Source organism: Pomacea canaliculata, linkage group LG13 (genome assembly GCF_003073045.1).
Source record: "Pomacea canaliculata isolate SZHN2017 linkage group LG13, ASM307304v1, whole genome shotgun sequence".
Classification (NCBI taxonomy): Eukaryota; Metazoa; Mollusca; class Gastropoda; order Architaenioglossa; family Ampullariidae; genus Pomacea; species Pomacea canaliculata.
Window position 1 is genome coordinate 17,079,404 of NC_037602.1, and position 63,779 is coordinate 17,143,182.

Below are 63,779 nucleotides of genomic sequence, written 5' to 3' on the forward strand. Positions count from 1 at the left end.
GTGCTGAAAACCTTTGACCTCGATCTGGTCTTCGTTCACGAAAATCTCTCCGTCGGCGTTGCCTTCGGTGTTAAACGTGACTTTGCTCTTGTCGCTGCTTCTGTCCATTCCATGAACATTTGAACTGTCTGTCAATGTGTTGGTGAGGTTTTGCAGTTTGATGTTGCTGCCTGCCTTCAGATCGATGTTTTCTGCAAAGTCTTGGGTGCACATGGCCGGGTTTTTCCCAAAGGAAATGTAAAGGTGTGATGGTCGTGTGATGCTCGCTTGATCTTCGTCACAAAGATGTTGAACAGGCCAGGAGATAGAGGGGAGCCCTGAGTAGACTGATGGGTGAGAGAAAACTCACATTTGATTGTCCAGTACTACTGCCTTACTTGAGCTCTTGTATAGAGAGCTTCGATGACTTAGGCGAGGAAACCATCGATGTTGAATGTCTGCATCACATGCCGCAGTCTTGGAAAGATTACTCTTTCAATGTCGATGAACCTGTGGAAAAGATCCAACTGTAAATTGTTTGTTTTTTCTATCACAATTTGTTCACCTGGTCTGAAACTAAAACAAACAAAATTTACAGAAATAATAATAGATGAAAAGTTCGAAGTAATGAAACCAGAAAGGACAAAAACTTTAATAATCATCATTATTTCGAAGAATTGAAGTCAGACATGATAAAAATTTAAAATAAAAACTCCTGCTTATTAGTTGACAACAGAAGAGCCCATATATTATATCAAAAGTTTTGAGTCGACACAATAATTAAAATGCGATTTTCAGACGATTTATCTCCCCATCTCTTTATTTCACTCTCTTATTTTTGGAAGCAAACCTCAGGAAAGCAAAAAGGTGAAACCTCCATCCGTCTCCATCAAACGTTCGTAATTGAAATATATTTCATGATAAAAAGTCACAGAATGAAATCAATCTTAGATGAAATACAACTGATGAAATCAGATTAACAATGTCGCTCGAAATAAAGAGTGAAAAAACAGTTTTCGATTTCAACACCTTTTTCCGAAAAAATACCACAAAAATGGAATTAGAAAAGGAAGAATATTCTAGTAGACAATAAATGTTCTAGAAGAGATAGAAGAGATAGAGATGTCATCTCTCCTAACAGGCTACAAGGGTAAGCTCTGTGTTTTTCTGTTTTGTTGAGGTCTGTTCCAGTTTTATTATTATTCACTTGAGAAGCTCCATCTTTCTTTAAGTTCCTCTGTGTGCTGGATTGCCTGTGGCTTTTTCCACTTTTTGTTTTGAATGGGTAGCTGATTGACTTTTTCGTTGACTTCATGTCCTGCCACTTTTTGTGATCCTTGATTTGTAACATTCACTTCAACAACGATTGTGTGTCCAGCGCCATTGTGTGGACCTGCACGTGTGGATGGCGTCCTCGCCATTGTCCTCAACTGCTCACTTGCCTGTGGCCTTTTGGTTTTTCATCTTCTGATATGAACTTCTCTTTAGTCAGTCTTCTCTCATACCCTGACAGTTTCTTCGTTTGTCCTCATTGCCCTGGAGTTTACATCATCACTGCAAAGCTTTAACATTTTAAAGCAGTTTCTCTCTGGTGACATGTGATCATGTGAATACCAGCAATCTTCTGATGATTGTAGCCACGTCTCTGTAACTGATCGACTTACTCTGCGCTGGACGAATGATTGTAGGGTTTGTAGAACTAAACTGTAGCTCATCGACATCTTGATCTATGAACAGGATGTCATCTTCAAAACAACCAACGTTCGCAGTCTGAGCCAGCATGCTCCCTGGGGACAAAGGCCGAGAAAGATGCGACAAGAAGGCAGCGTTGACCTTTGACCGACGAGTTCACGTTATTACTAGAATGACCTGTGTGTAAAATGTTGGAAACTACAGGTTGTGATGTTCAGAAATGGAGACAAGTAACTCACGGGACTCTGCGTATTCCACTTCCACATCCACCGTCGTCGTCTTATCATCATTATTGTCCTCTTTGTCGTCATCGTCATCATCCTTCTCATCACCACCGCGCGACCTAAATCATTGTTTTCTTCTTATTCTTTCAATAATTTTGTATTTTTTCTTCTTGCCTGACCTCTTGTCTTCTTCTTCTTTGTCCTCTTTCTAGTCTAATTTCTTCACCCTTCTTTCTTCCCACCCTCTTCTTCCTCCTTTTTTTTCTTCTCTTCCCCAATTGTGTCTCCTATCTTTTCACTGACATCTCTTACATTTATATTTCGAGTCATGTCGAGGTCACTCTGAGAAGTTACAGGTACAAAGTTCTCACCTGAGTAACAGTAGATGCCTAAAAGATTGGATTGAATGAGGAAGGGGGTGAGGTTGGAGGAAGGGGAATATATTAGAAAGGAAGAAAAGAAATAATTAGATTGTTTCCACGAGTCAAACAACAGTCGAGCCAACACAAACTCTTCGCCACAAAAGAAGTCTTTGTTTACCGAGGAGCGGGCGAGACAGCCACTCGGAGCACAACGAAGGCAACGTCAATAGAATTTGCTTTCTTGGAGATTTAACACGAATTCAAATGCTTGAATAGCTTTGCAAATTACGGATTGATTGAGTGGCCTGAGAGACCAAAACTTCTCGGGCCTGTAGCGGCGCGAAGCGACTGTCAGAGGGCGGGAGAGAATAAATACAGAGCCGAGTTAGCACACCTGAGGCCCCGACTCAGGTAAACACGCTTGAGTTCGGTCTCGAACGTCGTGATTTTTGTGGACAGATAAAAGTGAATAATGAAGCAAGCGATCAATGGCTGGATATCACTTCTTTATATTTTTTATTAAGGAGGTGGGAGGTCGACCAAGACTGTTAACAGTTGAGCAGCATGGTGTATGGTTATCAGCTCTCTAGTGACGAGGGAAGATGCTCAGCTTTGGAGAAAGAACGGGGCAAGCTCCATGATGACAGTGAATGACATTCTTGTCTCCTCAGTATTTTTTTTTTTTTAAGGAGCGGTGCCTCCTTGCACCATCCTCTCCCTTCTGTTCCTATGTCACTGCTCTCCTCTCTCATCATCATCAGGTAACAATGCCATTTGACTATTCTCGCCATTTCTCACCCTACTTCACAGTCCTCGCTGTCTTGGCACTTTTCATCTTCCGACTTTATTATCACCTTTTTCCTCCTCTTGGATGAGTCCTCGGCTACTTCAACGACCAGAAAGCTTGCTGTCTGATTGTTCGAGCCTTGTGTATAAAATATTTAAAACTGACACCAGGACCGCTGGTGCTGTTCTTGTAGGTTTTGTTACTACTACTTAAAAACTTAATAATTAGTCCTCTCGATCACGAGTGATGGCGTCGGCGTTCCGAGTGGAATTTTTGTCAAAGTCTGTGTGTGAGACTTTCCTCAGGACTGACATACGGACGAACAAGACAAGGCTTGCCATTGTAAAACAGCTTCTCCAAGACTGTCTCGTCAGTCGTTTGGGAATGGTACTTTTTCCAGCATTGTCTCTTACTTTCTGTAATGTAAGAGCTCTTCCTTTCAAACCATCATTATAATGCATGTAAGGTATTTTAGAAACATTTCGGGTAACCTGCCGGTCCCAAGCCGGGATGGAGGAGGGTTGGGCGTGGGGCTAGCAACCCCTTCCTCTAAAAAACAAAAACCATTCAGAAATCGCAAGCATATTTGCGGCCCTATGCTCCACTGGGGGCGAATAGGAACAAGAACAACAAGAAGAAGGTATTTGAGAGCTTATACTTTGCATCAGAGTCGGCTAGTCCTATCCTGGACCTTACTCTAAAATCATACGAAAATGTTGTTTTTTGTTGATTCGTTTTTATTAACTATTACTTGTCTGCCCAAACCAGTAATGTAATACACGTATATAAGTTATGCTGCTCCTTGCTACACACCTTAAAGCAAAATGTAATCAGTATCGTACTTTCTGAAAGCTCTGTTAGATGAAGAACTAGCACGAGGCCACGTCAAAGCGAACAAACTCTTCACCAGCCAATCGCTGATTCGTTTGCAAGATGGCGAATGCTATCGTCATATGAGCATCAATAATGCAGCAACGACACGTAGGCTGCAGTGAAGCAGTCCTCCATCGACCGTAGGCTGTGATCTAGCGGCTCCTTTAACATGCGCTGTCGTGCAGTGAAGCGTTTGAATCGATCTCAACGCCTGCCATGGAGCACTGCCTCCCGTGCAAAAGACTACCTGGCGATAGTGACGTCAGTGAAGATCACAGGACACCGCTCATGCTCACCTCTCGCAAGAAACACACTCACGTACACGCATACACACACTTACAGTCCATTTCGCATTTAACCTCGTGACTAAAATTTAGTAATACACGTTTCGTCTTCTTGGTAAACGAAAACATAAACAAAACAAAACAACAACAACAAAAAAAAAGAACAACCAACCAACAAACCAACCATCTAACCAACAAACCAACCATCCAACCAACTAACCAAAATACCAACCGACCAACCAAAATACCAACCGACCAACCAAAATATTAACCAACCAACCAACCAACCAACCAAAATACCAACCAACCAACAAACCAACCATCCAACCAGCCAACCAACCAACCAAACAAACCAACCAACCAACAAACCAACCAACCAACAAACCAACCAACCAACCAACCAACCAACCAACCAACCAACCAACCAACCAACCAACCAACCAACCAACCAACCAACCAAACAACAAACAAACAAACAAACATCTCCCCTTAAAACCGTAAACTGTACAATTCTGCTACATATTTACGACCCTTTACGCCTGAGTGAATCAAGTACTTAGGCGAGTGTATAACCACTAAGACCATGTTGTCACTCAGGCGCACACGCTCACACGCGCTCGTGCTTATTCTAACAATTGATCGAGTGCTAAGTTCTCCATAATAAGGTCATTTGCTGGGACCGCTTGTAGGGGAAATATTTGAACGTTGTGTTGCTTCAACCGACTTGAATCTGTGAAAACAAGGCAAATAAACAGTGAAATGGCAGCAAAAACGAGACGTGAAAAGACAGATAGATAGACAGATAGACAGACAGGTAGATAGACAGATAGATAGACAGATAGATAGACAAGTAGATAGATAGCATATACTTTGCCTGGGAATCAAAGCTTTTTAAAAGTTTATTAAGCTTAGTTATCCAAGTTACTTTATTAAAAATTTCCAGCGCACCTTTTCTTTCTTTCATACATACCCCATATTATGGTGTAATAACATCTTAGTATAAAAGTGATCAAACTGTTGATGTTCTTTATCAAATTTCAAAGATTTATGCTCGTTGAAAAAAAGACATATACACAGCTCAATAATGAAAACAATGTGTAGGTGCATCTGTGTTTCTGTCATTCTGGTCACAGAAGTTTAGCAGATATCATTAACACTGGTAATGTTGCATAATAGTCACTCTGCACTATGTGCGAACAAATTGTGCTGCTTTCTGATGAAAGTATTGTTTGTTTGTTTGTTTGTTTTTTCTGTTTTGCGATAATTAAATATTGAGCAGAATGTGTTAACACAGAATTTACATAGTAAGCTATGAAGTTTTCAAAAGACGGGTAGGTTGAGAAAGCAAGTGGTTTGTGCTTATCTCTCTCTGCAAGGCGCACCCCTGTGTGGAGGACAAAAACACAAGGGGCTCCGCTCGTGAAGGACCAGATGTCAGGGTGAGGTCGCTCCTGGACGACTTTCTTAAATTTTATTTGGTTGTTCCCTTTTATCTTCTACTCTTTCTCTTTCCCTTTTCCTCCTTTGTGTGTGTGGTTCTTCTCTGTCGGCTGTCATCTAAATAAGTGGAGTTTCCGATAATCAAATGTTCCGATTATAACAGGACATATGGAGAAGTGCCTCGCACGTGCGGCTGCGGAGATCCGCCCACTCTGTCCTACGTCACTCATCCCATCGGCACGTGCCCCCAAACGACGCGCGCATGCGCCGTGGAGGGCCGGTCGCGCGCCTCCCATCTGTTGGGTTCGGGTAGCTTTGTCATGGGTGTTTAGACACGGCCAAAAGCCGGCATTTGTCATCCGAGTTGGGGGACCCCTCCGCTCGGCCAGAGACCGTTGACACTCTACCAGATTGTCGCAGTCACCCGGTTCGGGTGGGGATGGCAGAAGAGGGGGGCTCCTTGATTGCAACTGCCACTGGCTGGCCTGACGGATGCTCAATCAAAGCAAAACTTGTCCAGGGCGTTTTAATTTGTCGGGCTGCAACCAAAACACGTAGTGAGCACTCTTCACCCATCTGCCTTCTGTACCTGTTGTCTAATGGAGAGGCTGATGAGGAATTGACCAACCCGCCTCCTGCCCACAACCACCACCCTCCTTAAAAAAAAAAAAAAAGTCGTGGAGCTGTAAAATAAAATTTCTGAGTCTATGGAACTTCTGTTTCCCCCCCCCCCAGGATCCAGGGAAAGTAGATATTCCAGTTTCTAATTGTTATAGCTTATAGGCCTTTCTGCCATTATTTCGGTTGCACCATTCTTATAAATAAATTAGTCTGTATTTTTTTTAATTGGCTAAAAAGTCTGACAGAAAAGTGAGCACTTCTCTTGAAAGCAGTTTTGAAATACAGTATCAACTCAGTATCTCATCATTCCCGCCTTTTACTACCCGTTGAGGGAAAAGGGATACGCGTTTTCATGTCGCCAACACACCTCTCGCCAACCTTGCATCTCGCCAACCTTACATCTCGCCAAAATTGGAGGCGAGATAACGACAATGTACATCTCCGACTGTCACGTGCATGTCTGTGGGTACCGGTGCATGGTTTCGTCAACACATTAAAACGTTAACACCAAGTTACCAGATGTAACCGATATGAACATCCACTAGCACTCCTATTGTATCTGCTCTAAAACAGTTTACAATCATCAGTGTTTTGCAGAACGCAAAATAATAATAATAAAAAAAATAAAACTCCCTTGCTGAATTTTACTTTCTATAATTTATTCTTTTATAACCTACGGATTTCTTTCTCTTCTGGTTGAAACTGGCGAGTTGGTGTGATATAAGCTCTTCGATCTCTCATACAGCTTCTCTCATACATCCACTTCTCTCTCGCTTTCTCTCTCTCTCAGCAGAAGAAGATGCCCTTCACATTTTGCCCTACATTTCTCAGCAGAGACAGGAATTAACTCTATACAGCCGTAAATACATTATCTAGGAATGTAATTGATTCAACCTACGCATGACTTTGCTTTTTTTTTTTTCTCTCTCTCCTCTTAGTATTTACACTTTTCCACCCGCGAACTGCAGGGTGCGTGATTTTTTTTTTCACTTGAACGCCTAACTTGTAATATATTCTAAGTTAAAACTAAAAACACCAGAGACACGTGTGAGTGTGTGTGTGTGGAGGGGGTGGGGGTGGGGTCAGAGAAATCAGCCGGAAGAAGGTTAGCTCCCTTTTCTTTGTGGGTCTTGCCTACGTAGTCAAAGAACAGCCCTCGGCGTGTCGTAATTGGCCTTCGACTCTCTGAGTCGATTCTTGGCGTAGGACTCACGACTCACGCATCAAATTACACGCACTTGTCTACAACCCTACTTACACACATATTAGGTTTTAAAAGCAGCAGAAGATGCACCTTGCACTATGCCCTACATATGTCAGCAAAATCTCCATGGAGTCCTAAATACCTTCTGTGGGAGTTAAACTGATTAAACGAACGGTTCGTTGTGGGTTTTTGGTCCTGGCAGTATTTACACCTTCACACCCAGCCACGTACTTTTATATTTGAAGCAGAGAGAGAGAGAGGAGAAAAGACAGAATCATTAACCAGGTATGGCCGTTTTTTGTCCTTTTTTTTTTGAATTTAAAGGGAGACAACCTTGCTTCCTATTTTTTTGTAGAATTATTTACCCTGATAATCACACTTCAATAAGTTAAAATACAGCGATAGAGGGGACGATGGTTACTTCTTCTGTCACGATCACCTCCCCCATACACTTTATTATTATTATTATTCCATTTAGTATGACAGATGATCTCCCTTTGCCGTTGCTAGTGTACCGAGACCTTTCTGTGTCACAAGTCTTGTTCGAGTTATTAGAGAGTTTGAGACTCAGCGCTGGCGCGACGCGTACGGGGACGGCAACGTGTAGCGTCACGGGAACTTGCGTGCTACGTCATCACTTCTGCCACAGCCAGCCGTACAGCTACACGGCGCGACGGGTAGATTGGAGTCTAGCGGTTGTGACCAGAACGTGTAAATGGGTCGCTTTATTTCAGCTTTTTTTGCAAGGATAGTCAATATAATTTCAACTGTTCATAATATTTAAATCTTCTGCAATCATACTTTATGCTGGAAATTAAACTAAGCTGCTTGTTTATGAAGTTAAAGCAGTGAACAACGACCATGCCTGCAATCGCTGGTTTATGTCTATTCAATCGTATGTACAAGACTTGCTCAGACACTTTTCGTGTAAAGTTATTTAATGACGAGATAAAACTGTTAAAGATAATAATTATAATTTTCTTTATCATTAGTTATCTATCCCAAAAATAACCGTTAATTAATTTTTTTTTTACTTTATTAACATTTATTTTACATTAACACATTACATTTACATGACAAAATCATCAAAATCATATTCCTTGAATTATAACGAGCATACATAACAATATCACAAACATTAAATAGTGCCAGGCATTTTTTTGTCCCCAACATTTTGTGCAGAACTCTGATTTAAAGTAATTTCAATATACTATCTAGTATCTAACAACTAGCTTTCTATTTCACATATATAAACATTTATTTTTCTCCTTATTATTATTTTATTTATTTTTTGAATATATAAACATTTATTCATTTACCTATTAATGATATGGCATATTCTATGTTTAAGCCATTCACTCCATTGCACCATACCATATATAACAATATAAAAGACATATAAGGTAGTATATGTCAACATGTATGAAAGTCTAGTCACTGCTTAAATTTTGGTCAACAAGTTTCATATAAGGTAGCCAAAGTTGTACAACTTTTTCTTCTTTCATTTCCAGGCGAGCATTAAAAATTTCAATTTTATATCTATATTGCAGTATCTGAATGAATGGTTGCAACTGAGGTGTGGTTTTTTTTTAATCTGCAAGAGTATATGTATAATTTAGCAAGTAGTAAGATTAAATCCAGTACATTGTCTGTCTTAAAGTTATTACTGCATCCAAATAAAACCAGGTGTTCACATAATATCATCCTTGTCATAATCCCACATTTATTTGACACATAATTTTGAAAGTTTTGCCAGAAATCTTGAACACATTTCCAAAAAATATGTTGAATGTTTTCTTTTTCACTTCTACAGTGATTACAAAAATCATCAATTTCTAGACCCATATTAAATAAAGCTATTTTTGTCCCCAGTATTCTATGCAAGACTCTGATTTGGAGCCATTTTAATTTAATATCTTTAATCTTGGCTACTTTCCTGAAGATAATGTGCCAATCTACATTTCTATTTAGTCTTGTATCCCATTTTGAGCAACAGTTAGGCACATGTGTATTAGTTACCATGTTATCATAATACAGTCTTGCACCTTTCTGTACAGATTGAATTACACTAAGAGTTTTATTTGTATCATAGGCAAGCGGTGATGGTTCAGTTGCATTCTCTCTGTCTTGATGCATATATTTCTTTATGGCTTCTATGCAACCATTTAGAGAGACAAAATTAATGTTTACATCATATATCCTTTTAACATCTTGACATGATAAAAAATTACCTCTTTCATCCAGCAAGTGTTTCATTAAATATATCCCTTTGTCTACCCAACTTCTATAAAGAAATGGTTTATTCCAATCTTAATTTTATTGTTACAAAAATAGGCTCTGATATAATCTCTTCAATATGTTTACACACAACACTTTCTCCAAATATCTCGTACGCTTTTAAAACATCCGTCCAGAAACTATTTACAGTTACAAAATAGCCAACTACTGGGCCAAGTTTGTCTAGGTAATTTAACATTTTATGTGAGGACATAATAATCATTTTCCAGCTATGACTTAACCGTTAAATATTTATTAGTACTATTATAGAGCAATAGGAACAACTATCTATAACTCTTGAATAAATATTTCATACCATAGGCAAAAGTTATTTCTTTATGTTATTAATTTTTTATTTATTATACAGTTGTAATATTTATGTTTTTTAATTATGTATATATATTATTTTGTTATGTTGTTCTGTATATACTATTACAGTTATGCCATAATTTAAGCAGTAACCATAAGCAATTTCATCTTTTGTAGCATTTTCATTTAACAAGTTTTGATTGTCTAATAGTTTATTATTCTTAGGAATTATAGTGGGTCAGGAATGAAATGCTGAGAAATTTTGAAATTAAATTGTACTGGTTATCCCTGGTCACTACTAGCATTTGCATATTTTTATTTTACTTTCAGAGGCAAAAAAATTGTCTATGCAGTTACTTCCCCTTGCATTCGCGCTCCCGTCGGCAATCGCTTTCTCAGAACGGGTACGCTTAGCGGCGGGCCCTACCCGTTGCAGTACGCGTCTTCCCTACGCGTCATGAATCTCAAACTCTCTATTTTACCTGAGTCATCATGTAAGGCGGTGTGCAGGAATCTTCAGCGGGGGCGACACAAAGGCCAGTCAATGAGTTGCTTATTTCCATCGTGACACTGATTATCCAGCTCCGATTTTTTTCTTCCTAGTTGCTGTCTCTGAAAGGTCTGATGGGATGCCGAGTTTTGGTTCTAATGATTGGGTAAAGGTCAGTGCAGGATGTTGTCAAAGATGATCTTTGAAGCTGTTTCCCCAAATATGGGGAACTTTCCCCTTCCGTTCTTTAGATGGATACATGCCTGCAAACATGAACATGAACATGAAAGAGGTTAACGACACAGACGGTGTCAAGGCCAAAGGGACAACTAATTGAACATTACCTGATCACACGAAAACTTTTGATCATTACGATTATAGCGGCAGTCCTTTCAGTAACAGCAACTAAGTCTACCTATCCTCCACATGTTTTGATGACGTCACGTGTAACAGCTCAATACTGCCAGGGTGTATGTATCCCTCGCGAACATTCAGCACTGTCACTCTACTCCCTTATCTGTCATCTGCGTCACTGCGCGTGGACAGATGATGAGGAGTGGGTCAACACGTAACAATGTCCTCCGACGTGTCGGCCGGACAAAGGGAGGCATGAAGGGACGACTAAAGAATGTATGGATGGATGATCGCTGCGGGAGGGAAGCGTTCCGTGCTGGCTCAGGTGACACGGGCGGTTTCTCTGTCGTTGTCTTCGCTACGCGTGGACCACCCGCTGCAAAACTCGATATTCCCCACCCGGCCGGCGGTCGCTTCGTCACCTTACAGCGTAACCGCTCCTCCGACGGTAAACTGTCGAACCCATTTCGTTAATCTGGACTGCCCCGTGGTAACGGGCAGTGGTTGCGAGACACACCCTTTTCAATTGCACTTTCACTCAATATATGTCTGTCTCTCTCTTGTCTCATCCCTTCCTCTTCTCCGCGGGTTCGTTGATGGGTGGGTTGTAGGTTTGAATTATTTCAGTCTACCAGTTTGTTTGCTCGAAATATGATACGGTTTTACGAGGAAACACTTTTTAGATAAATGATAATTACATAATTGCAGGGACTTTATTGCATGTTTGTTATTGTCTTGTTCTGTGACAAATATGAAGTCAGTCCAGTGACTTATACTGGTCCTCGACGTGGAGGGAAGTGGGTGGCTGCATTGAGATGGCAGATGATAATCACTAAAGAAACCTTTGGAGAACGGTAGTAAATTTATAGTGGAGTAGGTACATAGAGACTTACGTCTCCAACTGACGAAGTTTTGTACATTACCAGCAGAACCAGCGAGAACCTTGTTTCACCGCGCGCGCGCACACACACACATACACACTAGCGCTCACTTACATTTACAAATGTTCTCGCCCTTGACCACAAGGCTAAGGCAGTGCTGTCAAGAGTTCTAGAGACTGACCACAGACTGGACAGCAGCCGACAGGAAGTAGGCTTACAGCTGAAGTGTGAAGATGACCACGTCACTCCCCCTCCTCTTCCGCAGGAGACAGATGTAAGAACCCTGTCCGGTCCACATCAAAGACCATCGGAAATTGCTTTCAACCGAGAACCTATGTGATTAGTCGAGTCTTCGAGAGAAAGTTCGTCTGTAATTCCGCTATCCGTGTCATTTCCTAGATGACTAAGTGATATCGCTTTTCAACCCCACTTCCCTAGACTAACCCTCCCACTCCTCCTACTTTCTTCTTTCCTTCGTTCACATCCCGATTAACGCCATTCGCGCGCGTGTGTGCGCGTGCGTGCGAGTGTGTATGAGTGTGTATCATCACAGGATGACCAGTCCAATCCTGGGGGGGTGGAATAACATTCTTCCGAGTCTGCACCGACATTTACCTGCCGCGTCCTTGCTGGTCGAGGTCATTTTCCTCTCGTGACCTCTAGTTTCTGCGCATGCGCAGATCTCAGTGTTGATTTTATAAAACCAAAAAAAATCTTTTGATATCCTTTTTCGCTGCCACGCCTCTCATAACAAGAATCTCTTTTTCTTCCTCCGCACCCCCACCCCTACATCCGTTTCTCCACAACATCTTAACCGCACCACGTGGCAGAGAGGACATCGGTTAGTACCACGCCCTGTTAATGTGTAGTAGCAGGACCCTTTCCCCCATCAAACCGTCATATTGACAGGGAAGATCTTACAATCGGTGTTAGTGGCAAAGCGACGCAGATGCCAGCCTTGCACACGGGTGTGGGGGATGGGGAATAGACGAAGGAAAAAATAAGAAAGTGACTCCGAGCCGCTGTCCTTTGCGGGTCCTCGGCTCGTCCTTTCAACCCCTCGTCAGTTGTTGCTAATGGTCAATGGCGTCATTTCAATATCTGCTGGTTTTTCTGCTCCCTATCTGGGGGCCTGATCGCCCCTTGAGAGTTGGTGGCGCTGCAGCCAAGGTGTAATTATCGCTTGAATGGCTTCCGGGGCGGCAGCAGGCCCGCAGCATCGAGCGGCTCCAGGAACAATTGGTAGAAATCGGCAGCGAACGCTGCGCCACCTGATGGCCGCGCCAAAACCATCATTCGCCACCGGATTTTCCGGACTCAGTCAATAGTTTAGCCAGTGGGCACGGCGTTCTGGTTTAATTGAAAGCGTCAAAATTAACTCAAACATTTCCTTTGAGGAAGAGGTGGGCAGGGACTGAGAAGGCTTGATCTCTTCCCCCATCCTCCGCCTCTACCGAAATGGAAAAAAGAAGGACAAGAAACGAGAAGGTTCTCTGAACACCAGGACGACTGCTTGCAAGCGACAAATACGGGCTTCGACTTTTTTTTTTTTAAGTAGACGCTGCCTGTGGCAAACGAAGAAGGGGAGAGTGAGAGAAAGGGGGCTTGGGAGGAGCTGAAGAAGACGAGATCCATTTCTTTCAGGTCCATTCGGCGAGCCCCCCGCCGAAAAATCAACACCTCCTTCCTGTGCTGTTGTAGTCAATGTTTAGCGGAAAGATTCGGCGCAAAGTTGCAGCAAAATTACAGTGGCGGCCCTATGCATTATTCAGACCAGCGAGTCCAGGCCCCCGATCTCTGGCAGGCTGGTTTCTGTATGTAAATGCCATCTCCTTGAGCTATTTCGCTCCTGCGCCATTAGCCATCTTCCGTCTCTCCTCTCTTCCATTACCCTCGTCCAAGCGTTCATTGGCATCGCGCTCTTTTCAATGCTTCGGTGAGTGTCAGCCTCGGAATAAAACGCAGTGATCTCGAACTTTAAAAAAAAAAAAGTCTATGAGGTTTTTTTCTTGTTTAAATTTAGCTGGAATTTGTCAAGGGCACTTTCTTGATGACAGTCTTCGTCGTTCTGCTGCTGCGATGTTGCCGTCAGCACTAGCTCATCTTCACTTCTGCTGTCAGCGGCTGTTGTCGTCGACACTTCTTCGCCACCAACTGTTTTTGTCTCTACCTTCTTTTTTTCCATTACAAAATGTACATTTTTCCCCAGAAATGTCTTTGATCGACTCGCTTCCCTTTACGAAATGAAAGACTTGCACTTTTCTCTTGCAATAGCCACAAGCTTACTTTTCTTGTATGTGTGTGTGTGGGTTTTTTTTTAATTTTTTTTTTTAAGGTTTGCATGAGTATTTGTGTGCATTTGCCAGAAACAGCCGTGGCCAGACTGGTCGCTTTATTATTATCATTACTATTATTACTTCTTTAGCATCTGAATTTTCAATAGAATTAAGGCGATCAAAACTGCCACATCACAAAAATTTATGTCGTTGTCATAGCAACATATTAATTGCATTGCCCAAACCAGTTAAAAATTAAATGCATACATTATTCTTCACCCCAACACCCTTATGCGTATTCTCCCTGTTTCTTTTTTATTTGTTTGCTTGTTTATTTGTTATGTAGAGTTGTTGCATTGGTGTTTCTTTGCATTCGTTGAGTGCCTGCACGAAAAGCCAAATGTAAGAAACATTCAATGCTTTTGTCACGACAGTTAACTTGCAATTGAGAAAGGCTCACATTTTTGTTTAAATAAGTAGAAACGTTGTCATTATTATTATGTCCTCCGTTTTTGTCTTATCCCTCCAGCAGTTGTCATCGACCTCATCCTGAGCCAAACATGAAAATTAAGCTCAAAGTAGCTGACATGTTAATAAAGCATCACACTGTCATCAATTTAGTTTTTTTTTTTTAATCCCCAACAAATTTTATGTCAATTTTTTAATTAATTTTGTTTGGAAAAGAACACACTAAATAACCCAGATTCTAACGTGGGACATCACTGATGGCCGTTGCTAATGCCACAGCTTTTAACACATACTCACATGGTGTTGCCATAACAACGGTTTAATTTGTTTTTACTTTAATCTCGACCTTGACATCTTTCTCCAACGACTTCTTTTAACTGTCAGTGTTTCTAGTAGTACTCTGAACTGGGTCTGGTCCTACTTTAGCGACCCCTGAAGGCTTTACCTCTTCGCCTACTGCTTCCAAGTACGACTCTCTCAAGGCTCTGTTTTCGGACTCTTTATTAAATGTGTGAACATCCAACCAGTTATCCCACAATCCACTGCGTTGGCCTGCAGTATCACATGTATGTTGACGATGCATATCTTGTAGCGCCTCGCTTCTTGGCTCCAGCAGGTCTGCACCAGCAACACACAACAAACAGTAGACTCTCTAAAGTCCCGGATGTCCACCAACAAACTTAAATTAATGACATGGAAACTGAGATCTTTCCAACAGCCTCTGAAAAATAAACTGACATGTGTACCATCCTCTACTATTGTTACTTTTACTTTCTCTAGGGATATACATCTCTCTTGACTAAACAGTCAGGAATGTCGGTGTTGTCATCATTGTCTCATAAATCTCACATCTTTATGTTTTCATCATCAGTTGTGTTTCTTTGTTGCTGACCAGTCAGGGGAGGTAACTCCTGGTGTCCACGTGTACCCCGTTCTCTAAGGTTGACTGTCGGTTTGTTTGCAGTCTTCCGAGCACAGCACATTAAGCTCGCCTCCCCCGGGGAAATAAGCTCTACAGATTATTATTAATTTTGTGTGTAAACCGCTGTGAGCAATTAGGGAACGGTATTCTTCTGTTGTTGTTGTTGTTGTTGTTGTTGTTGTTGTTGTTGTTGTTGTTGTTGTTGTTGTTGTTGGGAACTGAGGTCGTGATCTCCTGACGACAAGCAGGTGAGGATTGCGATCTTGAAAGGCTTGTTTGTCGCAAAATTTTTTTTTAATAAGCCATACCTTTATTAATTCGTTGTATGTCTAAGATTATGACACATGATCATCCCAGTTCTTCACTTCGTCGAGGGTTCAAGGAAACACAAGTGCACAAATGAAGAAAAATACAAATAAACTCAGTAGCATGGTGTGATGGAGACGGGGCTGAGGGCACGTACATAACAGTTGAACCGTAGTGGAGATCATGGTGAAAGCAAAATCAAAATTTGAAATTAATTATCAATGCAAACATGGGAATCGAATGACCGAGGTACATGCACAGTATGTGTAGGTAATCACTTGAAACGTTTGAAATGAAATTATGGACTTCTAAGAAATTAAATGTCAGAGTGGACAATAAATAAAAGCAGATCGACGTATAAACGAAGTTGAGAAGGTATTTTGAGATTATGAAGAGTGGCTTGGTGGATGGAACATATAATAGAAAGTAATCAGCTGACTCGTACTGTCAATTAACAGACTCAAGTTATTTACTTACAATATGAGAATGCGCGGCCTCCTGTGTCCACGTTACTGTTATTTTGTGGGAAAGTGCTTCCACCTCGAGGCGATTTCCCATTGAGAGAATGGGAACGAGAGTAATAATTTTGGGCGCCCGGTAATGCAGGGGATAAAACACTCGCTTGTCACCACTGCAAAGAGAAGCCCCTGGTTCAGATCTCTTCTCGGGACACTTTCTGTAACACCTGTTCTCAGAAAAGGTCGTGGGAGGTTTTCTCTGGGTACTCCGGCTTCCTCTGCCCCTCCCCTGTTTCTTCATAGAGTGAAATCGCTTCTAGATGGAAGCATTCTCCGCACAAAAGCAACTCCCATCCCCACGAAGGAAATGTGGAGGACTGATATGTGGAAGGTAAGTTTGCAATGAGGTGGTGATGGCAATGATGTTGATTTAAATCCATGTTTTGTGAGTTGGAGGCCTGAGAGTTGTTTAGTCTTATGAGTGGCCATGTTCCAGCAACTGATATCACGTGTTCCGTACATCATCACCTGGACCAACATTTTTCCAGTTTTCGTTTTCTAGATGTGTTTGACATTTTCCTCTCCTCCCAGAGGCGCGGCCACCCTTTCCACAGTTTCTTTATTAATAACGCACAGCAGTGGTTGAAGGGGTTACCCCCTCTTCCTCCTCCCATCCCCCATGGCTCCAGTCTTTGCTTGCTGAGGTCTTCAGCGCGTTGCTGACCGGTTACCTCCCTTGGTGGCAGCTTTCTCGCCCATTAGGCTAATGACTTTGAGTTAAGTTTTCCTAGCGGATCGTGGACGAGGTGCTCCGTGGTCCAATTAAGGAAATTGCCACGTGTAATTAGAAATTTCTAATGCATTGACACTCGGGGATCTAGGAAAACATATGGCAGGAAATAAAGGCATAATCGGTGCTGCGGAACAAGGGGAGCCAATTGGCTTGTTGTCAACGATCAGCGAGACGTGTGTGTGCGCGTGCGCGCTGTTCGGCTGAGTACATCTCACTACTGTTTACGTTCTGGACCTGATCGGAGGATAAATAAAACACATGCATGGGATCTAACATGCAAAATAATTTTCTTTCTTTTGATATTCTCCATCCATGTGGTAGAAGATTGTCTCCCCTTCCCTTTCAACCGCCTTCATGTAGACATCTGTAGACGTGTGCAGAGAGATCGATTTGCAAGAGACCACCACAATGACATTTCCTTCCTGAAAGTTATCTAACATCTAGTGCTGAAGAATGACAATTCAAGATTTTTGATGTTTTACGCCGAGTCAGCAACCGAATGCGAAATCCGAACCCACCACCTACGCTCACTGTCTTCGTGTGAAAAACTTCACAGACCCTTCATGGAAAAGAGCGAAAGAGATGCGATAAGCTGACCGGACGGAAAGATGCTTGAAGGATGGATATACCCGTAAGGATATGGTCACGTGCTTGAGTGCGAACGCGAATTACGCAAAATCATGGGGCAACCCAAAGAGTTGTCTTTCCTTTGCTCAACACTGGCGCTTTTCTCATAGTCAGCCCTGCACTCTAGTGGAGTTTGCACAACTTTTAACAAATGGTTAATTTTTTATCGCCTTTCACCTGTCTCAATGGTGGATGTAGGTCTGCTGCTGTGTATCTCTATGGTGGATGTAGGTCTGCTACTGTCTCAGACCGGGCCACTACGTCAGTGGTCAACGGCGGTCGATGGCAGCCTTCATAGCCTACGTCACTGGTCCGACCGGACCGTCTGAAGCCCTCACAGCCTAGTTCACAGGCCCACGACGGTCGACTGGCCAATACACATCGATTAGACCGTTACAGCAGACGTCATTGGCCCACAATGGTCGACCAAACCAACATAATGTCCAACAACTACGTCATTTAGCCGTGAGTGGGCCATCGGTAAAGGACCAAAGGCTGTCATTATATAACATGACATTTTTTTTTTTTTTTGTCTACGAAGCCCGATGTCAAGGATTTCTGGACTTCAGTCTACTGGTAACAGAAATATTGTCCCGTCTCAGCTGGGATGAGGAGCATAGACACCGAAACAGAATTGTTCTGTATCAGGAATAAAAAGTTAGGAATGTAATTATTTTCTTTTTCGGGAATGTAGCGGTGACCTTGGTTACTATATAAGGTCGGGTGCCGGACAGGTGGATCAAAAGGTAACAGTGGTGATTATTTCTCTCCGACCTGAAACTAATGGAGAGACAGTCGCTAACTCCACCCACCAGCCGCCATATTGTTCTCCTAAATCAACACTTAGTATTTCTTAAATATCCTGAAAATTAATTTCCTATTTTTAACAAACTGTTCATATTGCACGTTTTTTCTTTTCTAGTTCCAATATCAAACTGAGGAGGCCGGCATTTGTTTCATGTCCCATGTTAGTTTATATGACATTACGAGTGGTAAGATGGCTACGTGGTGGCTTCTGTTTTATTACAGCGCGTGCTGGGTCTATCCAATAGTTGCAGACCTGCGATTCCAACTCACGGGATACCATTGCCTTATTAGTTCCAATATGGTCGAGCCTGCCAGGGTCTATCCATTAGCAAAATCAGTGGCTACGAATCCTGTTTCCCACACAACAACCTCAAATTGAAGAATACAATAGGACACAAGCGGTCATGTTTATGACTTTTATGGTAAATATTCCATTATTCTTGCAGTAGGCGTACAGTAGGCGTCTACAGTATCTATGCGATGCAAGACAAACTTTGAAATTCTAAGAAAGGGTGGGGGTTGAAAATACCATGAAAAGCTGAAACAACCAGCTATTAGACCATAAATCCGTGTCCATCACCGGATCACACAAGGATGGCTTTACGGGTGCAGGCCAGGTCGATATCGCTGGGTTTTATGGACACCCGCTGGGTCAGCACTCAAATGCTTCAAGAATGGATCACTTTCGGAAGTATGAATACAAGAGAGCGCGCGCCCACACGCACAAACGAGTGCTTGCTAAATCAGTTCCGCGGATACGGTAGCATGGTGCACACAGAGAAATGTAACACTGGATTAAACATAATTACAAATACACTCCCCTCGTTTCGTGGGAGAGAAGAAAACCAAGCCCACTTTTTCATCTGAATTTTGACACGTCACACATCGCGCGCTGTGCCGCGTGCGTCGCAGAGGGGGCGCCATCATTGGCAGCGTGAAGAGATCGACAGCTTCTCGAAACTGGAAACTTCTTCAGCCAGACGAAAATGGATCGGGGATGGGGTGGGCGACGGGCTCGCCTGTAAACTGTTAACTCGCGCGTGTTTGCTCACTGGGCATGCTGTTCAATCACGCTTCAGGGTCACAGTCGAGTTCTGATCGAACCAGCTGAAAAAAAAAATGGTGGGTTGTTCTAAAAGATACTCTAACTGCATTGATTCATACATCAGGCTTTCAGCTAAAATGACGAATAACCATTTTGCAGATATCGTTGAGGCCATATGGAGTTTAAATGCCCAAACCTTGAATGGTGACTCATAAAATCGTTTTATACTTGAGTATAATAAAAAAAAAATTTCCAAAGTGATGGGCATGTATCAGAGAAACCTTAAGCTGCAATTGCGAATAAAGTCAATGCATTCATAAGAAAAAAACTACTTATATTAACATGTAATTAACATTACAATAAATTGTTAGAACTGTTCCTTTTTTCGTCAATTTTAAAAAGTTTATATGAGCTTTTTATTTTTCCTCTATACTTAAAGCGAAAATAAGCAGTCATCCTTTTCATAAAAATCAGAACATTTTTATTATCTCTGTGGTTTGATGTTTAGCTGTAGAAAATCATGTGAAGAAGTCAGGTTCTTAAGACCTACTATTTCCATCACCCATCTATCTACAGGAAAAAAAACCACGAGTGCCTGTGTGAAGATGTGACTGTCAGTAATTGCGTCCGTGCTTACATGTACCATTAAAAGTCTTTAAATTCTACAGAAATATTTGCGACTAGAAAAAACTACGTGACCAAAAAGCGATGACCTTGTTTAAGAATAAAAGTGTGTGTGGGCAGGGTGGGTGGGTTAGAAATGTATGGTTTTAAAGAAATCTTTACTCCACTGAGCAGCTTTGAAACTATCACAATTTCTTGTTATGAAAAACAGAATTGAAGATTATGATCACAAAATAAAGTACACATAGTCTTATACAATGTCTACTGAAGCTCTCTCGCTGCTTGGCTTCAGTAAGATGTTTAAACTTAACTGAGCCCACAGTTTTGTTTTACAGAAAAGCTTTTTAAAATCATAGCATTTTTATCACAATCACAACCTATCAAGACAACCTTATTTTCTGTTAGACTTGGGTTATCTCATTCAATAAAGACACATCCACACAAATGAGTTGTAGCTATAAAGACGTTCATATTTGGGAATGTGAAGTATATTGGAAGTGTTAGCCTTCAAGATCAGACTAAACAGACCATGTAAGCCAACAAAATCTAAAAGCTTCCTTAGATGCAGATATACATTTCACAAAGCATTAATAAACAGAGATCAAAGATCAAGAACTCCTGCCCTTGAGATCAGCCTTTATGTAAATTCTTAGGAATGTTTTATTTTTGCATCTTCATTCAGCAAATGCAGTTCCTCAAGCTTTCTTTAAAAGGAAAAATAAAGAGCTAGTTTCTCAGTCGAGCCTGAACCTGGTTCACTAAATAAGTAATCTGTTCTTCAAATTTTCTAGCTTCATTATTGTTCGTGATGACCACATCCCATTCCACTCCAATATCCAAGCCACATTCTGATTCAACATCATCCACACCTGCAAAATTAGGAAACAGATAAGCAGGTAATCAATACAAACAAGAAACCATATGCTTAATTATGTAGCAAATATCCTTGTTGTTGCTATTTGAGCTGTCAGTATTAGTATTATTTATGGTGGTGGACAGATTGGGAGACAGAGGTGGTAAAAGGGAGATAATATATTTACCTTTCGTGAAAACATATCCTCTGGCTTTGCGCACATCCTCATCAGCTGTGACACGGACAGTTATAACTTGTTTCCTGAAGTTACTGTGAAAGTACTGTAAATCTGACAATCGACGTGCATCACTAACAATCCAGACTGGCCGATCTGATCCCTCGCCTTGAGTAGCCAAACGACAGAAGAAAGATGGGTCCTCAGTGCGGCGTTCTTCTCCCCAACGAATCATGTCCATGCGATATTTCTCCTTGTATTCTGAGGCATCCAGAAGCCTGTCAAAGTCTAGATTATGTTCCTTGATAAATAAATAAACACATCTCTTAACATCTGCAGACGTAATCGTTTCAAGTTATGTTATGTATGTTAATTCACATAGTGTATGTGAGTCCCCAGAAAAACAGAACAGACATGCATAAATATTATGCTGTGAATTTGTAGAGAATGTTGTTTGCTTCATCAGTTACCAAAAACTAGAATATAGTGATGAATGATGATACTGAGAATGAAAAAAAATGTATCTGTGTGCATTAATGACTTCTAGCTGAACAGCACAATTTATAATTACGTACTTTTGCATACTGATATTTCAAGGGGCCTGACAACCGGAATATACAGCACATGTCTGCCCCTAGCCTAGTATATGTTAAGAAAAAAAGGATAAAACACAGAGTTAGAAAAATAATGTCATCTTGCTAAAACTCAAAAGTTACTAAAAATAATGAACACTTCTAATGTTTTCTTTAAAGTGTACATAAAAATTATGTAAAAGAGCTCCTATAATCAAGTAAAGAAAATTTTGTCTTGGGGAAGTGGGGTACTGAAAACGTAAAAGTTTACGTTGGAGGTCACATCCTGAAAAACATTTTATAATTATATAAAATGTGATGTTTCGTTGCTACCTATGATCAAGCATTTGTGGTATACTTATATGAATAAAAAAATGAAATGACTATAATACAATATATGGGCACCTGTTCTGAACGACCGAGGCAACGTAGTCTTTCCCCGACTTCCTTTTACCACTTAAAACAATCACAGCTGCTGGTGCCGTCATTTTTAGTGGTGGTGTGGAAACTGACGCTCATTCCATTATATCACCTGATGCCACAGACTGTGCAGATAAGCAAACCTATCGTTTAAACCTTAATCATGATGTAGCTTGATTAAAGTCGCTAACAAAGAGAATTCAAAGACATCTTGAGAATCTTCGGATTTCAAACGTTAATAATAATAATAAGAGAAAAAAGTTACAGATAAACGTAGATTTGAAGCGATAATTAAAAACGAAAGAAGAGAACAGGAAGTTGCTTTTTACTCTCAAAACAGTGTTAAAAAAAGACTCACACAAAATGCAGTCTACAGAAAAATACAAGAATGTTATAAAATATTCAATTAAAAATTTACAGTATTTAAGGGTTATAAACTTAATATTTATTAAGCCCTTTTATTATCCGGTCCTCAAAACATTATTTCATTCTATCGAGAGTAACCGTTATGGCTGCTGGAGAAGACGACGTGGATTCTGGAGGCGAAGACAATATACTATATGATCTAGCTGTGCTTGCAGAATGGAAATTCGACAACGAGATATTTGTAATGAATATGTTTAATATGTCTGAAATAGTTCAACGTATTTATAAAAGATCGAACTTCATAAATTAAAGCATCATGCCTCTGTTTACTTTCGTAATTCCTAGCAGACACCATCTTTTGACTTCTGCAGTCTGGTACTAATGTAATACTAATAGCATGGATCAAAGTAAAAGACATTTAAAAAGACGCGCGGGAATGCACAAAAACATATTTTCAAAGTTATTATTTAAAGATATGTCGAAATTGGCAAGCAAACAACACGATTCAACATTTTCAAGAATGAAAGAGCATACAAAATTTAAAACCTAGTATGACACAGTGACAGAACAGTATTTGTTGTAATATTGTTTTTCATATTTACAGACTCGCTGCCAGAAACGACAACCCTCGCCATCATTTATTGGGCAACTAAGTGCTGCTGCTCAAAGTAAGAATAAAATGAAGAACTATAGTCACCCAGCTTATTGCACATATGGAGAAATATCTTTTTTAATCCATTCCAGTAGACTTATAGAAAGGACTATGGTACTGAATCAGCACTTCTAAAAGTGCTGAAGATGACAAAGTGTTATTTCAGACTTTATTAGACTTGTCAGTTGCATTTGATACTGTTTATCATTCTATACTTCTACACAGACTTCAGTAGTTTTTTGGTTGATGTTGCCTTGTCCTTGTTCCAGTCCTATCTCATGGACTAAAGCCAGATTGTATGTGTAAATGGTGTTTACTCAGACGCTTTTGTCCTGAGATATGGTGTCCGGAGGTATCTGTATTGGGTCCAATACTTTTTGTGTTGTGATGTTATACTTTTCTGATGTTATGTCATGCCATGCCATGTCACATGCGAGTTATGCTGATGATACATAGCTTTATCAGTCAGCTCCAATTACTGACATCTCTAGACTACTGACACAAACATAGGAATGCATATATGATGTAAAGTCCTGGATGCTCTAAAACAGACTGCAACTGAACGACAATAGACTGAACTGCTGCATACTTGTCCAAAGAAATTTCTAAGTCATCCTTTTCTCCCTTGGTCTCTGTCTGTAAATGGCTCATCTATTCCTTTCTCCACCTCAGTCTGCAGCTTGGGTGTCATTCTCGATCAGCATTTGACTTTTCATCAGCATATTTCTCATGTCTGCAGAAATGCCTACCTTGAACTTCATAGGATATGTACGATTCATCATTATCTCACCACCGATGCTACTAAAACGCTAATCTGTGCCTTTGTGCTGTCAAGAATAGACTGTTGTAAATCTCTTTTTGCTGGAATTACCAAGTATTTTCTGGACAGGCTTCAAAGGATCCAGGATAACCCTGGCCATCTCATCTATAGACCATCTAGTTATGAACATATATCATCTATCATTTGCTTTCTTCACTGGATGCCAATTGGGGACCATATAGCCTACACAGTTTCCACTTTGACTTACTCTGCAGTTTCTGGCACCGGTCCTTGGTACTTCTCCAAACTAACTCCCATCTATACGCCCGCACAACCTCTTACTTTCCTAACTCTGGCTTTCTTATTCAGTGTCTCTACATTGTTTATCACAGTTTATAAACCATATTTTCTTTGTTGTGTTTGAATAGGAGGTACATGGAGTTTCTTGAGGAAGCTGGGATTGAAACCTTTGTAAGTAACAATATGAAATGAAAACTTGATAGGCTTTCTGTGTGTATGTTTGGATGAGAGAGAGAATGTGTTTGTCCATGTGTGCACATACACATTTATGTCTACAGGCAGAAAATACATATGAATCCATGCATAAATATATGTTCTTTTTTTTTTTTTTTGGCTCCATTTTTCCTATTTGCACAGTGCAAATTTTTTTTTCATGGTTCTCTATTCCTGTTTTATCTCTAATAATGATTTGAAAGGTACATCATAAATGCCATCAAGGATTATATTTAAGAAAAAATGAACATCTTCCTTAAAGATTATTAATAAGATATGTAATACGCCATTCATAATGGTTTTCAGCTTTCAAATACTGTATTCCTGAAATTTTTTTGTTATAGGGAAGCAACTCCATGTTTGCTCCCAGAGCCTCTCATCAGTTTAATAAGCAGTACTCTCCCTTGGCATCTTGCAGTCAGCAGGTATTTGAACGCAGATATGAATTTTAACTGGAGAAAAATTATGTCCCATTGAAGTTTATTTTTTAAGCTGTTGCAGATGATAATCCTCAGAATATAGTCATACCTGATTGTGGGCTTTTCTGTTTTAACTTTGTGTTTTGCTTGTACTCATGTATTCATGTTTTGATGTGGGCATGGGAGGAGGAAATGAGTTAATCTTGACTTTGCAATGTATCTTTGTCTGATATATCATAAAATTACAAACATTTTGATTGTTTCAGCTCTGGTTCTCTCGCAGCAGTACTACAAGAAAGCTCCATTGAAATCAGGTTACTTTAAATAAATCTTGTTTAGTCTTAGTTGTTTTTTTTTTGGGGGGGGGGGGGAATTGGTGTTTTACGCCGTGTCAGCAGCTAAGGCTATATTACGGCAAGCAGCCAGCCCTGTAAACAGATGCCACGTGCAGAGAAAGAACAGCATGCCCGAGACGAGAAATGAACTCAGGGCAGCCAACCTTCACTGTATCGGTGACAGGCGCTAACAGCGCTAACCGTTGCGCCACCGGACCGCTGGGGGGGGGGGGGGGGGGGGGGGATCTGTACTGCAATCTGCAGGTCAAGTGTCACGGACCAGTCCGTGCCTCTGTGTTTTTTAGAATATTTAACCCCTTTACAATTTACGGACTGCATGTATGCTGAATTCATGGCTGAATGGATGAGAACATTATATGGGAAAGGGTTAACCGTGACACAAAGTGTATGGTGTGTATGATGAACCCTTTTCACCAGTAAGTTTTGGTGGGAATGAGGTAGCAAATTTACTCAGGCCCGGGATACCGAAGGAAGAAGAAGACGTGCATGAGTCACGACTTATAAATCTCCCTAATGGAGATTTGTATATAGTAGACCAGTGTCGATCAACACTGGATGCGTCACGGTACTGACCCGTTTTTAGATTAACTTCGCCTAGACGAGGTTTTAATGGTATGGGCTGATTTAACTGGAGCCTTTCTGGATAAGAAAGAATCGCCTCCCAGGACCATTCTTTGATCACCTTTGGGCCAGCATCCAGCAGCCTGTGGGCTAGGAGCACCATTAGAGTCCCATGACATCACTGCGGAGTACCTCCCTAAACCGCCTCACGACATGGTCCGTGTTTCGCCTTTACATTTCAGATATATTATTGACACCATTAACTAGCATTCATACATTGAGAGAAGAATGAAGAAGTGAACTTTCATTCTGAAAAGCTTGTGCTTCACCAAGAAATTGCACTTCCAATCTGGCAGCTTGATGCTTTAAACTAATGTAACAGCTATGACAGCTGATGGATATATGTATACATCAGCAAACAAAACTTGATCCATGGCCTTTTACAGATCACATCGAGACGGCTTTGAGAGTGTTGTGGGACGTGGCAGCGTACCACCTGATCCTCATCCTCAGTGGCGTTGTCTGGCATGGAGTCCAGAAGAAAGTATGGTGGCCTGCTCTCGCTCCAGTGGTGTTGTTGATGTCTTTGATATTGTTGGTACACTGCTCTTCACAATAGGAAAGGTTGGTTAATTTCAAGTTTAGCTTGGGTTTTTTTTCTGTTTTCTGAGAATCGCCAGGCCAAGAGGTGGTAGGCATTACAAATGTAGATGGTTTCTGAACAAAATTTACATGACAATGAATAATAAAGTAGCTTTAAATATCATATTCTTGTATGATCATGTTAGTGATGGAAGAAATGTATTTCATATGCTTGCAATTTTTCCTGAAGATTTCGCTGTGAACTAATTTTATGCTTAACATCTCCACTAACATCTAGCTTGAATATAACTTAAATGCAGACACTTGCCTGCAACTTAAAAATTGTCTTAAATACAGCAGTTATTTACATTTAGTGTAATTATTTGTCTTTGGCATTAAACTGATTCATTGTTAAAATGTGACCCATTTTTTTTCTCCCAGTTCTGTTGTATATGCTCCTGTTTTATGCTATATAAATTGATGCAAACACCTCTCCCAACTTTCGTTAGACAGTTACATGTGTGCACATGCTCTTTCATGTGCAAAGCATACACACACTCCTTCCCAACATACATGCTTTTCTGGCTTAATTTGAGTTTTGTAGTTTAATGATCGTTGAACAGAGCGGTGTGGAAACCAGTGGAATTTCCCAGGACCTCAGCTCTAGTGTTACAGCCCTTATCTTTACTGACTTGAAACCAGCAGACAAGCAGTGGTATGTCTTTGATTTTATCATTTTAGGCTTCATTGAGTAAAGTGCTTCCTTTTTTTTCCTTTAAAAATTAATCAGAAACCCTTATATTATTTTCCTTGCTTACTGATGGTTACAGATCAGCCTAAAAAGCTGCCCTTCACTTTCATTGCAGGAGTGCTGAGCTTCTAGTCATTCATCATAGTGGCATTCTGCACAGCTATCTGGTGGACCGAGACAGTGGCTTTAAAGCTAATCATCATTTCCTTCTCTCAGATGAATATCCTCACGGTGTAGCTGCTGCAGTTTATGATGCACAACATAAGGTTTGTTTTGAGATGCTTTAGATACCTTGAGATGAGGCAAAATGTTACTACATCCAAAAACTGATATATCTGTTCCTTCAAGCACTCTTTTCATTTGGCTTTAAAGCCTTCCTGTAGTCATTGGCAAGGAAACTGTACACTTGTCTCAACATTTTTTTGTGCTTTTATTAGATTTTATTTGTTGGCGGAGATGCCTTACCACAGAAGAGTGAGTGTTGTGTTCCAAGTAGATGTGAGGGAGTGACAGCATGGCGGGTCCTTTCAGACACCCCTCATTACAAATTGCTTTCAGATCTGGATGGAGAACAAAACCAGGTGAGGAATATTTTCAGTCACTGTTTAAAGATCTTGTGAAAGGGAAGAAAGACATCTCTGATTTGCCTTCTGCTGACAGCACTTATACTGATATTACCAAGTGACAATCACCTGAGTCAAGGAACAATCATATCTTTTAAAAAAAACTAGGACACAAAGCTGTTTGCTGTTTTTCAAGCAAATTATTGATTAGAAAGTGCTGATTGTTTGTCACTATGTGGAGGTAAAACACTTGTTTCATGTCAAGCAGTCCAAAAAGACATAGAAGTGTGTTAATTTTAGTAGCTGTACACATTTCTTTTCTCTGTCAGCATTTGAAGAAGAAATCCTGGCTGAAGAGACTGTGGCCATCTTCCATGTTTTCATGGTCTTCTTCTGATGTGGTGAGTGGTCTTCACTGTTAAGGTATTATTGGAACGGTTTGCTTTATGCAGGTGGATAGATTTCCTAGTGTTGACGGATGGATTAATATGAATATTTCTTCAACATTGAAGAGACCCTTGAATTTAAGGGAAAAAAGGACCTATTTTTTTGTTTTATTAATTTATTGTTTGTTTGTAACAGGATGGAGTTGCACATCTGTGTCTCTCTTCAGACAGCTCTGTTCTTGTGGGCTTACATCATTCAGGATGTCTTACTATATGGGATTGTCCCTCCCTTCGTCTACGTCATCGGATTCCTCTTAATGAACAGGTAAGAGCAAGCAAGCATCAGCAATTCATTGCATTGTCATTCATGATCCTGACCAAGTCTTTTAAAATATTTTTGGAGACATTCTTAGAAGTAATCATCTAATAAAATCAAAGGGCTAACTATTGCTGTGCATAAATCTAGCAGTAGATGATTAACTCTATAGAAGGGCTTTGGGTTACTACAGTGAGAGGCTGTTCTGCAGCTGGCACTCTGGAGAAATGTTCAGTGTGTTTGAAACTCTTTATTTGCTGTGTTATGGCTACATGTATTCCTTGTACACACTGAATCATCTTTCTGAAAGTTACTTCACTTGGTTTTTTAGCACCATGACCTCCCCTGTTTTTTTAAACATAATTCCTTCGCATGCCTGAAAATTTAATGGCACAAATTGGTCTACAAGATTTCTTATCTTTGCAGCCTGGTTATGATGAAGTTAATGCAGCATTGGCTGAGGATCCAGCAAAAAGAAAGAAATTGAAAGGTTTGAGAATTTGTGATGCTTTCTTCATTTTTATTAATGGTAAATAACTTTGGAAAGTAACAGAAAATTATTTTTGGTCATTTGTTTAATTTAATGATGTCTATGCTTGTTAGGTGAAGTTCTTTTCCAGATCCAGTTCTTGCAATGAGCAAGCAAGATTGAGGTTGCGTTATATACTTCTTTGCAATTGATTTTTTTTTTTTCCTCTGCAAGATCTGGTACCTCACAGAAAGCTTGTGGACGTCAACTTCTGGTCAGACAAAGTAAGTAATCTGGCCACCATTTTCATTCTTTTCCAGTTTTTTTTTTCCTTTTCTTGTGAGTGCCACATTACTCTGTTATCGCTCCATTTTTCACCCTCCTTGACTTTCTGGCTGAGTGTCAATGAGAGAGAGCATGCTTGCATTCAATTGTGTGCATGTTTCAAACTGATTATGAAGCTGCACTGTACAGCTTCACGGGCTACTTGACATAACAGTATGAACAAGGATAGTAAGGCTCATAAAGTTATCAGAAATTTCCAGATTCTGCATGTGCGCTGCTTCTCTCGACAGGCAATCATTCTGGCAAGATGTTCTGGTGCAGTGACTGTCTCATCTCTCAGTACCCTTAGAAACCTCTTGGGCACCTCTCCTGAGTGGTTTGAGCCATCTCCCCGCATAACTGAAGCTCATGACGGTGGCTTCCTTGGATTAGAGGTGATGCTCTATTTGAAGAACTATTTTCCTAGTACTGTATCAATTCACATCTACCAGCAGTCAAATTGTATGTTTGATGCATTTGTGTTAGTGACAAGCTAGTACAAATTGTGATTTTTTTTTGTTTGAATGTTTGCCTGAAATGTTTGTCAGTTGAGTCTTAGTATGTTATTGATTTTTTTTTTTTCGTTCTGCTAATATTTATTTAACTTTTGATGTGTTAAATTTATTTAAATAAAGTTTTTTAAACGTATTTGACCTGTTTTAAGAGATTTATTTTTGTACTGTTTGAGCTGAGATCAATCACTTTCTTTGAATCATGCATTTTATAAAATGTTTCATTATTCCTTAATTATTCCTCTATATATAATGTACATTAAGTTGAGTAGAGGGGAACACATTGAGTGTTATTGAGGTGGTAAGTGTTACAAGTAAGAAAGCATTCTCATGACTGCATCTTAAAGGAGAAAACAAATTTTAATAAGACTGTTTTAACTGCAAAAAGGTTTGCCTTGGCTGCTTTGATTGTAGTGTGAGCTGCGCTTTCCCAGACATCGCATACTTGGTGACGAGGAGGATGACAGTGATGATGAAGATGTAACAATGGTTGCCATGACTACAAGAGCAACCAAGCAGATCCTATACTATCTCACAGATAGTGAGAGGTTTCAGCCTCCAAAGAGAAAACCAAGGTTAAAAAGATAGTGTTAAGGAAGAAATGCAAAATATGTGTGTGTGTGTGTGTGTGTGTGAATATCAGTGTTTTTTTAGGAGAGTATCTTGAAAGTGAAATACATATGAGTATATTAGGGGACTGGATAACTATATTTATATGTGAGCATGATGAAGAGTAGACCATTATGATATACAATTGAAATAGTTGCAAAATGAGTGTGGCTTAAGAGTCCCTGAATTCATGCTTCAGAATCTCTCAGTTTTTTTATATTTTGTCCTGAGACTTGGCCTTTCAACTAGAAATTGTATTTGACTTTGGTGAATAGTTCTTTCGTAACAGCATTAAAATACACTTGAATTATATTAACTCCTAAACCAAGAGATTTTAGTGCATCTTCTGACTGCCTTTGCATTAATAATATATGGTGACTGAATCAATAACAGCTGGTAGTCAGAGCCAGCATGTTAAACATTTGTTAGTAGTAATTCTCTCCTGGAGGGGGGGGAACTGGTGTTTTACACGGTGTCAACAGCTAAGACTATATTACGGCAAGCAGCCAGCCCTGTAAACAGATGCCACGTGCAGAGAAAGAACAGCATACCCGAGACGAGAAATGAACTCTGGGCAGCCAGCCTTCACTGTATTGGTGACAGGCGCTAACCGTTGCGCCACCGGACCGCTATTCTCTCCTGGAAATACAAGTAGTGGTAACAAGATGTGTGGCGCACTTCATTGTTTTTTTTCAGTTGTTAGCCTGTTAAACATCTTTGAGAGCCTTCTCTGTGCTAACAAGACTTATTTTTCTCATTTTTTTTTTTTAATCTTTTAGAACTGTAACAAAGGTCTATCGCATGGTCTGGCTGAAGTCAACGACACCAGAAGAACTTTATGCTCGCAAGGTAACAGATATTTTTAAAGATCTTGTTTGTCACATGTTCAGTCATACTGAGTAGAAGATTTTTGAATTCAGAAAATAAAAGCTTGTCAGATAGCTTTTACAATTTTTTTTGGCATCAGTTTAGATGATGCAGGATATCCAGATCAGTCTATGTTCAGCGTCATTTTTAAGTTTTTGCAGGTAGTCAAATTTCACCATGTCAGTTGGGTTTCTAAACTTACACACACTAGGTCAGGTGTTGATTTGAAACGTAGGAAATGGGGATTGACACGATTTAGATTTTGCTTGTTTCTTTGTATAATTCTCTATACTTTACTGATTTTTAAAAAAATATTAGATTGATGCAGAAGAGTATGGAGAGGCCTTGGCACTGGCTCAGGCATATGGACTAGATTGTGACCTGGTCTATCAGCGACAGTGGCGACGCTCACCTGTTTCCATTGCATCCATACAGGACTACCTTGTAAGTTTGTGGTGTCTTTACATCATCTTTGCAATCGTCTGCCTTTTTCCATCCATTTTCTTATAGGCGACGCTCACATTTTTTGTATCCTATTTAGTGATGGTACTTTCCAGAGATGGCTATTTTTTTCTCACACATGTATTCACCCAAAAGCCACTTTCTTCCATTTGGCCATGGTGCACACCTTTGCACATCCTTACTCTTAAAAACTAGGCAGTTACTTTCACTAGACTGAGTAAGCTCCCACCTATCTGACTGGCTGATGTCAGAATATATTTTTTTGGCCAGATAAATTTTGCTAACATAAACTTTTTTTTAATGCCTACATTCTATTATGGACAGGGACCTTTGGTTATGACCAGTTATGTCTATGGCAAGTTCTTTTGCACAGTTATGCATCGAGATTTCCGAGTATTATTGTCATGAAATTATTAGGAAAAAATTAGAGATTTTAGTATTGCCTTAGAGATTTATCAGATATGCACATTTTAATGAAATGATACCGTAAAACCTCCCTATTAATATTCGCTAAAATCCACCAAAAGCTTATTTGACTGATGTGTGTTAGTAGAGACAACAATGATTGGGGTGGGGGGTGCAGACATTTTAACCCTCAACCTTATTGTCTCATCTATATCGACCTCCCGCCTGAGTTGAATAGATTTTGCCATGACCAATTTGTCCTAAGTAAGGACATATGGTGAAATATGTCCGTAAAAGATTTTTGGGTCATAACTAAGAAGGTGTAGTAATCAGGAAGGTCTTAATAAAGAGCTTTTACTGTAGTTGTAAATTGCTCCGCTGGGGGCGATTAGGAACAAGACTGTAGTTGTAAACAAGAAAACAATAACAGAACTTAAAGAAAATGTTTTACATAGAATTTGGTGCTGAAGGGTAGGGTGAGAGATAAGAAATGTTGCTGTTGAAGAACAAGCTGTTGAGTCGCTGAGGTTAATCTGGCAGAGTAAAATCAGCAAGAGGGCCTGGGTTCTGCACGAGTGTCAGGAGCGAGTGCCTGATGGCATTGATGCCGCACGAGAGCTTCTCCAGTATGGTCTGCGAGGGACAGACTTGCCAGCTTTGGCTGCCATTCCAACTTCAGAAGATGCTGGAAGGTGAGAACACTATTAACAGTTCTCTATGGCTCATTACTGTTTTGTGGTTTTCTTCTGGTGTACTGCGTACATGTTTCAGTCATAGGAAATGAGAGGTCAGAAAGGGATTTCTGGATGGGTTTCTGCTTAGACTTCAGCTTTACATTTTTCGTGTAATACAAAATGGTTTTATTGAGCTTGTTATAAAAGATCTTATATTCTGGCAGTTACTACACCTAATTTAACTTGGCCTGTGGCTGAAAGATTTCCTCTACCCACCAACCCTAGATGATTCGGGCGGGTATGCATGGGCACACTTATTCTTCATTTTTGTTTGTTTGTCAGGTTCTTGAGGTACAACCTGTTGCCTTTGTTTTATTGACAGGTTCATGCTTTGTGACCCAGATGATGGCTTGTATCAGGATGCAGATTTTGATCCGTTCAATCAAGCTGCCGTGGAAGAATTTGAAAATAAAAAGAGACAACTTCGGAAAGAGAGACTGGCACAGATTACTTTTGACAAGTAAGTGGTCATATTGACATTTTTTAAAGCACCGTCAGGTAGGTTCAACGCTTTTTTTTTTTAAAGAACTTGCATTAATTCTATAGAGCAACCAACAAGGATTTAGGGATGGAAAGCTATAACAGTTTCGTTGAAAATAAATCAATTTTTATTGTGTAAAATGTTTAAACTTCGAGGTCTAAAATATATTTAGGTTTATCCAAAATTACACTGCTTTTCATTATTGTAGCTATCGGTCATTCTCTGCTTTTCATAATTGTAGTTTTCTGTCATTCTCCGCTTTTCAACAGCCTTACTCTGGAACAGAAGGAACTGATTCGAGTGAGACAAAAGCTGCTGCAATATCTTGACAGACTGAAAACATATGAGGCAAGTAGTTATGTTGTCATACGTCCTTATGATTTGAAGGGTTCTGTTTAAGACTAACTACAGCTTACTTGCTAAAACCTAAGGAATTTTAGCATGGTATTGTACTATTATCCTGAAACTAATAATAGACTGTTTCTACTTGATGTTGACTAGCCGCCATATTGGATATTAAGCCCATACTGTCAGTATCTGAGATGGCTTGCCAGATATTTTTGTATTTTTTATAAATTGTCAAAATTACATGCTTTTTGTTACTTTTTTAGTTCTTTAATTTCAAAACTGTGGAGGTAGGTGTCACTCTAGCTTTTTGCTGGCTTATATGACTTTACAAGTTTTAAGATGGCTATGTGGTGGCTTCAAGTTCTATTACAGCATCTTTCCCAAGGTCTGTCCAGTAGATTTAGATCAGTTTGTCTTACTGGAAACTGACGAGTAGCTTTGGAAAATGAATTCATGGCACAAAGCAGGAAATTACAAGACCACAATAAAAGTTCTATTAAAAAAAGTGATTAAAACTAGTCACATAGTGCTCATCTCCATCGAAGAATAAACAAAATGTTCTTGTCAAAAGGCTTTGATGACATTCAGGATTTGAATTGCAGCGGATTCTTGGAGGAGGCAGTGTGGCAGCAGAGAGGTTCAATGCAGAGTTCTACAAAGACTTTCGTTCACGTAATATTGTTGAGCTGGCTGTACATTATGCACAGGTTTGATAAACAAACAATCTTTCGAAAACTGTTTCCCCCTTTTTTTTTTTTTTCCGACAAAGGAGCGTACATTAGAGAGTAATAGAAGCAACTTGTATATGTTTGTTATGAAGTCAATATCCAGAGTCAATGACTGATTGGTAGCACATGCTGCAACAGTGTGCGCTGACATGCACACTCATACACACACACTCATGCACACAGACATAAGTACGTCATACTTAGTCTATTATTATTGTAAAAAAAAAATTGAATTTGCTTCATGTTTGAGCAAGAAACTCTGAACTGTAAATAGTTGAACAATCTATCCATAAAACAGGAGAGACTAAACTAAACTCAGTCTTTTATACAATGGTATAAGTCACATAGGTTTTTTTTTTCTTATTTTCATTTTTCAGAATAGTGACTGGCAGGCTCTAGAAATTCTTTTCACCTTCCATCATGATGACCTCATACCTCACAGGTAAAGTTGCCAAACATCTGATAAATCTATGAATCCAGTTATGTTCATGCTTCAGTGTACTTAAAATTTTAACATTTTCATTTCAGGCTGGCAATCTTGTCTAATTTTCCAGAGACAACATCCCCAGGGGAATATAAAAGTCTTCTGCCAGAACTTGGGTAACAGTTATTTTTCATCCTTATATTTATTATTACTCCTTACCATCACCTGTTAATTTAAGTAAACGTAAAAATCAATAAAAAAAATTGTCACCAGTCAATTAATTTTTAAAAATGGCTTTTTGTAGAAACGATGGAGTGGAGTGTGGATGGGAAGCCGAAAGCTGGCGAGAAGAGGACTGGTGTGAACTGCCAGTCTGCAGGTATATATTTGAAATTTGAAACCCCAACCATAATGGGCAGCAGTCAGATCCTGTGAGTTCCTTACCTATGTTTATTCTTTGTCTGTTTGCCGTTCCTTCTTCTACTTCTTCTTTCCTTCTGGGTGCAACCATCTTTCGTTCACTCTTATTGTAAATTTCTTTCCCAGTTTCTTTTCAGCCTTGTTCTTTTTAGTTATTGTGGTAACTTTTTTACATTATTGTCTCTTGTTTTCTTTTAACTTACAGGTAAATATGCTGAATTTGGATCTTCTTTGTCATTCAGGTCTTCAATTAACATTTGCCAAGATGATTTGGGATCGTTTTTGTATGAGAAGTCTCCAGAACTTCTGAAATACAGGTTTGCAGTTCATTATTTCTAGCTACTATCTACACTCAGTCTTTAGGAAAGTTGTTTCCCTTCTTCTACAGTAGAAGACTGTAAAGGTTTAAGTAATAAAAAAAAAGAAAATAATGCTAAACAGGAAATATAGAGAAAAGATGAGAGTTGGAGGTCAGCATTACATCTTTTCTTCCTTTTTTTTTAAAATGCTTGCAGAACATCTACGCTGGACATGGCTCTGACTCAGGAATGGTATGAAGTTCGTGCATGTCAGATGGAGGAGAAAAGCCGTCTTGTGGACAATGCCCTAGAACTCATCAAGCTGGCTATTCAACATGGGTTTGATGTGAGTGGAAACCAGACTGTAATGATAAAGCAATCTAACTTTTACACTTTATTGTCAATTTGAGCTGCCAGTATTATTATCTGTCTCGCAGGATCAACCCTGTAAATCCACCCATAAAAATACGGGTACAAGTCATTTTACTAACACAATGAATGTAACTTGAAATACTAGTTTTCAGCATCATTGACCATTGAGGTTGAGGAGTGCAAATTATATAATTTTCCATTTCATGTGCCTTAGAGATGGACATCATATTTGACTGGCACTCCTTCATTGTGTGAATACTGTGAGCATTGCATCTTATAGCTGCGTACTGACCCATTTGAAGGCATTTTTATTTTTAAACATACAGGCCTGTAAGAACATTTCCTATCCTCCCCACTCTCTTAGACTGGCCAGTGGTTTAGATGTTGATTTGTGTGTGAAGAATTTAGTGAAAATGATGTGTTGACATTGCAGGGTCTTGGGGAGCTACTTGATGATCTTATCACCATGGAAACACTGGTATATGAATGTGGAGTGGGTGAGTGGCTGTCCATCAGAGAGCTGCGGGAGATGTCAGAGTACACACGGATTGAGCTTATGATGGAAAAGGTATTTATCTCAGGCTGAATATCTTTTTCATATTATCTTTTTTGTAACATTAACTCTTCAAAGTTTTGAGATTTTGTCTATCCACAGAGTAAATGGTGCCCGTCCCTGGTCCGTCATCACTTTCTTGGCGAGATAGACTTTCTGGATTCTGCCTTTCTGGACCTTCCCTCTAGAATATGCCAGCTTGCATTATGCTTTGTGCTGAGGGATGCTCCCATGACTTCTTTTGGCTTTTCTTTGAGAAATGTCTGGATCCCATCCCAACTAAGGGTTACTGGGTCATAAGCTCATCCACCTGCTGGAACTTCCAGCTGAGGGATGTGGACTGAAACCAAGATCTCGTGGCCAACATCTTTGCATCTGGGCCATCAAAAGGTTTCCTTTCCCCACATGAAATCTCCTTATGAAGTCAGAGACCTTTGAACCCTTCAGCTAGGCCACCTTAAGTGAGTGACACAGAAGTGTATCCCTCTGCTGGCCTTAGCCTCAGCAACATATAGTTTTGGCGTTATGTATCTTGTTGGAGGATTTTAACTACCTGCAATTTAGAGACAACAGATCTATGCACTTGCTCACTGAACTGCCATTTTTGGCTAAGAATTGGCTGCCTCAAGTGAGCCCTTCCCCAATGGTGGTCCAGCCCCTCCTATCTTCCAAATGCGATGACCCAGTGTGTTTACAAGACCCAATGCGGCTCTGAGGATTCATATGCACAGGTCCTGTCTTCTGCAAGATGGATGGTCCTAATCATTTCCCCTATTGACTAGGCCTTAGGCACATCTCTGCGCAGACCTTGTCCTTTTGGATCAAGACTGTCATTAAGGATGCTTCTGAACAGCCGTCACTTTCAGTGGTTTGCTGGCTTAAAGTTTGAATGTATTTTATTGGGCGGTGGCTGCTTAAGATGTCACTAACGCTGATATCATGACCCCACAACAGGAGGCTACTTTTATTGCATTCTACCTCTGTAATCAGTCTGCCTGTTCTGCATCTGATGCCTGCAGTAAATTTTTTTCCGTATAGTTTTTAAATGTTAGGTTAAAAAATTTTTTTTCAAGTTACAACTTTTGCTTGCATTTGCCTACTGTAACATAATCATATTTATGATGTTCAAAATGTTGGCTATGAAAACAATTTATATCAGCAAGTAAAAGTGTTTTGCTGTTTTCTTTCATGCAGAGCCCACTGGAGATGTATGCCAAGAACATTCGGCGGTGGGTTGTACCTGTGCTGGAACGATGTGAGCAGCGAGAAAGAGGGGCTTACCGCCGCCTGCTTCGAGAATTTCTCCTGACACGATCACGCACAGACCTGGTCATTCCCCTGCAGATCTTTCAGACTTCCAAGACTGGGGTACTTGTTTCTTCTAATATTTTTACATCCCAATTGTTTAAAGAGGTTTAAAAATGTAATAAATTGTAGGTGGGTGGAGGGGAGTGACACAGAGCAGTATGAACATGACTTATCAGTGCTGCTTTATTTTACTTCAGCCATGTTAGCAGGACAAGATCATATGTTGTCTGTTAGTAGTCTGTGGACGTGTGCACAAAGAATTTTTAGCAACCAGAGCTCATGCACATTTTTCTTGTTGTTTTTTTTTTTTGAAGCATTAAAAGTTTATTGACACTGTTACTTACACAAAGTACATTTGAACATGAAAATGAAAGAGCATTGCCATATAGTAAACCTTAAGCAAATAAAAGGATTTCAAAGTTTCATACATAACCTTGAACTTAAAAATATTAAAATATCAGCTGTCTCTAACATTAACAACTAATCCAGCAAGAAGAAAATTCTTGCAAATATGAAACACACAAGGTTTTTGGGGTTTTTGTTGCAATCATGTAGGCATAAGAAGGTAAATGTATGGGTGACCACAGAGTACAGCACCCTGATTTTGATGTTTAGAGAAGTGTCATCTTCTAGATTGCTGTTGTTGACTGTGCTATTCTGGAAACCTCTTAAGGCTTTGAGATTTTACCTGAGAATGCAAGCAGTAAATTGTCAAGGAGACATTCTTGGGATGCATGCAAATTCTAGTCACATTTTGTCACAAACACAACATTTGGCTACTGTTTTTGCAGGTGGCAAACCCAGTCATCAAAAGCCCACATGATCTGATGGAATTTGCCTTGGATGTCATTTACACTACAGAGAGGTGAGCTTACAGATTTTACTTCCACTTGCTAAATGTATACACAAATGTCTCCTTGAAGTTACAGAAAAATTGTTCTTGCAAGTAACTACAATTACCTGTATGAAAGAACTTTTTGTTTTTTTTAACCATCCACTCTTAGTTAACAGTCATGTTGCATCATCGTTTCTTCTTTGTACTGTACCAGATTGGTGGTAACTTTCCTTTCTTCGAGTACTTACCAGATGACATGTCCCTTTAGCTCCCTTCTGCCTCCCTGCTGGTGAAAAACTGGTGTGAGAGAGCTCACTGGCTGGCAAGGGCTGGAGGGAGTAAGTTGGTCAAATTTGTGTTCTCCCTGTTTATTAGTCAGATCTGACGCATTGGGAATGGACAGCTAGAACTGGAGTACTTAGTTGGGATAACTCCATATAGACATGTCATCTGGGAAATACTCAAAGAAAGGAATTTTACCATCAAAAATGGTATTTCAATTTAATTATTTCTGATACTCTCTGAATAGGGCTTGACTGATGTCTTTTATTTCAGAGATGATCAGCTGGAGGTGGCAGTGGAAATCTTCAAATGTCTTCCACAAAAAGGACTGCAGTACGTACTGAGCTCTGACATTACCTTGTTACCACTCTTACCACACAAACAGGATTGTAGTGCTGTAAGGTTTTCATTGAGATTGTTATAACTGTTTTATATGCAGCAACACAATAATACAATAATCATGCTGTCACCCTTTACACTCATGTTCCACTGCTCACTACAGTATTGTTTCTGTTTAACATGCTTTGCCTCCTTCAACATAAGAGCTCAGCCAATCATCTGCAAGGATTGACTAGCAGGTAGAGTGTTTCGGAAAAAAATGGTGTTTTTTGATGCATGACAGCACTAGCTATCAAGAACACTACAAAGATACGAGCAAATCATGGTGAGATGTTTAAGGACTTTGAGACCATTGTCTTGTTTGTCTGTCTGATAGGCTTGAAATGGGTGATGTAGGTCAACTGGAAAAAGATGTGGACAGACTTGAGCGACATCTAAGGTTTGTTAACACTTTAAATAAAGTCACTTTCTTTGATTTAATTAACAATCTTTCAGTTATTCATCTTTAAACAGTATTTTTTCCATAGAGACACTGGAGGCATGACAATGACTTATTAATAATGATCATGCATGGTCAGGAGTTAAAGAGATCTATCATATTCAAAACTGTCCTCACTATTTGCTGGGGAGAGCTGTAGCTTTATAAAATGCCAATTTTGTTGGGGTCCAGGTAAGTTGGATCAGTTGTGTTTAGTTATGAATAGGTGCCTAAATAGAAAAAAATGTATTGTGCAGGTATATTTGACAGTTAGTCTTTGCTACCATGATTGTAAAACAGTCCAGGGTTGAATTTCATGTTTTATTTCTTCTTTCTACCGCCTCCCCACCCTTTCTTCTCTTATTTCAGAGCAGCAAAGATCTTGCAAGACCATGAAATTCAGAAAACTGTGGCATACATCAAAATGTCAGAGGTACTTTAGGTTTGAATGATTAATTTATGTTAGTTTCTAAGACTTTTTTTATGTCAAAAGAAATACTATGATTAGTTGCCTTACTTTCCATTAACTCGTTGACCTAATGTTCTCAGAGTGATTGCCTTTAGATGCTCAAATTGTTTTACTTGGAACATCTCGTTGCACACCAAACATTTAATGGTGCATTGTTTATAAAATTCTGTTAATGTTAGACCATGGTTAGTTTAGTTAGTTGAGTCCTTGTTACTCTTCGAGCAGCATAGGGCCTCAACAACACCTCGCCAGCAGACCCGGTTTTGGGCAACTCCCCTCAGTTGGGCCCATGTGGTTCCTACATCCTTTACCTTGCTGTCTACTGTTATTTTCCAAGTCTGCTTTGGTATCCCAACTCTCCTCTTCCCCTGAGGATTCCAGTCAAGTGCCTGCTTTGCAATGGTGTCAGCTGGTTTGCGCAGGGTGTGTCCTATCCAGCCCCATTTGCACTTTTTGATGTCTTGGCTAGTGGCATTCTGGTTGGTTCTTTTCTTTTGAGAGAGGTCTCCTTTCTTCAGTAACTTGACTAGGTAGCCTAGTTTATACTAGCTCTTGTTCCCGGATCTTGTGTAGGAGGGGTTGTAAAATTGTTGCTGTTGTTTCTGGATCTGCCTTTAATGCTTCTGGGGGTGTGCCATCCGGGCCTGCTGCTTTGCCACTTTTCATGCTTTTAATAGCTTTGATGATTTCTGTCTTGGTGGGAGGGCTGGTGTTGACATGAAAGTGTTCAGTTGCTGGTGGTATGTCAGGTAAAGATGATGGACGAGGTCAATTCAGGATCTCTTCAAAGTGTTCCATCCAGCGGTCTTTTTGTCCTGCATCATTTATTATGGTCTTGCTGTCTTTGTCTTTCATCATCTTATTCCTGCCTGACAGAGTTTGTGTTATTTCGTATAGCCGCTTCATGTTTTCCTCTATAGCTCCTGTCTCTGCTTCCTCTGTCAATTAAGCGGTCCGGTGGCGCAACGGTTAGCGCCTGTCACCAATACACTGAAGGTTGGCTGCCCAGAGTTCATTTCTCGTCTCGGGCACGCTGTTCTTTCTCTGCACGTGGCATCTGTTTACAGGGCTGGCTGCCTGCCGTAATATAGCCTCAGTTGCTGACACGGCGTAAAACACCAATGCCTCCTCTGTCAGTTCATGGGTGAAGCATCTCTTGTCCTCCCTCACAGACCTCTTCACTTGGCAGTTGGCTTCCCAATATTCAGCTACTGGGGCTACTGTGACCAGATTGACCTCAAGATTAGAAGACAAGAGGAACCAATGCAACAGTATGAAAAGATGTGCAAGCTTAAACTTGTACTATTGAAAATGAATTCAGAGCTTTATTGTTGCTTTTTTGTTGCAGTTTTAAAAGAAGAAGATTACTTGTTTGAAGCATAGATGATTTTCTTGTATTGGCAGCCATTGCCTAAAGGTTTTTTGTTGTTTTTTTTTCACTTGAACAGAATGACGTGGAAGAGGCAAACAGCCTTATTGTGAAAATGACACGTCTAGCAGGGCGAAAGTGAGTTTATGCACCCATTTACATACTGATTTCACACAGGGTCTTAGTAAGATTATTGTCGGGGTTATAACTGTTTTTAAATTGGAAGCTTATTATTGTTATTGTTATTGTTCCATATTCTATGCAAAAAAAAAATGCTTGAGTGAAGATTTGTGCAACATGAAATTATACAAGCACTTAATATAAGTTTATAAGCAAACTGAGTAAAATCAGCAGCCTATTAAGGGAGAAGACTGGTGGCCTTGCAGGTCTCCTCCCTTGAGAGAAGTCCAGTGGTACAAATTACACAGTGACATCATGGCTCTCCAGGATATAGTTTACCGCTGCCTTTCCCCATCTTTATGCCATCAGGTTAGTCTTTTTTCATTCGTGTTAATTTGCCTTATTAAGAAATTGTCTAGGGCTGCTTATGAGATGTTTGCAGTATCTGCAAGCACTGTTGAGGTTTTTCAGTTCCAGTCAAAGCCTGCTTAGAATTATCTCCATGTATTCAATTTCTTAGCTGACATTGTGCAGTGCATATTTTAGCAACAAGATTTTTTTTTGAAATTATTAGTATTACTCATTGCATCTTAAGTCGATGGATGCAGAGAGGTAGGGATGGAAGAAGGGAAGAAGAAGAAGGGCTGGGTGCTTGGTTGAGTTGTCTGGTTGTTTGAATAGTTGATTGATCAGCCACAAAGGTCATATGCTGAAATCAACAGTTATATGTTGCTAATCATTATGTACAAACACAGATATTTGTGGAGAGCCTGCTTTGCTCAGGCAGCAATGAAAACATCAAGCTAGCAGGAGAGCTGATGGAAAGACGCAAACACACTGGCTACCCACTGGGAGGCAATGGTCAGATCCAGCGGCTGGATTATGACACAGCTGTATCACTGGTGTTGACCGCTGCTAAGGAGTACTTTAACTCTTCTGCTAATCTGACACACAGCTGTATGGATCTAGCAAGGTACTGAACTTCAAAAGATTTCACTTTCCACAATCATGGCATTATCGAATATTTAAACAGTGTATTAAAATTTTATATCCTTTACAAGGTGAATCATTAAATTCAAACTTGAAGAACAAAAGAGCATGATCTTGCATGGTGCATAAATGCTTGGCACCATGGTTTGTTAAGAGTGTGCACATTCATTTGGTACCTCTGTCTTGGGCTTTCTGGGTCTTCTGTTGGGTTATATTGTTGTGAGTTCCTGGCTTAAAAACCTATCCTGCAATTACAGGGAGGATTTTGGTGACTGATGATACCATCTTGGGGTTTGGTTTGTGGGAATCAGGGCATAATCATACACTGATGGGCCTGCATGCTACATGTCATGCTACATTTTTTTCTTTTTTTTTTTTTTTTTTGCAGATCCTGCCTGAACTTAATTCTAGACTCTCCACCACCCATACAGGAAGAGATGGATTTAATTACTTCTCTTGCAATCCTCGATGACTTCAGTGTTTCTATTCTTCCTCTCCAAGGTGTGTTGGCAGTTTGATATACTGACTTAAAGAGTGAATGATAATATTTTTATCAATTAAACTAAAGTTTTCTATATGTGCTTCCTGTCAGTAACAAGATTTAGTATTTGCAAACAAAACAAACCTTTATAGGCTTCATGGTCTTTTTTTCAAAACATGACCAAAATGTTCAGACATTGTTAAAAAATATTTTTGTTGAATTGCTCATTTAAATCCTGAAAGTCTTCCAGTAAGAAGAAACACCCAAGTCTAAATTATGAGTGTATCACTGCATAGTGCAATGTTCAGTTAAAGACTAGGGTTTTTTTTATATTTGTTTTAAATTTTGAATTTTGCAGTTCGCATGTGTAAGAATCGACTCGATCTTGTTCATAAAGCTGTGGCCAGTAAGCCTTCAAATTACAAACAATCACAGAAAGTATGTATATTGAAGGAGCAAGTATTTGTGTGTATGTATGTGTTTGAGAGAGGAAAGAGAAATTAAGAGAGGTTTTTATAGATGTAAGGAAGTGAGAATGCGCATGTTTGACCATATTTTTATTGCACTTTGAATGTCTGCAATTATTTGATAGCACAAAAGTAAAGGAGACAGGAGTAATTTAAAAAGAAGTAAAAAGATAAAAGATTAAAATGCAGCAGTTTAGGTTCAGTTTTCAGAGTATATGACAGTGTTTTTCCACATCTGGTTTAACAGTAAAAAAATTCTATGGACAGTATCAACAAATGTTAACCAGAAACACAAAATTGTAACATTTTAAAGTCATTAATTAAATAACTTGCATATTTAACGAATGAAAAAGCTCAGATTTTGTTTTTATAGAGCAGTCGAGTTGTTGCATGTGCACCACATTTCATCTCCTGCTCATGCACTGTTTGTTGTGAACAGTTACTGCGTCTGGCTCACTTGTTACGAGTGGAGGCTAGAGATTCTGCAGAGTGCGACAGCAAGGTCTTGATGTTACTCACACAGGCTGCTCTGGCAGCAGGAGACACAACATTTGCTTATCAGTGCTGCCAACAACTAATGACCGCCAATTATCCCCCTGCCTGGACTGTTTGTGTGGATTTAGCAGAGCAGGAGTCTTTCAAGGATGTTCAGGCAAAGTAAAGACTTGTCTAGAGGCATTGCTTATACCAGCATAAATAGCTGTGACATCTGTTTACAGGACTGACTGCTTTGCCATCATATAGCCTTAGGTGCTTTCTCAGTGTAAAACATCAATTCCCTCCCTTTCCTTTCATTTCTCACTAGGCCTCATTCTTAAAATAAATGAATGCTATTGCTTGATTCAATAATGGAAATAGTTTTGTGTATGATATATCTATAAATGTGTCAATACCCAAGTAACCAAGTACTGGGTTCAGTGATTTATTTGTGGCCCTCTTTTGTGGACAGGATCAGTCTTCTGTCATTTGCGGTCACTTTCTGCACTCCTCAGATGATAGAACCTATCCTTTTAGCACGCTCTTTGCTTCAAAGACAGGTGAGTTCTCACTTTAACAAAATTTATTTTTTAAATTTTTGTATTTTATGTGTTATTTGTTTTTGAGTTTTTTCCTTTTAGTACAGAGTTTCCCGTTCATTATCACATCAGTTATAAGCATGATCCATTTTTGATTTAGGATATTTTGATCAATGACAGCTGTGTTTTATAAGCACAGACAGTGGGTAAGATGGTTCATACTACTCTACGAATGGATTACACAGGTGATAAAGCCGCCAATGACTTTTTACCACATGAGGTTCCATCACAGATATTTTACTCCTATATTCCTCTGTAAAGCACACTTTCATGAACTTACAATTGTATCCTTCATCACTCCGCAAGTAAAATCTGTACAAAACCCTCATAGTATTGATCCTGCTTTATGAATGGAAAATGTGGAGCAACCATGCATTCAAGAACTGGCCTTTTAAAATATTATCATTGTGATAAGAATTTGACTGTAAAAATAAATTTTGGTTTGAAGCGCTGTTTTTGTTAGCTAGGTGTGCCGTCATGATGTTCCTTGAGTGATTGTGATAGAGAAGACTTTTTCTATTCAGCTTCAACTTGAAAATGTCAGCAAGGTCCTAACACAGGAGGTGGAAAACCAGCAAACAGGCATGCATGACAGTGGTGAGGAAATAACACACAAGGGGAGAGAAGGCAGCCCTTTCTCAGCCAGAGCTGCACTGCGGCAAACACAGGAAATCCTTTCCTCAACCCAGCGCAAGACGAAAGCAGTCCTGTCATCTGTGACTGACACAGCATGGTGGAAAGAGGCAGTCAATGCCCTAAAACTGCCAACATATCACAAAACCCCTAAAAAAGGAGACTGTGATTATGGAAATTCAGGTTTCAACAAACAAGGGTGCCACCCTTTTTATGAAACTGTGGTGGATAACTGCCACCTGGATACGGTGAGTTTTTCATGTATTTGTATTGACAGAGTTAGGGGTCTTGTGAATCAGATAAAGGGAGATGTTCCTGTTGTTTTGTTTTGTTTTTTGTGAATAAACACAAATTTTCAAACAGGCTGTTAACACATTTTTTAATTTTATTTTTTCCTTTTTGTGAATAAACGAAAAGAGTATTTGACACAGGCTGTATATGCATTTGTTTTAGAGCTCAGCATCATTTTCAAGTGGTTTATGTTGTGTTCAGGAAAACCCTAATTTTTACTTGTTTACATCTACATTTCCAGGAAAAGGTGAATATATACACACAGACAGACGTAGACACAGGAAGGACTATTCTGACTGGTCACATAGATTCTGTAGTATGTCATCTTCATGGACTAACTTCTTTTAATCCATTGTCTATTAAGAGAAGCAACAGTTATTTTTTTTTTTTTAAATCCTCATACTTTTTATTCTGGCAACCACAGAGTACAGTTGATTATGGTGTCTTTGAAACCAAGAAGAGCTGGGAGAAGATAGATTCTGTGGACATTGGTACCAGCGTCCTGCGTGCTGCAAGACTGGAGGAGATGCTAACTGAGGGAGAAAAAAATGAACCAGCTGAAGAAGGTATTGGTCACCAACACCACAACCCACTTTGCTCACTGGCTTTTTTCCCTTCTTTGTTTCGTATCCAGTGTTAAATTTATGAGTTCCCTACTTAAAGCAGATGTTCTGAACTGCTCAACCTTTGAATGTGCACTAGGTGCTTGTAGCTGTCCAGTCTCTTCTCCCCCTACACATACCACTCTGATCTCCATGATTTAATCTTCATGACCAAATCATAGTCTGTATCTCAGTTGCAATGTTCATATTGGTTTAGATCAGAAAACGCAGGCTTACTCATTGTTTTTTTTTTCTCTAAGCTAAACTGTCGTTAGCTCCCAATCTCTTTCATACACACACACTCTCACATGTGCACAGATAAAAATGGGTTAGATGGAAAACATCTTAGGATGACTTACCACAAGCTACTGAAGGCATCGGTAACTTCACCCATACCACCATTTTATTTGCAGCTCTGCTTGGGTTGGCACAAAAATGGTTGCCGTGTGACACCTCCCTTGGTCTTGCTTACCTGCTATCGTTGCCTAAGGTAGACATGGTTCTGATGGTAGTGACATGCTAGTTTGCACAGAATGAGACAACTGTCAGTATGTTCTCCGCTCACCATGCTCTAGACATAGCATTAGCAACATTTGTGTGCTTGTCTTTTTGCACATTAGGGGATATATGGCATGAAAAGGAAATTATTGTGATGATGGATTACATTATTATTATAATTGTGTTTGCTAGGGTGTGTTTGTATGTGCATTCACACAAGTGTGTTTTCATTCATGTATGCAAATATGTAGATCAATGGTAATTTGTTTGTATACATATGTATGTGTCTGTGTGTTGGGGATTGGGGAAGATTATATGCTTAAATCAGAAACTCTTCCTCTCTCTCTGTAATTTCTCATCTTTGTCCATGCTCTTCATTTTTGATTGCCATGGTGCCATCTGTTCGGGCTGCTCGTATTTCTTCAATGTATGGCTAACTGTCTGTTTATAGTTGGTTTGTTTGTTTTTTGTTTTGGGGGGGGGGGGGGGTTGTTTTGGGTTTTGTTGTTGTTGTTTTTGTTTGGTTTTTTTTGGGGGGAGGGGTTTGCTCTTTGCATTGACCTTCACACATGGAAGTGTTTGTTACAAGCTTGTGTTTTGTTGTTATTATTCTCTACATGTCAATTTGTATGCCAGCAAAGATAGGTATTCTTTGTTTGCTGTTTAATTTTGTTGTAATAAACTGTTTGTTCTTTGCTATTTCCACATTTGCAGGCAGAAGCAGCTGATCGCTGTTTTAGCATCCTTCCCAATACAGGACTGGTTCTGGAAATAGCCCAGTACTATTACTCTCTGCAAATCTACGCTCTTCTCAAGCCATGTATCCAGTCTCAACCTGCCAGTCTCTACCTCCGGCCTCCATCTCGCATTGCTCACCTTGTCCTCCATCATCTTTCATCCCACCCTGATAAGAAGTGGCCACCAAAGGTTGCAAGCCTTCTGCCCCTCCTTGAAACCTGCCACACCCGGCTCAAGGACTGGCATCAAGGGCAGTCACTGCAGCGGCTGGCACCTGGCATTGATGTGAACAGATTTGCCAGCGACAAGGACTACCAGCGGGAGACTATTCTAGGGCTGGCTATGTAAGTAATGCTTTGGGGTAGACATTGGCAGGGCCTGCTTGCAACTTTAGCATCTTGTTGCTGTTTGTATTATCTGTATTTTGTTTGGTCAGTATTTGGCACTGTGTTTATTTCTGTCTTCTGTTTATCTTACATCTTATGCTGTGCATCTGTATTTGAATAATTCATGATGGGAATAGGGGATGAAAAAGATTTATAAATTGACATCATCATTCCAGGGAAGTTAAAACGTACATAGAAGCAATTCTTGGACCAGCAGACATTGGTACCAAAGATTTAATTAGGCCAGAAGATCTTAATCTTGCATTCATACTCTCTTAGCATAAAACTTAAGTTGTTAATGTTTGCCTCTCTGACAGCCATGGAACTAACCATTTTTATTTAAGTACATGTCAATAGTTGAAAACTAAACATTATTTTTCTATTTTTAGCCTTTGCTAGTTATTTTTTCATTCTTAAATGTTTCATTAAAGCTGATTTATTTTAAACCTCGTTCCATTTATCTGTGACCATTATATTGTGTATTCTTCTAGCGCTGTTGCTCCTAAAATCTAGATATTAGAATAATGGACCAAGCCAAATAGGAGAAATCAATCTTATACTGTAGATGAAAAAAACTTTATCACATTCTGTTTGTTGTTTCCTAATGCACAGGAGCTGTGAACAAGAAATGATAGATATGGCCATGTCCCTTGCTGAACGTTATCAGATGCCTCTGTGGGATATATACATGGTTCACCTGGAATTTCTTTTTACTGATAGTGGGTGAGTGTTACTTTGAATGTTTTTCAGGGTTTTTGTGAAGATTAACTTTTTTTTAACCTCAGCGTATGTGTTTTAAAGCATAGTTTTATAGTTACCGAAAATAAAATGCTTTTTTTCTTTCATACTATAATTTTTTTCTTTTACTTCTGGTCTTAGTTTTTGTGTCCTTTCTGCTGACTGCTTATTCAGAGTATAATCCTTGGCTTGTACAGACCAAGCAATCTATGTACCATATTCACGTCAACCTTTTACTGACAGACTCTTCTGTTGTTACTCAGGCTGTCAACAGAAGAACTGCGACAGAGAGCTACTTCCCTAAACATCTTGGACACACTGAAGCAGCAACCTAAGGAATTTTGCAGTCGTCTGTACAGTCAAGTGTACCCAGGAATTGTGGGCAGTGATCACTCACGTCTTCTCTACCTCTTCAGCCTTTTGGAGGGCATAGACGCTGAACATCCGCTGTGTGGGATATCAGCAGCTGAACACATCAAGCTGCTGAAAAAGCTTAAAACATTTGCTTCAGGTATGTGTGTGGTTCAAGATTGTTGTTTGTATGCAAATGCCTCATATTTTTTTTTAAAATGTCTTTGCAAAAGCCAGTGATAAGGATAAAGACAATACTGGCACCCTACATGCCAGACTCATGAACTGAAATAAAAATTTCTTTTTTAAAAAAAGGGATATTCTTTCCATATTTTGTATTTTTTAGTATGAATTACCTGAATGACCTAAAAATGGTCTTTTATGGGATCACAAACATTGCAACACGATTCATTCTCTTGTCTTTTCATTCATGATTAGATCATAAATGAATGAATTTGTTTTACAGTTAGTGTCATCTGTTGAGTGGGGGGGAAGAGAACGTATGGGTGGATTATTTTTCTTTTTCAATTTTTTCCTTATCTTTTGTGTCCTTCGTTATTTATCTGCACATGAACAAGTAATTTAACCCATCAAAGATGTTTTTAAATCTTGTTTTAGTATTGCTGACATTTGCACATTGTATGAGATTTATACATGTCCAAGGTGAACATCACACTTGAATAGTTCGTTTTCATTGAGTTCACGATCTATATCTGTGGAATAGATATTGATTATGTGCGGCTGATGGATGATAAGACGCCACCCAAGGACTGCCTAGCCCCCTACCTCAATAGCAGCAATATTAACAATGTCATCAAACTTGCAGCAAGAATCCCAGACAAGGTTAGATATGATGGGTTCAACAAAAGGATGATAAAATGGGTAAATGGGTCACCTGGGGCAGATTGGTTACCATACAGTTTGAAAGAAGATGTGTAAAATAAGCATACCAAAAAAATGTACGGCTGTGCAAATCTCTTAAGTAGTCAACAGACCACTTGTCTGAGGAATTAATTGTGGTACCTGTTACACAGCACGATTATCCTAAAGGGTAGATTATTTGTATTTATCCATGATTATTTATCCATAGTTACAGCAGGAGTAATGCCATAGGCAGATACATATATAAATTGTCCTTTCTGTGTTCAGAGATAAAGATAATAGCCTAGATCAGTTCCTTGTGAGTAATTATGTGACCTGCACAGAGCATAAAAAGTGATTTCAAAACAGTGTGGTAAGTTTTCTACTTTTATTTTCAAGAAATTATTTATTATTTTGCAATCATTTTCTGACAGAAAGGAGGATTTCTTCATCCCAGTGCACTGTACTGTGGCTGGGCCATACGTGTATTTTGGGAAGGTGACAAACCTGCAAAGAGTGCCCCACAAAATTCAGTAAGTGTGCTGTCTGCATCTCTTTATAAAATGATGATGTTGAGGTTGGGTGAAATGAGTACTTTCACACTGTGTGTGGGGGGGAGGGGGAAATGGGTACCTGAGGATTTTTTGGGGTGGAAAAGGAGTTTGAGTATGCGCTTTAAAAATATTTACATTTATTATTATATGCTGGTATTGGATACTGTGCAGCATTCACTAGGAGATACTACATTGTGTGTGTCTGCAGGCAGCCTGGGTTCACAGATACGAGCAGTGTGGGGAGTATCTTCAGAAACTTCTTCCAGATGATTTCTATACTTTCACTGTGGCCATTGTTTGCAGCAGAGACAGCTGCCTAAAGGTGTGCAGACATCCCCTTAAATATTAAGAAAAGTTCAGGATTTTCTCCTCTGTAAAGCATGTATTTTCTGTGAGAATTTGAGTAGGACTTGGTGTTTGGTTGATTTAATGATTCTTGAACTTTTTTTAGGACTAAGATACCTTTCTAAAAGAGAGTTAAGTGGGAGTCTTTATTAACTAAAAATGTGTGAAAAATTTTGCATATCATATACTGGATTGAGAAATGTTATCCTTTTAGCTTGAGGTGTCCTGTCGACAAGAGATATTGAGGCGAGCCATCAAGTTTTGTAGTCAGCAGAGAGGAAGAAGGAAAAAGGACAATGTTCCAGGGTAAGTCTGTTATATTTTGTCACCTTCTCATCCTAAATCATCACTAAAGCCAACAACAAAGTCTAAAAGGCTGATTAATAACCAGATTTATCTTGTTATTATATTTGTATATTAGGTTTAGATCGCTTACATTTAGTTTTTACTTGGAGCAAACAAAGAGAAGTAATGTACACTTGATCTGATCACCTTGTATAACATCAGAATAATTATTTAAATGAACTGGTTTCTTGCTTGTGATGAAGGAATTGATGGTAACATAGGAAATGTTATGTATAATATTTCTGAAGAATGTCTTTGCAACTGAGACCACTTTTGAGGTTGTCTTAAAGAAGAATGGTGAATTATTCTATAAGCTCAAACTGATTTGAATATGCAGAAAATCTCAAGTAGATTTATATGAATTTGTGGTGTTGTGTATTCTTCAGCCATATGGTAATAATATGACAGTATTACAAGCTGGCTCTCTAGCCAGGCCAGCACAAAACTCTCCATTTGTCACAAGACTGTCAATATCATTTGACAGGGTAGATAGCGAATGGGAAACAGTGGAAGCCCAGCTGTCACCACTACAAGCACATCTGCAATCCCTGGACACTGACACACTGCGTTCTTTCCTACAAGCAGAAGACCCAAAGTTTCGACAGTATGCACTCCTGTATGACATGTCATGTGGTGACCCTCAAAAGGTTTTTATCTTCATTGCTTTCTTCGCTTTGTGCAAACAGTGCATGTTGTGTACTTTAAAAAAGTGCATGTACTTTATTTGTCTCATAAGTGTTTTGGCCACTTTTAGCTGAGTGCCCATTGTGTCACAGATGATGAGTTCCTAACAAGCAAATGACAGTTCAGAAAGTGACATTAAAGCTACAAAAAGTGAAGAATAATAAAGAACTTAATTTTATTTAGCAAAAGAAAAATGCTTCTCTCCATTGCTGCTCATCCAATATTTGATGCTAATCCTTGCAGCTTTGAGAGTTTGTCCTCATTTGCCTTCCATTCATCATTATACGCTCTGACAAGGAATTTGAGACCATCTTCATTACAATGTATGGCAACTTCATTGCAGTGTATGCCAGCTTGAGATGCATTGCTTTGCACAGAGTAGTACAATGATCGTTTTATGTAAATTTTTTTTTTTAAAAGGTGCTTTCATTTTATTTGTGGCTTTCAGGTAGTTGAGCTGCTGGAGACAATGGTGATAGACGGACAGCCTCTAGAGTTGTTGGAAGACTTGCTGCAGGTTGCACCACCGGCTGGTTTCACTGTAGCAGACATTTTAGAACAGGCACTCAAGAGAATTGTGTCTGCTTTGAGGTTAGATATCTCATCCTGTTGGATTTGCAGACAAGCTTCGTGGCACAGAAGTCTTTTATAACATTAGAAAACTATTTTTTTCTTTTCTCTTTGAGAGCATTTGTTGATGAAAACTTATTTATGGAGATCTGCTGATTGTAGATATGTCCACATATAAGGTAAAAAGATGTTTGGTTTTATCATTTTGTTATTTTTAAGCTTTTATAAGTAAGGTCATGTGTTTGTGTCAGATTGATTCGGGAGATCTGCTATTTGTAAACATGTCCACATGATCGTAGATATGTCCTAATGATTGTAGATATCTCCCTGTCTGGTATAAGGTTTTTTTTTTTCTTTTTTTACTTTTAAGCTTTTGTAAGGTCATGTTTTGGTGTCAGTTTGATTCAGAGAGTATCTATCTCAATCTTTGTTGGTCTGTTCGCAGAGGTTGTGAAGACAGTGGAGAACGGAAAATATACGACCCACTGCAGCGGCTGGAGGAAATGCTGCAGAATGTGCAGGGACACATTGAAAATGAGTGAGCATCAGATTTGCAAAGAGAGCATAGGTATAGGGCATGGGTGAGACATCAGAGAGAGGGGACATGAATAAGACCTTAAGAGAGATGGTATATGTACCTCAGAAGCGATGGCATGGGATGAAACCTCAAAAGAGATATTAGTGTGACCTTAGAAAAGGGGACATGACTAAGACCTCAGGAGAGATGACATGAGTTAGAGAGGGTGTGAGTGAGACCTCATGAATTTAGCTTTTATACTGCAGACCACAGTGTACTCCAAAATTGTGTTCCAGATTTACTCCTCACAGTAGGTCTTTTTCCTGGTTAGTAGACAGTCAGATGCTCTTTTAAGACTAAAATTTATTTGCAAAAACATTTGAATTCTGGAGACCAGTTTGCCCTCAGATATATGTGTATCTCTCTATATAAAATGATTAATTAAGGATTAATTGCAATGTGGTGTTCTTATAACCAAACTTCTGCATCAGGGGTCAGCTTACTTCACGTCAACAAGTTGTAGATGCCCTCCACCCCTTTGTGACAGACTCCACACTGGCCATGAAACAGCGTCTGCCTGTTTTAGAAATTCTAGAGAAGGTAACCTTGACATTTTTGAAAAGTTTGAAATGTTGGTTAACAGTTTTCTTCTTTAAAATGCTAAATGATAAAAAATCATGTGGCATAAAATGACTTCAATGAAGATTGACAAAAACTGTCAATAATAAACTATAAACTAATAATAAAATTACATATCATGTATATTTTGACAAGAGATTTTAGTGGATCTAGAATATATTCAGTTGGACTTGAATTGTAATGAATTTACCTCAACTGTTATGCTGCAAGAAATGGGCATCAGTAAACTCATTGAGCTATTTTCCTACAGACTGTAGGTTTAGGCCGAGAACACATGGGCATTCTCCTGTGGTGTAAAACCTTACGGTTGGTGGAGCCAGCTTGGCCAGACATGGAGTTATTTGAAGATGGAGTTGAAACAGAAGATGGCCGCAAGGCTGTGTTTGAGAAGCTGCTTGCTGCTAGTAGCCTGGCTTCCCACTTCCAGACTATCTGTCATATTCTGGAACTTTGGCCGCCTTTTGAAGAATCGTGAGTATTTGTGAAGTAGGGGTATATTCTTGCACAGAGGGGAATGTATGGTTGGAGGGATGTATTCTGGCATAGTGGGGAATGTTTGGAGGGGTGTATTCTTGTCTAGGGCAATGGCATATGATGCACAAGCTTTCTTCCAACTTGAAGAACATTGAACAACAGGGTACAGCCTTGTAAATTTTAAGGACAGGTCACAAAGATGTGGTTTCTGTCCAGATCTGGTGAGGAAAACCCCTGGAAAAAGACTCTGCTGACAATGGCAGCTTCCTCCAACCTCGCTACAGTGACACTCATTGATACAGTGTTGAAAGATCTGGGGCCAGCCAGCTTTCCACTCAATATCCAGGTGAAATTAATTGTGAAACTTTCTCTGCACCAAATGTGGTGGTGGTCATGGCAGCATTAGTTGTGATTTATTTCAAACACTCTGTCCCTCTCATGGGCATTTCCGTGCATGAATGTGGGTGCATGAGTATATGAATCTATGTGAGTGAGGGGAGTGGGATGATGTGCTTACAACAGCAGAAAATTTTGAAGAATGCTACACTCCATTTACAATGATTTTTCTTTTCCCACGGAACAGGATACCAAACTTTTGTTTGATGTTCTCCTGCGCTGTCGCTACACACTTGAGGGAGTCAAGGTGATTCTGAGGTCAGGCCACAAGAAACTGTACCCTTCAGCAGTACTGGTGTTGTCAGCAGAGGAAGAGGTGATCTTTGTCTTCCTGCTATTCTTGAGATTGCGTGCCCTGTTGATACTAAATAAACATTCTTTTTCTAAAGTTGTTCATCAGAGTGTGGTTTGTTAACTTCTAGTATATGTGTAGGAATGTGTAAATTACAAAACTGTGAATGTCTTCAGCGTTATGCATTGTGCATTATAGACACTTCCATAAAAGTACACTGTTGTTGTTACAAGGGATGTAGATTGTTACTCTTCCAACATTCACATTGAGTAAAAATAATTTAGTTTATGATTTTGAATGGCAGGTGGATGGCGATGGTGACTTGGTTGATCTGGTGCTACGGTGCTGCTTGACACCTCAGCTAGCAGGCACACCTATCTATGCATCAGTTACTCAGGAGGTACTCCGAACCCATGAGACGCAAGGGGCCACAGCCCTGCCCCACAAACAGCTGGAAACAGTGCTGGGACAGTTGCAGGAGGCTGGACTACAGAGTGAGGCAAAATCATTGATGCAACAAGCCCAGAAGTCTCGCCCACTCCTCCGCTCCATGGGCTCAGCTTTTGGCGCCATGGGCAGCTGGTTCAAATCCTGATCTTGCGCAACTGCAGGTTGGGGGAAGAAGCATTGGGGGTGAGGTGGTGGTGGTGGCGGCTGTGATTCAGTTATAATTTTGCTCAAACACTTAGCTTGTAGTATTGGTGCTGGTAGACTACTTAGTGGTGAGATAGAGGCCGGAAAACAGAAAGCATAGAAGAATGGATAAGGATGGAGAAAGATAGCTGGGTGGCAAGTCTTGTAAGGATAAGTTTTCTGCAAAGGGGATTAACTATTATAAAAATTGTTGAAGAGAGTGAATCTCTTTCAAAGATGAAAAAAATATTTCTGTAAGTGACATGGTTACTCTCATTTAGAAAAAAGTTGTCATTCTTTTTAGCATATTAAAATAGTTGTTCTTTTCCTACAGTTCTTTGCATGCATTTTCAAGAATATCCTTGCTGAGCTTACAACAAACTCACTCATTGTGAAAACGTATTTATGAAGATCTGCCGACTGATTGTAGATAAGTCCACATGATTAATTGTGAAAAGTCCTCATGATTGTAGATAAGTCTACATGCGGTAAAGGACACTTGTTTTCCTTTTTTTTTTATTTTATTTTTTTTGTTTGTTAAGCTTTTATAAGTAAGGTCAGGTGATAACTAGTCTTAGAAAACATGTGTGGAGCACTGTTTTATGCTCACTTTTTCTAATTTTTAACTTAATAGTTTGGTGTTAGATGTCTACAGTTTTACCTTAAACTGCATTTGCAATGCATGATGCATTCGATAATAATATTAGTCTGATTCAATGCTCACGTTTGACGTTATGAAATATTTGAATACTTATTAGGAAATTATGTACTATGATTATCAAAATATTTACTTAATACAAATCACTTTTGAATGACTAGTGTCATCTCTGAACAGCTGAGTAAGGTGAGAAGGAGGTTGTTCTGCTACATTTGTTAAACAATGGGTACTCCATTTGCTTTTCTGTCTATTCCTCGCTGTAGTGATACCCGTCTGATATTCAGATGCAACTCATGCAAGTGATAGAAAAAGACTCAGATTTTTCACTCGACAATGAGAAACAGCATCCTTCAGAAGTGATCAGTTTCAGTCTGGAAAGATTCTGTGATAATCAGCAAGAATGTTTGGTTATTTTCAACCTTTGTTGTGATGGCTGGCAAGTTGTTTGAATGAATTGTTTCCATCCAATAAAATGACAAACTGCTATTAATCCTTATCAGAAGCTGATGTACTTAGCAAGGTGATTTTTCATCTGAAGAAGAAAATACTTTGTCTATGAAATAGAGGTAATTGTTTAAAAATAAAAACTTGTAACATGAATTTACATTTACATTTACTCATATTTACACAAACTACTGCATCTTGTTAGAGATGTGCTCACTTAGTTTTGAAATTTATCTGATATGCAAGTGCTTGCATCAAGGGTCAACATTTTTTTAAAGAATTGTTTCTTACAACCATTCTCCTTTGAAAGGAGTCAACAATGCAGAAAAAGTTTTTAGCGAGAACTTGTGCCTCATCAAACATGCTGCTGTCGCATTGACACTGTAATTTGGTGATAGTCCAAATATCATAACCTTTTCTAGTTTTCCATTTTCATGTCTTTGTTGGTTTATTCTGACAAATTTAAAATCATTCTGTGGCTTGTTTCTGAGATCAGTGCTGGCAATGTTTTTTTCTAATTCTAGTAGGCTGTCACATTGTCTCTTAGTGACGTCACATGACAATGCAACAAGCGGCTTGGTGCATTGCTTGCTTCAGAGCTGCATTCTAAGTTGTGAATACAAGTAAATGAGTCTCCTGTAACCCCACTGAAATGATTACTGAATGTGTACTGAAATGATTCAAATTGTGAGGATCCATCATTTCAGCCCAGTTTATGCTTAACTTGCCCTTTAAGCAACCTTTTTCCCTTCTCCAAACAAGTCCGTAGAAAGCGTGGATCTCAAAGTAGGTAACAGATTTATAAAAAGAAAAAAGACAATGAACTGCAAACAGGGTCTTTGAGTGAGCGAGTGTGCTGGTCATTTACTAATATTATGATATACAATATTGTTACAGATGCTTTACGGACTGTTGGTTCTTTGAGTTTTGTTGCATGAAAAAATACAGCAAAAGCAAAGTAGATGTCTGATGTCTTCGATCCCTAGTGTGACTTGTGGATGTGGATGTCTGGTGAATCAGTACTATTAAATGGGAAAGGTCCTCAGAGGTCATTATGGGGTCATTATTCCTCATCCTTTCTCTTCTGAGGAGACTGTGTGACGTCTGCTGACCACAACACGAGTTTCAACCACAATGTCTTATAACTACTACTTTACTAGCTTACAATACAACTTCATTAATCTATAATGGCAATTACAGGTAAAGCTATGGGGAATGTCTTGTCGCTTGAAATGTAGTTGGCCCTATGCTCCACTGGGGGAATAGGAAAAGGAATAAGAAGAATGGTGAATAAGTTCTCTATATATACACAAATAAGTACATATGAATGTTGACTAAAAAATTTACTCGATATAGATATATATGCATGTACATACAGCAACAGTGGACACTGCACAGCGATGTGAACTGCTGTCACGCACCACGCTTACTCCATGTTCTAGATTCTCGGTGCTTGTAAGCTTGTCCACCTTCATGTCAAAAACTGTCCCCACCCACCCTTACCCACCACTCGTAAAACTTTGGCACGAGTGCTGTGGTGCATTTGTGTTTTTCTGTTGTTCGATTTTATTTTGGAGGTCGAGTGACTGCAGAGCTGTGCTTGAAGTGAGATGGGTGCACGTGATCCCGGACAGAGAGGCTCTTGCACCGCGGATGCTAACTAGTCTAAACAGAAATAACTTTTGACCTGCACGGAGTTTCTTATGTCTGCCAGGACCCACAACCACGTCTGAGGTGCTGGCTACCATCTGCGCCATGAAATCACAATGCTGAACACAAATCTCAAAAATATGAACTTCCCACTCTGACACGCGCACATCCACATAAGCATGCACGCACATTGTCACACGTGCGCTCGTTACTTAATCATGCAAACCCCCCAACCCCTCCAGTTACCCCCCACACACACTTCACCGAGACTGCTGCATCCTGGGAAGTGAAGGGGTGCAGTCGTGGACCCTTGACATTAACGGGAGGCGGCAGTGACAAGTGCCGCTATTGTGAAATGCCGCTTCAAAAGCACTTGCCGGCGGCCGTTGGGGGGAGGGTGCGGGACCGACAACCCCTGCGGCCTCGGGTGGCGAGAGTTACGTAACGCTGAAGGTCACGTCTTCGCTGGTGGCGACGGGGTGGGGAGCGGCGCGCACTCGGTAAAGTTTAAATAAAGCCTCGAGCCGCCGCTGTTATACGGTGTCAAACTAATTCCCGATAAACATTTATCAAGAGACGCGCCAGTCCGTTGTGCACCGAGAGATCCCTCCTGCAAAACACGAGACGGAGATGAGGTTTTTTTTTGTTTAGTTTTTTTTTTTAGGAGGAGGGGTATGTGGGAAGTCTAAATGCGAACAGTCATATGTGAGGTAACTGGAACTTTGACCAGAAAGATTTTCATTTTGCCTCCTGGCTGCTGGAGTCGTAATTAGTCGCATTCTTCTCATCTAATCAAAAACAATTTTTGTCGATGGAAACAAAATTACTGCAAAGGGAGATATGGTTAAAAAAAAAAAAAAAAAGTGGCAGCCTGATCTTCAAAAGTCACAAAATCACTTTCAAAAAGGGGAAAAAATTCCCAAAACACAGACTTGTTTAAAGGGGAAGCACCCAAATATCTCGGAGAAAGTAATGAGTTTCTTTATTAGATTGTACCACCCACCCACCCCGCCACCCTTCCAAACCTTTTCACGACTACTACCGCGATAACCCCCAGGGTGTCGGGGATTGCAAACCCGCGTGATTTGGAAGAAACCCGAAGTGACGGGCGAACTTTCCCAACTGCCGCGCGGCACCCGCGTACCGCTGACAGGTCTTATCACCATCGTCAAGATGGCCGCCCGTTAACTTATCGCCTGGTTGATCTGCACGTGCGACATGCCGCCTGCCGCCTTATCGTGCGATCGAAGCAGGAGAGCGGGTCAAAGCTGGTTCCCTGTGACCGAGACTGATGTCTGCAAATTACCTGAACACTTCTCATCATACTTTCTGCTTCTGTTTGTCTGTTCGTTTGAATGGGAAACCGTCAGACAGCGAGGATGTACGCAGAGTCTGCACTGTGTGTTGTAGGACTTGTCTTCCCGAATTTCTTACTGACAGATAATGAGATAATGAGACTGACGAGACAGCGGAGCTGTGGAGGAGACAGAGAATGGCAGGTTTAAGATTTTACACATGGGCGTTGAAAACGAATTTGTTCACAATCACATCACGCACTCTTGGGTGCATTTTTCTTTTAAATTAAACAACAACGACTGTCCTGGACTGTCCAGATTACACTAGATTATGGATTATTTTCTGTCTTCGTTTGTTTCTGGACCTAGAGCTTAAGACAAATTTCCGCCCACTATCAATATTCAGTGTTCATGTTCAAAAGCATATTAAGTTATTAACAAACAACTTACTAATCAAGAAAACCCTGCTCGGTGGAGGAACTTGGAACTTGCAGGTTAGTCCTACAGTTTGATTATTTATATCTTTACAAGTTTAATATGCAACACTGAAATCCGCACTAAAAAAAAAAAATAGTGTATGTGTGTGTAAGGGGGCTGGGGTGATTCCTTCATTCTGATCACACCTACCCGATTAAAAATTATGTTGAACGAATTTTTAAATCCACGTATTTCACCAGGTATCGCAGTAAATTAAGAATACCTTAATTATAACTGCATTATTATCTTCCACATTTTAATGCTTCTACATAACCATTATCTTTCACACCTTAGTTAATGCTTCAGAGAGGAGGACTATGCTCATGACCTCGACTAGACAGATCTTTTGCAAGTTTGTACCGGTTCCACTGAGTCCAGTGGACATGGTGACTATGTGTACTCTCGCTGCCTCTCTCTGTTCCTTCCCCACCCTCCATGTACCTCAGCCCTCTCCCCTCCACACACACACAACCTCCGACCCCACCTCGTCTCGCCATGACGTGTCAAGTTAAAACTGTGATCCTTTCTCGTTATCCCTTCGTGGAAATTGTTCCTGTCTTCCTTGCTGGTTATTCCCGCCGCTTGCACAGGGAGCAGCAGGAAATTCTTGGCGAGTCGCTGGAACCACACAGCTTCCGTAACCACGTGGGAATTCATCTTTTCCACGCGCCTCCTGAATGGATTCTCTCAGCGCCCCTCCTCCTTCTCTTACTCACGTGACTTCAGATGCACATAAACTCCCTGTGTATGTGTGAAATTAATGACTACATTTGTACATATTTCATCATTCCTTCCTTTTTTTTATTATTGTAGTTTATCACACTTGTGGCAAGGCAGGCCACACACAGAATCACTTTGCGAGCACCAGTATGGCGCATGGTCATGTATCAGAATGTCGGAATCATTTAAAGCCCAACTAATCATTTTACTTGCCTTCTCCTTTAACGAACCGAATAAAGTAGTGGTATTGACTAGACCTCGAAAATAAAAGCCACATGGTGGCAGTGTGAGCTGTAATCAGGATATGTAAATTTATTTAGGGTGGTCATGACCGTGCTCAGCTCCATCACCACCCTCATCCCCTCCCCTACACCCGCCTCACCCGCTCTCCTCTCCACCAGTACAGTCTTCCCTCCCTGCAGATGACAGAAAACAGAAAAAGGATAAAATTAAGAGGATGGTAGGATTTGCTACCTCATTTCTACTTTCCCCTTTCCCCAATCTCCTCCACCCCTCTTAGCTCTTCATTTTTTTTTCCCCAGGCCGTCGTCTGCGGCCCCCTGCGGTCCCATCGCTGCAGACGACACGCAAATAAAGTCAAGCCAGTCACAATAGTAATTATTTTCTCAATGGTGTCGAGGCGTCATTTAGGAGTTTATGCCAGGCGTGTCTGGAGAAAATCGCCGAGGCTTTTGTGTCGGGTCTCGACCGCCTGTGTAATTCCTGCCGTTTGCAAACTTTGCGAGATAAAGCGGAGGGCCCCGCTCACCCCACTGAATTATGACCCCTGACGCGTCTGCGCGGGAGGAAAACCTTGCAACCGTATCATTAGACAACCTGGGCTTTCAGGGAGGGAGAACTCTTTGCCACACTGTGCATCTCCGTGATTTACGATAACCAGCCCCCCACACACCTATGATCCCATCCAGCCCCCGAGGGTCCTTCCTGTAGAAAAATCGCGAAGCATCGGGTTAGCTGCACACCTTAGGTGTAGAGTAACGGCCACTACCATGATGGCGGATCAGAAGATGGAGTCGATCAGATACTGTGATGTCACTCTGATACTTATTTTAATCAATGCAAAAACAAACTATCATTAAAGACATTTCATTAACGGCGCACAACTCCACACCGCCATCAGATCCATGTCGATGGTAAAGAAGAGGTTACGGAGCGGCCTCCCTCCAATGGACACGGAGGGGTAATATGGTTCGGGAGTGTATCATGCGTGATTTTGTTCAGTTTGTCGTAAATGTTTTGGTCTGTCGTCAGCGGAAAATTGTAAAGATCGCTGCAGTCCTCCGATGACCGGTCAAAGATAAATAGCCTTGTCCTCCGAGAGCATGTCTTCAATGGCGGACGTTCTCTGCCGGCTTTCACTGGTGAGGGTCTCGAGGAAGGTTGGAAACCACTGTCGTCCCAGGTCATGCCCTCGTCAATCTCACAGCATCTTTCGTCGATCTAGGTTTCCCTGGCTGCTTTTATCGCTTTCTGTATCTTGCAGTTGTATGCGGCCGCTGCTTCAAGAAAGTTCAACTTTTCTTTCTTCATGGCCCTCGGCGGTAGCAGAGGTTGAGAAAGTCCGTTGTGACTCGGGCGGTTTCTTTGCCCCTGGATGCTGATATGCGTCAGAATCGATGTTAGAGTTCGAATCCCCAATAACGGCGAGGATTTCCTTTCTCTGGGTTACTCTGATTGCCTTCTCTAGCTGCTCGTAGAACAGTTTCACTTCTTGGACAGAAGAATCTTCCGCCCAGAGCCGCATCGTCATGGCGAGGACTCACCAATACAGAACTTGGTGAGCATAGGATGACCGAGTCATTTACAATGTTATGTCTACAAACGTCCTTTTTTTTTTTTTTTTTATCTTATCATCCCCACCATATGCCCATCCACTATCTCCGCGCTGATCCAAGATAAGCTAGTAGATCGTTCTCGTTTGCTCGATCCGCTGTAATAGTTGTAAAATCCTTTATTTAACTTACCTCCCTTAGTCACTTTTTATCAGCATCCTCCTTCTATTTGGCCCCTCATCACCTTCTACACCAGCGGAACAGGGCATTCTGGGAATATGGAACCACCCTCGCTAACTTGTTTAGACAGCAAGATAAGGCACGATGTCATTAACGAGTTTCTTAACTCTCAACAGAAAATTCTTTGCCTGAGCAGACGACACGCTGTACGAGTTTCATGAGGAAATCTCGGCTCTCATCTGATACATGAGGTGCTCAGTCTGTCAGGTCCCATTACCTCCCTTCTTCATCTCTTTCATTTGATTCGTTCCCTCTTCATTTTAGTGTACAGTGTAATTGGTCAGGGTTTTCAGCAATTTATTTGATAATGATGATGAAGGTGATGATGATGAAGGTGATGTTGAAGATGAAGAAGATGAAGAAGATGATGATGATGATGATGAAGATGAAGAAGTAGTAGTGGTAGTACAGTCCTACTAGGGAAACTTATCTCATCCCACAGCGAGTTATCTATCTAACCTTTACAACATGCTTTGTGTGTAAACATCGCCACACGTCTATCAGTGCGCTGACCAGATAGAGAGCTGGGACGGGGAAGTGAAGGATGAAGCAAAAGATGAAAAAAAAAAAAAAGGTGCTGGGGGCGTTGGTTTAGGAGAGAACTGATTTCAACTTTTCAACCTTGCTGACCCCAAGAAAGCTGCTCTTGTCACGAGCAGACGGGTGAAGCTTCCGAGTAATTCGCTGGCAGTGAATGATAAGAAATGATCCGTGAAGCTGAGCTGGCGAGGTAAACAGCTTCGGTTGCCGCTCCCCCCTTGTACCCTTCCCCTCCACACACACACCTACACGCCACTACCACCATCCTGCCCCATCCCCTCCTCACTCACCCCCCTGAGCCCCAGGCTCGATGGTGGCAGGCCGTCCACAGCAGGCGGTGGGGTGGGGAAGTACCCGCTCCGTCCTGCCTGTGCTTTCATCGCCAGGTCCTCCTCCACGTCATCCGCAAATTACGGAGGGTAGAGTTCTAGTGGCGGTCCAGTCGTTGGTTTTAGCTTTTCACAAAGAGCAGGGAGTTGACAAGGTGCTGATAATAGTCCTCTACATCAGCAGCTCGCAGATTCATTATAATAATAAATTCGCTAGTTAATACATTGAACTGTGGACCAGAAGGTTGGTGGGTTGAGACCTCTGTGGGCCCGTAGCTAAAAAACCTCCCCATCCAACCAGCAACTACGACAGCCGGACACAAGATACTTTCTTCTAGTTTCCTCTCAAAGGTATTAAGCTGTAATAAAAATAATGGGATTTCTGTAAATAAAAATAATGGGATGTGTGTAAGCCCACGAACCAGCGACATCACTCTCGTGCACCTGTGAACACACACCTGATGACTTCGTGGCACCTGGCTTCTCCCTCAGTCGGTCTGCTTATAAAAGTTGTCTA

General features: G+C 40.2%; 2 protein-coding genes across 2 annotated transcripts; one reads left to right on the forward strand and one right to left on the reverse strand.

Annotated features, from left to right (window-relative positions):
• Positions 1–20,558: 20,558 nt before the first annotated feature.
• LOC112554646 (phosphomevalonate kinase-like) lies at positions 20,559–22,456 on the reverse strand. The gene is made up of 5 exons (XM_025222575.1): positions 22,389–22,456; positions 22,109–22,248; positions 21,707–21,770; positions 21,144–21,432; positions 20,559–20,972 (listed from the first exon to the last, which is right to left on the reverse strand). Exons 2-5 carry the CDS (start codon positions 22,189–22,191, stop codon positions 20,830–20,832), a joined length of 579 nt encoding a protein of 192 aa, XP_025078360.1. The 5' UTR covers positions 22,192–22,248; positions 22,389–22,456; the 3' UTR covers positions 20,559–20,829.
• Positions 22,457–22,621: 165 nt separating this feature from the next.
• Positions 22,622–57,177, forward strand: LOC112554234 (neuroblastoma-amplified sequence-like). Its single transcript, XM_025221916.1, has 57 exons — positions 22,622–22,730; positions 23,094–23,157; positions 24,330–24,372; positions 24,759–24,839; positions 25,100–25,147; positions 26,197–26,374; positions 26,956–27,047; positions 27,199–27,349; positions 27,521–27,664; positions 27,976–28,047; positions 28,229–28,357; positions 28,775–28,838; positions 29,052–29,101; positions 29,393–29,536; positions 30,068–30,228; positions 31,042–31,111; positions 31,448–31,573; positions 32,537–32,688; positions 33,053–33,190; positions 33,481–33,559; positions 34,162–34,266; positions 34,665–34,729; positions 34,816–34,887; positions 35,016–35,090; positions 35,374–35,448; positions 35,647–35,776; positions 36,236–36,370; positions 37,550–37,723; positions 38,455–38,528; positions 39,054–39,113; positions 39,496–39,558; positions 39,967–40,030; positions 41,515–41,573; positions 41,822–41,924; positions 42,311–42,528; positions 42,934–43,046; positions 43,385–43,464; positions 43,933–44,150; positions 44,443–44,530; positions 45,094–45,450; positions 45,918–46,059; positions 46,509–46,585; positions 47,308–47,675; positions 48,330–48,440; positions 48,719–48,966; positions 49,531–49,649; positions 50,102–50,200; positions 50,430–50,543; positions 50,781–50,872; positions 51,396–51,558; positions 52,044–52,186; positions 52,611–52,703; positions 53,174–53,282; positions 53,572–53,792; positions 54,012–54,141; positions 54,379–54,507; positions 54,788–57,177. Exons 1-57 carry the CDS (start codon positions 22,632–22,634, stop codon positions 55,076–55,078), a joined length of 7,062 nt encoding a protein of 2,353 aa, XP_025077701.1. The 5' UTR covers positions 22,622–22,631; the 3' UTR covers positions 55,079–57,177.
• The last annotated feature ends 6,602 nt before the right edge of the window (positions 57,178–63,779 follow it).

Excerpts from the sequence above, each read along its gene's own strand:
- LOC112554646 (XM_025222575.1), bottom strand. The coding sequence starts at position 22,191 with ATGACGGCACCAGCAGCTGTGATTGTTTTAAGTGGTAAAAGGAAGTCG. Across the intron at positions 21,771-22,108 it reads GCCTCGGTCGTTCAGAACAG|GCTAGGGGCAGACATGTGCT; the intron begins GTGCCCATATAT and ends AACATATACTAG. Across the intron at positions 21,433-21,706 it reads TGAAATATCAGTATGCAAAA|GAACATAATCTAGACTTTGA; the intron begins GTACGTAATTAT and ends TTATTTATCAAG.
- LOC112554234 (XM_025221916.1), top strand. The coding sequence starts at position 22,632 with ATGGCTGCTGGAGAAGACGACGTGGATTCTGGAGGCGAAGACAATATA. Across the intron at positions 35,091-35,373 it reads TGTGAACTGCCAGTCTGCAG|GTCTTCAATTAACATTTGCC; the intron begins GTATATATTTGA and ends TTTGTCATTCAG. Across the intron at positions 54,142-54,378 it reads GCTTTCCACTCAATATCCAG|GATACCAAACTTTTGTTTGA; the intron begins GTGAAATTAATT and ends CCCACGGAACAG.